This window comes from Dasypus novemcinctus, chromosome 14, assembly GCF_030445035.2.
Source record: "Dasypus novemcinctus isolate mDasNov1 chromosome 14, mDasNov1.1.hap2, whole genome shotgun sequence".
NCBI lineage: Eukaryota > Metazoa > Chordata > Mammalia > Cingulata > Dasypodidae > Dasypus > Dasypus novemcinctus.
In genome coordinates this window covers 667,058-739,146 of record NC_080686.1, presented here as the reverse complement: position 1 = coordinate 739,146, position 72,089 = coordinate 667,058, and the positions used below count along the sequence as shown (strand labels likewise).

At 43.6% G+C, this 72,089-nt stretch overlaps 1 long non-coding RNA gene across 1 annotated transcript; it reads right to left on the bottom strand.

Annotated features, from left to right (window-relative positions):
* Positions 1-12,985: 12,985 nt before the first annotated feature.
* Positions 12,986-43,641, bottom strand: LOC139436390 (uncharacterized). Its single transcript, XR_011645600.1, has 2 exons — positions 43,559-43,641; positions 12,986-13,061 (listed from the first exon to the last, which is right to left on the bottom strand). It is a non-coding gene; the product is annotated as an uncharacterized lncRNA (long non-coding RNA).
* Positions 43,642-72,089: the final 28,448 nt, after the last annotated feature.

Sequence of the window (72,089 nt, the reverse complement as noted above, 5' to 3'; positions counted from 1 at the left end):
AAGATTTGATAGGTTTATAAGATTTTTAAGAGTTTTCCCATCAGACAATATCTTCATACAGTGCTTCATACAAAATCACTTCATACCGTGGTTTTCTCTCTGTTCAGTTAAAGTTTTCTTGTATTATCAGTCTGTTCTTAATAAGAAGTTATAAAAGGTTTTCCTTAACTGAGTGTCTTGTTTAGAAGGCAAACTTTCTGTATCACCTCTGCTGTATATTTACCTTATCATCCTCTCTTGTTGTAGAGAATAAACCTCACTTTTGAAATAATTATGTTTATTTTACAATCATGCTACCTCCTATCTTTAGTTTTACAACTTTTTATTTTGTTTTTTAAGTTTTTATTGAAGATTATCATTCATATGTGAATATCCATAAATAATAAGTGTATAGTATAAGTTGTGAACTTACAAAACAAACATGAATATCATCATACAGGGCTCCTATATATTATCCCAACAGCAGTACCTTGCATTGTTATGAAACAATTGTTACAAACCATGAAAAAGCATTGTAAAAATATTACTACTAAATATAGCCAATATCTTACATTTGGTGTATTTTTCCCCCAACTCACCCAGTTAATGACACCCTGAATTAGTATTATGTACTTATTATAGTTCATGAGAGAACATTTTCATATTCTGTTAGCCACAGTCCATCTTCTACCAAGGATTCACTGTGTTATACAGTCTCCTGTTTTGTACAATCCACTAAAAGTGTATACTCAGTGGCTCTCACGTCCATTGCAAAGTTGTGCTATCATCACCTCAGTCAATTTTAGAACATTTTCACTACTCAAGAAGGAAAAATCCCATATCCCCTTATACCCCTTATTATTGTCCCTTAGAATTGATATAATATCTTTGCCATTGCTGCAAATATTACAATATTATTGTTAACTCTACTCTGTTATATGCAGATGGTCTCTTCTTGCACATGGCACTTTTTATAATACTTTTTGCACAGGGAGCCCATTTGCCATCTTTGGCAGCCCTAAGTGGGCTGCTCTTGTGGTTACTGGCAACCTACCCTTAGTTCCTGAAAATAAGCATAGCTCAAACAAAAGGACAGGTGAAATTTTCCATGTGTAATCAATCATCCAGGGGCACTCCATCCTTGTAGCAGTTCCACCTCTGTTTATATCCTCTCCTTACTGTTGAGGAGGTTTAGCTTCTGGAGCTGCTTCCTGCTGACTGTGGATGTTGTGACAGGTTCCAGTGGAGGAGCAGAATCTTGCCCTAGCTATGTTAAGGTATACTTGACTGTCAGCATACTGACAACAGAATCTTTCATAGCTCTGGGCTATGATCATTTGCAGTTTAATAGCTTCTAAACTTTTACTCATGAAGTACACCAAGCAGTTAAGAAGGCAGGGACCACATTTTAAGAGCATGATACCAATTATTAGGGGACTTATTATGGGTAAGAACCATGATAATTTAGGCATAGAGTTTTTGATGGATTCTCATATCGATTATGCAGGAGGATTGGTAATGTTATGAAACTAAATGGCTTGGGTGTTTAGCCCTAGCTGCACTGATGTATTTACCCATGTGCAGCAGGAGATATTGGCTACTGCACATACCCCTCTTTGTTCTGCCAGAAGATGATCTAAGGCCATCTCATTATGCATGACATTTGCTGTGTCTATAGAAACTCGAATTGTTTTGACAATTGAATCAGTGATATTGACACGTTCTTCTACTGTGGCTGTTAGGTTGCCTCATGATGGGCAAACCTTCCATAGGGAGTTGATAGTCTTATGGTTAACCCTAGCCCAGCTACTTCATATCTAGGGCATGTTTATTTCTGGTATGGCTAGTGGGCTGGTAAATAGAGATACCATGACTCAGATATCCTATAATATATTGGCTCCTTATCCAAACATTGTTTACACATTCAGACTTGGGGATCAAGCAGTCCTCCTTCTAAGCCTTCAAAAGGCAGTTGAAAATGTATCTTTTTGGTGTACACAGGGCTTTCTAATTGGTTCTTTATAAAATTTGGATTTTTTAAAAAGACTCTGCAGCTGCCTATTGTTTTAATTAGGTCACATCAGACATTAGATAGGGGACCCAGTTTGTAAGGTAACATGATTCACAAGGCAAGTAGGAGCAAGAATTTTTCTAAGCAGCCCACATCCTTGAGTTTTTATATTTTAGCTCCCACCTTGGATTTAAATAAGTATAGGATAGATAAATAAAGGCTCCAACTTTTTTGTTCCCCTTTTAGATATTGGCTGTAGCAGTTTGATATTATTGATGAATTTCAATTCTAGGCATATCAGATGATACTGGATTCATAGGTTTACTTAATTAAGGAATTACAGAAACCTCTTGTGCCAGTAGGGCATTGAGTCCCCACCCACCAAAGAATGATATTTAATCAATTACCTAACTTCATATCTTTTTTTTTTTTTTAATTTTTTTATTTTTTATTGACTTTGTAATAATATTACATTAAAAATATATATGTGAGGTCCCATTCAACCCCACCCCCCCACCCCCCCTCTCCCCCCCCCCAACAACACTCATTCCCATCATCATGACACATCCATTGGATTTGGTAAGTACATCTTTGGGCACCTCTGCACCTCATATACATTGGTTCACATCATGGCCCATACTCTCCTCTATTCCATCATGTAGGCCCTGTGAGGATTTACAATGTCCGGTGATTACCTCTGAAGCACCATCCAGGGCAGCTCCATGTCCCGAAGACGCCTCCACCTCTCATCTCTTCCTGCCTTTCCCCATACCCTTTGTCCATTATGTCCACTTTTCCCAATCCAATGCCACCTCTTCTATGTGGACACTGGATTGGTTGTGTCCATTGCACCTTTATGTCAAGAGGAGGCTCAGATTCCACCTGGATGCTGGATGCAATCCTCCCATTTTCAGTTGTAATCACTCTAGGCTCCATGGTGTGGTGGTTGTCCTTCACCTCCATCTTAGCTGAGTGTGGTAAGTCCAATAAATCAGATTGTAGGTGCTGGAGTCTGTTGAGGCTCAGGATCTGGCTATCACATTGTCAGTCCAGAGATTCAAATCCCCTAAATATATCTTAAACCCCAACATTAACTGCACCTCCAGCACATTAGCATGAAAGTCTTATGAAGGGAGATCCCATCTGAGTCCAGATTCATCACACATAAACACCATTTCCAAAGAGGGGCCATCTGCCCTGGTAGTTAACCCCATCGGCCATGACCATAACTCCCATGGGTCTCTTTAGCCCTCAAAGGAACCAATATCTGGGGGTTGTATCTGCTTTATCTGTCTCTCTGACTCTGCTCAGTTGTGCATGAGGGCAAACCTTCTGCCAGCCTCCAGACTCTTTTTTAGAAACTCGTAGCCATATAAACTCATTTCTCCTTTCCATTTCCCCCTTACTTTAGGTCAAACAGCATTTTAAAGTCATGGTATTTTATGTAGACATGGATATTCTGCTGATCCGCATTGAACCTTCCGTATAAGGTCATTTTTTTTTCTGTCAGCCTTCATGTTACTCAAATGTGGCCAGTCTCGAAGCCAAACTCAGCATGTAAATGCAATGCCTTCCCCCCAGCGTGGGACATGACACCCGGGGATGAGCCTCCCTGGCAACGAGGGACCACTATCAACTACCAACTGATGATGCAACTGGAAAATGACCTTATAACTTCATATCTTGAGGAAAGAGAAAACTAAACCTAACATTAGTAGGAGGAAGGAAATAATAAAGATCAGAAAGGAGACAAGGGAGATAAAGCACAGAAAAACAACTGAGAGGATCAATGAAACCAAAATTTGGTTCCTTAAAAAGATTAATAAAACTGACAAACTTTTATCCAGACAAACAAAGAGAAATGAGAGAAGATGCAAATAACTATTTAAGGAATGAAAGTGGGAACATTAACACTCATTTGGAAGAAATTAAAAGGGTTATAAGAGAATACTATGAACATTCATATGTCAATAAACTAGATAATCGAGAAGACATGAACAAATTCCTAAAACATAAAAATAACCTGCTCTGACTCAAGAAGATATAAAAGATCTTAACAGACCTATAAAAGCAAAGAGATTGAATAATAATCAAAAATTTCCCATCAAGGAAAGATCAAAGTCCAGAAGGCTTCAGGGAGAAGTGTACCAAACATTCAAACAAGAATTAACACCAATTCTTCCCAAACTCTACCAAAAAACTGAAGTGGTAGGAATTCTTCCTAACTCATTATTCCATAAGGCTACTATTGTTCTGATACCCAAACCAGATAGACACATCAAAAGAAAACAAAGAACCACTTCCATATGAATACAGAAGCAAAAATTCCCAACAAAACACTGGCAAATCAAATCAAACTACATATATTATAAGGATTATACTCCATGACCAAAGGTGACTTATCCCCAGAATGCAGTGGTGGGCCAACCTAAGAAAATCACTCACTGTAGTAACACACATTAAAAACAATGGAGGGAACAATCTATGATCACTTCAATAGCACTGAGAAGCCTTCTGATGAAATCTACCATGGTTTCATAATAAAATTGCTCAGAAAAATAGGAATGAAAGGTAACAACCAGAACAAGTAAATACAAAAAACTCACAGCTAACATCAAAGTCAATGTGAGAAACAATGAAAGCCTGAAATGAAAGAATGAAACCTGAGGTCAGGAACAAGACAAGGATGCCCACTGTTACCACTTCTATTCAAAATTAAAAGGAAAGTTCTAGTCAGGGTTATTAGGCAAAAAAAGAGAAAGGCATTTAAATCAGAAATCAAAAACTACCACTATTCACAGATGGTATGATCGTTCATATTGAAAATCCCAAAAAATCCTCAAGAAATCTACTAGAGGAAATAAATTCAGAAAAGTTGCAGGGTATAAGATAAACACTAAAAAAAAATCAGTTTTGTTTTTCCATACCAGGAAAAAACACTGTGATATGGGCATTAAACATCAATTGCAGTAGCTGCAACACCTACTCTGCAGTTCACTGGCATCACCCAGGATAACTAACAAGGAGGTGGGGAAGAACAACCACCATACCAAGGAACCGAGAGAGTCTACAACTGCAAGCAAGAGAGTCCCATCCATCAGCCATAAGGGATTGAAGCCTCCTCTCAATTAGAAGTGGAGTAGGTATCCCCATTCCAGAATCGTCAGGATTGGGGAATAAAATATGGATGAGAGTGGACTTACTAATATTCTACTATGAACTTACTGGTATTCCAGCAATGGAAGAAAGTATATCATTGATGTGGAGACAGTGGCTGCTGGAGGTGCTGAAGGCACAGAAAGGGAAAAAGTGGTGTAATATGGGGGCATTTTGGGAACAAGGAATTGTCTTCACTGACACTGCAAAAACAGATACAGGCCATTATATATCCTAAAGAACTGAGTGAGAGTGAGTAGGAAGAATGTAAAGTATAATCCATGCTTCGTGGCAATGCTCCAAATGTGTTCATCAATTGCAATGAATGTACCACATTAATGAAAGAAGTTGTTAATGTGGGGAAGGGTGGGAGGTGTGTGGAATGGGGCATTTGGGAATCCCTTATAGTTTTTGTGTAACATTTTCTGTAACCTAAGTACATTTGAAAAAATAAAAAAATCTTTAAAACATTCCATTCACTATAGCCTCTAAAAGAATAAAATTCCTGATAATGAATTTAAATAAAGAGATGAATGACCTATACACTGAAATCTGCAAAGCACTTAATTAAATTTGACCTAAATTATGACCTAATTAATTTTAATTAATTAAAGATGATCTAAATAAATGGCGAGACATTGTGTCCTTGTTTCAGATTTAATATTGTTACAATATCAGTAGTATCTGAAGTGATCTGCAGATTAAATGTAATACCCAAAATGGGGAGAAGGCAATATATTAACATGCTGAGTTTGGCTTTGAGACTGGCCACATTTGAGCAACACAGAGGCTCTCAGGAGGTAATTCTTAGGCACACTGCAGCTCTAGGCCTTGTTCTTATCTCAGGTGCACAGGCTCACAAGCATAATCATTAGTATCAAGGACTCATTGTTGGGTCTTCCTTCTTTTTTGGTCTTTGCTATTGCACTTGGGGGATTGTTGCTGTTCCTTTAGGGACTGTGATAGAGCTCCCCTGGCTAGGAACTCAGCACTCCCTCAGTTGTTTTTAATTGTAACAACTATGAAAATATCCAAACATCTTTATGTACCCTGGATATATGGATATATGCCCTGTAGAACTCCCTGCCAACCATGTGTCCCCTGTCAATAACATCCCACACCAGCGTTCCTCCTCTGACATTATTGAACCTCTCTGTGATCCAAAACTTCTTCAAAAATGAAGCCCTATATTGCCAGGTTCCATTAGTAGTAAAATGAAATATAGTGATGAGTTTAAAGGTTAGATATAGAATACATATTAATTTAGAAAAATTAAGGTAAAAATAAATTGGGGTACCAAAAAATTTAAAAATGCAAAAGCATTATTTTTGATGTTTTGCCTTCCATCACTGCAATAAGTGTTGCCTTGTATGCAAACTGGCAAGGCAACTTCTTCCACCAAGGGATTACTACCAAATACCAGCTGATGATGTAACTAGAAAATGACCTTGAATAAAAGGGTCAACTCGGACCAGCAGAATGTCTGTCTACATATAATACCAGGAGTTAAAAATGCTTTTTGACCTTGAATAAAAGGAGGAAAGGAAAGGACAAATGAGTTTATGTGGCTATGAGTCTCCAAAAAGAGCCGGGAGGTCATCAGAGTGGTCACCCTTACGCACACCCCAGCAGAGTTCCAGAGACAGATAAAGAAGATACAACCCCAGGTACTGGTTCTTCTGAGGGCTACAGGGACCAACAGTTTCTGTGGTCATGGCAGATGGAGTTCAGTGCCATGTCAGTTGGCCCTACTTTGGAGTTTGTGTTTCTGTGTGATGGAGATGGACTCAGATCTGATTTTGTCCACAAGCCTCCCTGTTACTTTTACTGGATCTGTAGTTTGTGCTTGGGTTTAGTGTATACCCAGGGGACCTGAATCTCTGGACTGACCATGTGATAGCCAGGCCCTGAGCCTCAACAGGCTTGCAACTCCTACACTCTGGTTTATTGGACTTACACCACTCTGCTAACATGGAGATGAAGAAGGTGAACCACCACAGCAGGGAGCCAAGAGTGCAGACAACTGAAAGCAGGAGAATTGCATCCAACATCCATGTGGAATCTAAGCCCTTTCTTGATATAGATGTGGAGTGGACACAACCATTCCAAGGTCCACAGGATGGAGGAATAGAGTATGGATTAGAGTGGACTTACTGATGTTCTATTCATGAATGATTGTGATTAGTAACTGAAGAAAATGTGGCATTGGTGTGGAGAAAGTGGTCATGGTGGCTGCTGGGGGCAGGGAGTGGGAGGGAGAGATGTGATGTGGGGGCATTTTCAGGGGTTGGAGTTGTCCTGGGTGGTGCTGCAGGGACAATTACCAGTCATTGTATGTCCTCTCATGGCCCACTGGGTGGACTGTGGGAGAGTGTAGGCTATGGTGTGGGCCATTGACCATGAGGTGCAGTGGTGCTCAGAGATGTATTCACCAAGTGCAATGAATGTCTCATGATGATGGAGGAGGTTGTTATGGGGGGAAAAGTGGGGTGAGGGAGATGGGGGTTTATAGGGACCTTGTATTTTTTTAAGGTAACATTAAAAAATTTTAAAAAGACCAAAAAAATGAAAAAAATAATAAATGCAATACCTACCAAAATCTCTGCAACCTTTTTTTAGGAATGGAAAAAGGTGATCCTCAAATTCATATGGAATAGCAAGGCACCAACTAGCCAAAACAATCTTTCAGAAGTCTCTAACTATATAATAAGCACACACAACCAAAATATCATCCCAAATTATACAACATAACATAAAAAGAACTGGAAAAAGCTCATCTATTCTCCAGGGGGAAAATCAGCCAATACAGTCCCAAATGAACCAGAGAAGGAATTATGCATCAAAGCAGTCTCTGCTCAATAAGAAAGGTAAATACTCTTGGAATGAAAGAAAAGATAGTTCTCAACAAAGAAACATAAACAACAACAAAAATGTAAAAGGAAACTTTAGACCTATATATAAAATATCCAAAATTCAAGGACAACTAACAAGATGTGGCAAAGTAAGGAGCTCCTAGAGTCAGCTCCTGCTACAGGGCAGTTAGTAATCACATGGTGCTATCTAAAGCACCTGTTTGGGTGCTTCAGGAAGCCAGAGAGTTTCATGCAACATCCTTGAAAGAACAGAAGGAAGGAGACTGCCCATCTGCAGAGAAGATTCAGAAGTAGAGCACCCCATGCCCTGGAAGCTGGTGCCCATCATCCAATGGAGGCACAAGCCACCTCGGGAACTATTCTGCAGCTGGAATAGGAAGCTCTATTTCCCAAAAATGGGGAAAGAAAAGGTAGTTGGGCACCAACTGCAGCTACTGATGAGTAAATTGAGAGGGCTACAGTATATAATCCTAAGAACAGCTGAAGTTTGAACCTGAACAAGTCAGAAAGAGGCTGGGAGTCGCCATCTTAACTCCATGCTGGGCACAAGGGGAAGCAGGACAGAATAAAAATCCCAGTGCTGGTAGGGACCAGCACCTTTCCATCCACATCAGATTGCAGCTCTAGCATAGGACCCAGCCTCACCTCCAGCAGGGAGGAATATGGGGGACCTGCATTAGCCTCTTTGGGAAATTACCAGCCAAGTTGAGTTGCCAGTGAATATCCTACTATAGCAGCACAAGCTGCCCCAAGAGCTATCCTCTGGCTAGAAATGGAAGCTCCTTTTTCCCAAAAACAGGGGAGGAAGAGAGTTGGCCACTGATTTCAGCTACTGATTAGTAAATTCAGTTTGCTAGAGTCTAACCCTAAGAACAGCTAAAGGATGAACCTGTCCAAGTCAGAAAGAGGCTGATGGCCACCATTTTAACTCCACCCCCAGCAGAAGGGGAAGCCAGGTTGACCGAAAATCATGGTGAACATAGGGACCTGTTTCTTTCACCCAGATCAGCCTGCAGTCCTATCCTAGGCTTCAGCCCCACCTCTGGCAGGGGGGAAACTAGTGGACCCTGTACCAGCCTATCCAGGTAACTGCAGGAACCTTTAGCTGACATGGACTGAATAACTGGAAGTCTACCAGGACAACTGTGGTCATCTTGGACCTGCAATACATAGATTGCTGCCCATGCCTGCAGCTCTGTCCCTGCCCCAGGCAGGGGTGAAAGGGGCATGAAGCTTCATCAGTTTCACTGGGCAGCCACAGTCACAGCCTGCATAACTTGAATTATTCCACACAGCTGTGATTCTGTCCCTAGCCCTGGCAAAGGAGAAAGTTGAGAGAAGATTCATAGGTCACTGGGTAATGAGGGCAGCTTAAGCCTCCACAGCTTAGAGCACCAACTACATCCTTGGCTCCTACTGCACAACCAGCAAAGGAGAAAGGGCAGAAAGCCATAAACTAAAGAGGAAAATCTACACCCAGAGTAAATACTCTACTACACCAGATGCCAATACAACAAAAAATTATAATCCACACCAAGGAACAGGAAGATATGGCCCAGTTAAAGGAACAAGATAATGTTCCAAGTAACAGAAAGGATTTGAGACAACTAATCATAGAAGTTCAAACAAATCTCCTTAATAAATTCAATGAGATGGCTAAAGAGATTAAGGATATTAAGAAGACACTGGAGGAGCACAAAGAACTTGAAAGCATACATAGCAAATTAGCAGATCTCAGAATGAAAGGTGCGATAAATGAAATTTAAAAACATTGAAATCATATAAAGCAGATTTAAGGAGGCAGCAAAAAGGATTGGTAAGCTGAAAGAAATGGCCTCTGAAAGTGAACATACAAAAGAACAAATGAGGAATGGAAAAAAATTGAACAAGGAAACAGGGAAATAAATGACAGCAAAAGATGTACAAACATACATGTCATGGGTGACCCAGAGAAGAAGAAAAGGGAAAAGGGGCAGAAGGAATATTTGAAGAAACAATGGTAGAAAATTTCCCAACCCTATTGAAGGGCATAGATATCCATGTCCAAGAAGCACAATGTACTCCCATCCAAAAAAATCCGAATCAACCAACTCTGAGACACATACTAACCAGAATATCTGATGCCAAAGACAAAGAGAATTCTGAGACCAACAAGAGAAAAGCAAAGCATGACATAAGGGATACCCAATAAGATTAAGTGCTGATTTCTCTTCAGAAACCAGGGAGGCAATAAAACAGTGGCCTGATATATTTAAGATATTAAATATAGAAGTAAAACTTCCAGCCAAGGATCTTATATCCAGCAAGACTGTCTTTCAAAACTGAGGGTGAGATTAGAATATTCACAGATAAACAGAAACTGAGAGAATTTCTAACCAAGAGGCAAGATTTTCAAGACATACTAAAGTTATGCTAGACCCTGACAAGAAAAGACAGGACAGAGAGGCCTGGAAGAGAGTCTAGAAATGAAGATTATATCAATAAAATTAAAAGAGGAAAAAAAAAGGTGAAAATAAAATACAGCAGATAAAACTCAAAAAGTCAAGAAAAAACTTAACCAATGATGTAAGGCACTTGTATTCATAAAACTGCAACTCAATGTTAAAAAAAAAAAAACAAAAAAGTTCTAAATAACTGGAAGAATATTCCATGCTCATGAATTGGAAGACTAAATATCATTAAGATGTCAATTCTACTCAAATTGATATACAGATTCAATGCAAGCCTGATGAAAATTCCACCAGAATTTTTTTTAATTGAAAACACAATTATCAAACTTATTTGGAAGGGTAAGGGATCCTGAATAGCCAGGAACATCTTAAAAAGGAAAAGCAAAATCTCACCTCCAGACTTTAAATCATATTTCCTAGATATAGTGGTTTAAAAAAAGCATGGTACTGCCATAAAGACAGACACATAGACCAATGGAATCAATTTGATGGTTCAGAAACAGACCCTCACATGTATGGTCAAGCCATTTTTTACTAGCCTGTCAATCCCACACAGCTCAGGCAGAATAGTCCATTCAACAAATGGTGCTGAAAGAACTTGATATCCATAGCCAAAAGAAGGAAAGAGGACCCCTATCTCACACCTTATCCAAAAATTAACTCAAAATGGACCAAAAACCTAAAAATAAAAGCAAGAACCATAAAACTTCTAGAAAAAATGGTAGGAAAGTATCTTCAAGATGTGGTGGTACATGGTAGATTCTTAAAGGAGATAAGAGGAGGACTGAGATGGACTACTGATGGTTAATGTACATAAGTTTTAATTAGCTTTGCTGTGAAAGTGTGGAAATGTATAGAGCGGATGGTAACACATAGTGAGTAAAAGCTAGTTTATAAATGGGGATGTGGCTGAAAATGGTAATCTAGATATGAAATGCCAATTGACAGAATGCTAAAGAATAATCTAGGAACCCTGAATAGCACAGCAAACCAAGAAGTAGATGAGAATTGTGTTTGATGGTACAAATGCAAGAGTGTCCTTTGTTAGCTAAAGCAAATGTACATCACTACTGTAAGGTGGTGGGAATGTGGAGAAGTATGGGAAAAATACAACTGGAGTGACCTATGGACTCGGATTAGCAGTAATAATATAATATTGTTGCATCTATGCCAAAGATGTACTGTGTTGATAATGGGGCAGTATGGAAAATGTATGCCAAATGTACACTATGGTCATGGTAACAATCAGATGATATTATCTTATCTGTAACAAATGTTCAGATAGAGGGGTGTTGTTTGGGGATTCTGTACATGTGCATGATTGTTTTATAAGTTTACAACTTCTGCCATAAAAATATAGTTAAAAAATAATAATAGGGTAAGTTGGGGGGAAAATACACCAAATGTAAGATAAGAACAACAAGATTTTGACAAAAATCTTTCATAATTTGTAAGAAACATCTCATGAAAATGCAAGGTGTTGGTGGAGGGTTGATGTATGGGACCCCTGAATGATGTTACACATGTTTGCTTTCTAACTTCACAATTTTTACCATACTTATTATTTATGAAAGATCATATATAAATGATATAAAGATAATAATAGGGTGGGTTGGGGGAAAATACTTTGGTTAGTAGTAATATTGTGACAATGCTCTTTAATCATTAGGTTAAAATGTTTAACAATTCAAGGTATTGGTGATAGGGTGAGGTATGAGAGTCCTATATCATGTTATATATATATTTGTTTTGTAAATTCACAACTATTATTATACACTTAATGTTTATGTATGCTTATATATGAGTGGTATACTCTAATAAATTTTTAAAAAATGTTTTAAAAAGCATGGGACCCACTGAGTCCATCACTCTCCTTTCTGGGGAACAGGATTGGAAGGAGACTATCTGGGGAGTCAGGCAAGCTAAAATTAGATTCAATTATAAAACAAAGTTGAAAAATTAGGTATTTTTTTTTATCACCAATTTACAGATGAGGAATAGGTACAAAGATCTCAAAGTACTTTTCCTGAAGTGACCCACAAAGTACATGTCAGGATCTAAGTACAGGGAAGTCTGACTTAAGGTAAACCACTGTGGAAATGACTTCACAAGAGTCACAATTCCATCCAAGTTGGGCCTCCCTCAAAGCCCATGGTGAGCCTCAACTACATTCAAGGGCTGCAAATATGATGGTCTGAAACCACCTACCCAACAAGGAGGGTCATCATAGAGATGGTGGAAAGAGCCACCGTCTCCACCCTTTACACTTTATTAAATAAAGTGAGTGCATGGTGACTGTTTAGGACTGTTTAGGTGATCCAGTGAGCAAGAGATAAAGAATCAGCAAATACAACTTGAAGAAGAGGGGTCAATGGTAGGATAACAGAGCAGGTAAGAAAGATGCTGTGAGTGGATTAAGTTCAACCTGCTGCCCACATAGGATGTCCCAGGTTTGGTTCCTGGTGCCTCCTAAAAACAAACAAGCAAACAAATGAATAAACCAACTCAAGGGAGCCTATGTGGCTCAGTGGTTCAGTGCCAGCTTCCCACGTACAAGGTCCCAGGTTCAGGTTCAATGCCCAGTCCTGGTACCTAAAAAAAAAAAAAAAAAAAAAAGGTTACCTAAGTCAGAGAAGACAAGACTGGAGATGGGGATCAAAGGAGGAGGAGGAAGCAGGCAAATGGTGAGGGGCTATTTCCACATCAAGGATATAGCCAGTGACAAGTGGAGAAGGAAGAAAGAGCTTGATCACTCAATTACCTCCAAGGGAGTTGGGCATGACAAAAAAAAACAACATTAAAAATGTGCAAAGTTGGGAAACGGACTTTGGCCCAGTGGTTAGGGCGTCCGTCTACCATATGGGAGGTCCGCGGTTCAAACCCCGGGCCTCCTCGACCCGTGTGCAGCTGGCCATGTGCAGTGCTGATGTGCGCAAGGAGTGCCCTGCCACACAAGGGTGTCCCTCGCGTGGGGGAGCCCCCACGTGCAAGGAGTGTGCCCCTGAGGAAAGCCGCCCAGCGTGAAAAGAAAGTGCAGCCTGCCCAGGAATGGCACCGCCCACACTTCCTGTGCCGCTGACGACAACAGAAGCAGACAAAGAAACAAGACGCAACAAATAGACACCAAGAACAGACAACCAGGGGAGGGGGGGAAATTAAATAAATAAATAAATCTTTAAAAAAAAATGTGCAAAGTATTTAAATAGACATTTCTACAAAGAAGATACACAAATGGTAAATAAGCATATGAAAAGATGCTCAAGTCTATTAGCCTTTAGGGAAAGGCACATCAAAGCATGATGAGCTATCCTTCACACCCACTCAAAAGGCTATTATTTTTTAAATTGGAAAACAGCAAGTGCTGGTAAGGATGCATATAAATAGGAAACCTCATACACTGTTGGTAAGAATATAAAATAATGTATTGGCTGTGGAAAACAGCTTGGCAGTAACTCAAAAAGTTAAACTAAAATTACCAAATGACCTGGCAATCCCATTTCTGCATATATATCCAAAAGAATTGAAAGCAAGGATTCAGACAGGTATTTGTATGTCAATGTTCAGAGCACAATAAAGAAAGGATAGAAGCCAAATAACTACCAGCAGATGAATGGATAAACAAAATGTGGTGAATACATACAATGGAATATTATTCAGCTTTAAGAAAGAATGAAGTCCTGATGCATTCGTCAACATGGATGAACCATCAGGACATTACATTCGGTAAAATAAGTCAGACACAAAAAGACAAATATTGTATGATCTCACTGATATGAACTAAGGATAAGAAGCAAACTCACAGATTTAGAATCTAGAATATAAGTTACCAAGGGATACAATGGGTTAGAGAATGGAAAACTGATACTTAAATTGTGCAGAATCTCTATTTAGGTTGATTATAAATGTTTGGGAATGGATAGTGGTGATGGTAGGACCTTACTGTGAATTATATGTTTGTGAATATGGTTGAGAGAATTTGTTTAAGGTCATGTACATTACTAGAAGGAAAGCTAAAAGCCTAAAGATGGGATTGTTTAACTAAGTGAATCTGTTATGGATGATGGACTGAGGTTAACAAATATAAGATTGCTCTTTCATGAATTATAACAAATGGATGACACTATTACACATTGTTAATAATAGGAAGGTAGATGGAAAAAAACACCTAATGTAAACTAAGGATTATAGTTATCAGTAATATCTTATATTCTTTCATCAAGCCTCACAAAGCTGACACACTAATGCAAAGAGTCAACAATAGAGGGATACATGGGAACACTGTATTTTTTACATGAATTTTCTGTAAACATACAACTTCCCTCATTTTAAAAAATTGTATAATTTAAGAAAGCATTATGCTAAGTGAAAGAAACTAGATGCAAAGTACCATATATTCTATGATTTCATTAATATAAAATGGAAAGATAAATTTATAGAGATGAAATTTATAGTGGTTATGGAGGGCTGGGGAATGATAGAGGGATTGAGAGGTGACTTCTAAGGAGTATAGGGCTTTCCTTCTAGGAGTAATGAAAATGTCCTGAACTTGATTGTGGTGAGGAATGCACACATCTGTAATTATACTAAAGTACACTTAGGATAGCTTATATGGTATGTAACTATATCTCAATAAAACTGCTTTTAAAACTTGGAGCACAGATTGTGGAGGTTCTTGTAGTCCAGTGTAATAGCCTTGCATTTTACTGTAAACTGGGAAAGTGTGGAGGTTTCAGTAAAGAAAAACAAGGGCCAAGACTTGCCTGAGGTTTTAACAGGATCATTCTGGCTGCTAGGTAAGAATGGACCACAATGGCAAGTAGGTCAAAAGGCCAAGTGATATGGTGGATTAGACAGAGCAGCAGCAGTTAGGGAAACCAGGTGGTCGGGTTCCACACTTATTTGAAGTAGCTGTTGCTGGATTACTGTGGGGTAAGAAAGTGACACAATCCCAACTCCAAAAGACAGAGGAATGAACAAACAGGAGGAATGCACCTATGGATAAGTAGACTATTATTATTCTAATAATGGAAGAACATAACATTAATATAAAGACAGTGGACACAAGAGGTTCTGAGGGGAGGGAGAGGGAAGAATAGGCATTACATGGGGCATTTTTCAAACACTGGAATAATTTTGCATGATACTGCAATAACAGATACATGTCATTATACATTTTCTCAAACTTACAAAAATGTGCTGTGCAAAGTGTGAAACAATGCAAACTATAGACCATGCTTGACAGCAATGCTTCAATATGTGCTCATCCCATGAAACAAATGGACCACACTAATGAAGGATAATGTATATGGGGAAAATTGTTAGGGGGAGGGAGTAGGGTATATGGGAACCCCCTATATTTTTGATGGAACATCTATGGCAACTAAAGCTCCTTTAAAAATAATGAAAATAAATTTTTTTTAAATTGTGACACTGAAGCAGAAGTATCAATGGGGTTGTGATGTTAGGCAAGAGAAAGACTGGGGTATCATCAAAACTAGTTGATATTTGAAAACATGGAAAGAGATTCTGAAGAGAGAGTGCATTGAATGAGATCCATAAAAAATAAAAATGACTCAGATGGTATCTCTCTTCATAAGACTTTCATGCTAATGTGCTGGAGGTGCAGTTAGTGTTGGGGTTTAAGATATATTTAGGGGATTTGAATCTCTGGACTGACAATGTGATAGCCAGGTCCTGAGCCTCAACAGACTCCAGCACCTACAATTTGATTTATTGGGCTCACCACACTCAGCTAAGATGGAGTTGAAGAAGGACAACCACCACACCATGGAGCCTAGAGTGATTACAACTGAAAGTGGGAGGATTGCATCCAGCATCCATGTGGAATCTGAGCCTCCTCTTGACATAGAGGTGCAATGAACACAACCAATCCAATGTCCACATAGAAGAGGTGGCATTGGATTGGGAAAAGTGGACATGGTGGCTGATGGGTATGGGGAAAGGCAGGAAGAGATGAGAGGTGGAGGTGTCTTTGGGACATGGAGCTGCCCTGGATGGTGCTTCAGGGGCAATCACCGGACATTGTAAATCCTCACAGGGCCCACTGGATGGAATGGGGGAGAGTATGGGCCATGATGTGGACCATTGACCATGAGGTGCAGAGGTGCCCAAAGATGTACTTACCAAATCCAATGGATGTGTCATGATGATGGGAACGAGTGGTGCTGGGGGGGGGGAGAGGTGGGGTGGGGGGTGGGGTTGAATGGGACCTCATATATATATTTTTAATGTAATATTATTACAAAGTCAATAAAAAATAAGAAAAAAAATGATACACAGCTCTTCACCAAATTTTAAAACTACAGATCTGAAAAAAAGAAACTATAAAGGCAAACTACAGACAGAGAATAATATTTGCAAACTTAACTATGACAAAGAAAGAACACATACCTAGACTATCTGAAACTGATATCTGGAACAGCTATCTACAATATTGGGAGTGGATGTGGCTCGAGCAGTTGAGTGCCTGCTTCCCACAAGAGGTTCTGGGTTCAGATCAAAGTACTTGCTAAAATAAACAAAAACAAAAAACAAGCAAACAAAAAAATTTCAGGGGAGCCCATGTGGCTTGGTGGTAGAGGGCTGGCTTCCCACTAATGAGGTCCTGGGTTCAACCACTGGGCCAAATATCAAAAAAAAAAAAAAAAAAACCCACAAAAACACAGATATCTAGAATAAATGAAAAGAATTTCCAAAATTCTCAAAATTTAACCATGAAAAAACAATCCTGGGAAGTGGCTGTGGCTCAATCACTTGGGCTCCTGTCTACCATATGGGGAGGGTGCAGACCTGTGCTGAGTCTCATCCTTTAATACTGGACCTCCTGCTGCTGGAGCAGAACCCAGGATGAGAACCCAGGGCCTCCTTGTGAAGGCAGGCTCACCCACAGGCTGAGGATCGCTGCCTGGCCCACAGGTACTGCGGGGAGCCAACTCAGCCAGGCCATGCAACAAAGGAGGGAGACAAGCAAAAAAACCCACAGAAGAGTGTGCAGAGAATGAACACAGCAAGCAAGCTGCGAGGGTGGAGGGGAAATTTAAAAAAAACAAAAAAACAATCCAATTAGAAAATGGGCACTATATATGTGCAAACATTTCACCGTAGTAGATGAATGGATGGGAAATAAGTACAGGAAGAGATGCTGGATATAATTAGTCATTAGGGAAATGCAAACTATACCATTATGATATGCAACTACACACTATTAAAACAACTAAAACATAAGGTGACAATACCAAATGCTGGTGAGAATGCAGAAAAACTGAATCACTCATACATTGCATAAGGGAACATAAAATGGTACAGTCACTCTGAAAACTAGTTAGCAGTTTCTTACAAAACTAAACATAAACTTATCATACAGCCCAGCGAGTGCACTCCTGCCCATAAATCACATAGAAATCAAAACATATGCCCAAACTAAAGCCTTAGTTTGTTGTTTGAAATGATCTGATCAAACAGATAAATCTCTAGCTAGGCTAACCAAACATAAAATAGAGAAGATAAAAATTACCAATACCAGGAATGGAAGAGGTGTCATCACTACTGCTTCCACAGACATTAAAAGGATAATCAAACAAGACTATGAACATCCTTAGGTCCAATAATTTTATAACTTAGATGTAATGACTCAAAAGTTCTTGAGAGATGCAAATTATCAAAACTCACACAAGAATAGATCATCAGAATAGCCCTATAGCCATAAAAATTTTGAATCAATAATTAATAACATTCCAAAAAATAAAGGGCCTGGTTCAGACAGTTCAAAAGCAAATTCTACCAAACATTTAAGGAAAAATGAAACCAATTCCCCACAATCTCTTTCAGAAACAATGCAAAGGGAACCTTTCCTAACTCATGAGATAAGGCCAACATTACCCAATGGCAAAACCAGAAAAAGATATTAAAAGAATGGAAAATCACATACCAATATTTCTCATGAATATAAAAACAAAATTTTGTCCCATTGCCTGGGATTGTCCAGCTGACTAGGGGTTTCCTAGAAGGAAAATTCACATAACAGGACATATTACAAATGCCTATAATGATCCCTTCCCAGAATCTTATTATTGTGTATTTTGTAGGAAAAACACTCATTTTAATAAAAATCAAATGTTGAGAAAGGTACACAATGAAAGGTAAGCCTCCCTCTCATCCAGCCCGTTCCCTCCATTCTACCTCTGCCCAGACACCCACTTACCAATTTCACACACCTCCTTGCTGGATAAGCCATCCAGACACAAGTATATATGCCTGTGTCTCATTGCACACCCTATGTTTTACAAGTTTTTTTAACTTAAATCATTCAGTCATTAAGCCAACCTTTCTTAAAGAAATGCTCAAAATAGACCTAATAGCTTGACCATGTAACATAAAGTCACATCAGGATACTCTTAGTGAGAGGGGGTGACATGACAAGGCAGGACAAAGGACATAAAACAGAACTGCCCTCAACAAGGGGGAGCACACAGTCATCCTGGAGCGCATCCATCTGTTTAACGGCTCTGTGGAAACCCAGTTCATGGACTTTCTTTAATTGACAAATCAGTGATCTGGAGTCCCCCAGCTCCACCCAGATGAATGTACCACCTCCTGCTCCAGCAGCAGGAGGTCCAGTATTAAAGGATGAGACTCAGCACAGGTCTGCACCCTCCCCAGTGCACAGGACTAACACCTCCTGCAAACATTCCCAGGGTACAGAGCTCAAGGCTGCCTAGCACCTGAGCAGCCACAGCCATCACCAAAGGCCGGGCTGAAGGAGCCTGGACACCACCTGCCAAGGCCTGCAGCCTGGAGCTGAGCATCATGGGAGAAAGGGCAGGGGCAGCTTTCAGCACTGCCCATGTGCAGGCCCCACCCAGACCTCAGGGCCCACCCAAGGCCTCCAGACTGGGGATGGCCCCACCCACTTCCTGCTTCAGGCACCCAGGGTTCAGCTAGTGGATCATCAGAACCATTCCTCAACTTCTGAGTGTTTTTCTTTAATCTTTAACATTCTCCATTTAATATTTCAGCCCTTTCAGCTTTTCACTTTATCTACTCAAGCATTATCTTGTCACCCTATTTCTTAAGAGATTATACTTCAATTTTGAGCTGTATTTCCATTTTTCTTATTTCTTCTCATTCACTTTGAGTTTTTTTAAATTTATGATATCTTATGTATTATTTCATTTTCTTAATGCCTGTTCTCTACTTTTCAGAAAGTATACTTCAGTACATAATATAGATCACGACAAAGAGCTTTCATTCATTTGTTGTGGATTACTCTGCACCTATGCCTTTTCTCCCTGTATTACTTTGATACTTGAAAATAACAATGTTTTTTCTCTTGGTTTTCATGATTAAAAAAATTTTATAGACAGAAGTGAAACTGAAAATAGCTTTCTAACAATACAGCTCTGTTTCTCTTTCTACAGGTTTTATGAAATATTTTAAAATATGGAAGATTTCTTCCTGATATTTTCAGATTCTATACTTCCACCACTCTTCCAAGAAGGGTCTTCACTCAGTTCATTTCCTCTACTGCACCTTTTCTTGTCTATTTTCTTTCTCCACCTGACTACTGAATGTTCCTTTTACATGTACTCCTCTCTTGAGAAACATTACCACGTTGCCAAAATCTAGTCATTCTCTATACATCTATAGATTTTCAAAATCAATGATCTATAAAAGTCTATATATATTCAAAAGCAATATGTATATGTTATTTCAATAAGTTATACTATATTTCATTTCTGAATTATCTTGTTTTTATATATTTAATGTTTTGTATTCCTACAATCATTAGATTTTAGTTTCTTATACTTTATGACTACAGTTATTTTCTATTTAGTTTTAAATGAATCTATTTTCATACACATTTGGTGTTAGCAATCATGGTTCATATTCAGCAAATTCTGAAAATTATTTATTGCTTTAGATTCATAATCAAATAGGTTCAGCATCATTTATATCTGGACTACAATATTACCACCATATGGCTTGATACCTATCATCAGACACACACATGGTCCTCAAGGATTCTGGTAATACTTGTTCTTACTCCAATTAAAATACTATTTTATAAATAACCTGAGGAAAGAAAAATTTATTTAATAGGGTTTATTGAATTTTTAAAATTTAAGAACACATCAAAATATTTCAGGCATAGTCTATCATGATCTTCTTATTAAACCTTGAACATATGGACATTAGCAAGAATTAAGTTCTTCAAAACCACAAAAATGTAGATATCCTACAACTAACTCACATTCCAGGATTTCAGAAATGCACGCACAGGATGCCTATAATCTGGAGACTTTCTGCTGCTCACTATGTGTATGGTCATTTGTGGAAGTCATTCTACTCTGTTCACAGCTGCATTTAAAAAATCCATGGCTAACATTACACTCAATAGTGAAATACTGAAGATCTTTCCCAAGAGTTCATGAACAAGATAAGTTAACAAACTTTCATCACTGCTTTTCAACATTGTACTAGCCAGAGCAATTGGGTAAGAAAAAGAAATAAAGTCATCCATACTGCAATGGAGGAAGGAAAGCTATCCCTATAGATGACATACTCCTTTAAATACATAATTCCAAAGAAGCCACAACAATACTAATGCAACAATAAGGGCATTAAGCAAACTTGCATAGTAGGAGATAAAGGCACAAAAGTCACTTTCATTTAAACAGCACAGCAAAAAAAAGTCTATTCAATTAGCTGCTAACAAATAAAATAGCTAAAATGAATTTAATGAAAGGATAAAACACATGAACACTAGCAAACAACTGAATGAAACTAAAGAAGACCTAAACATATGGCAAAACATCCATTGTTCAACAATGATAAGACTGTATTGTTCTAATATCAACACTACCCACAGGGAACTACAGATTCAATATAATAGTTATAAAAATCCCAGCAGCCATTTTTGTTTACAGAAATGGAAAAACCAATTCTCCAATTTAAATGGCTTCAATAAGTATCTTTAATAGAGAAAACAATCACCTTTCTCCCTTGTGAGACTGTGATAGACTAATTTATATAATATGAGGAGGGCTTTCATTGAGATCTGGTTGACTTGGGTAGGAATATGTGAGATTCTCTGAGGGATATTGGGGTTCACAGAAATTTGAGTCCTAATTCTCCCTGTTAATGGAGGGCAAAATTTTCCTGTAAATTTCATGGGGACTCAGAGGCCAGGATGTGGAATATCTCTGAGTACAGAGCTGTGTCTCCACTGGCATATTTTCATTCAGGCTGGGTGCAGTTTTTGGTTCTCAGAAGGAAGTAGAGGTCTCTGAAAACACAATAATTGACCAAGTCCCCTCCTCTTTATATGCTAAATCACAGGATCTGCAGTGAGTTAAGCATGAGCAAGGGTATGAAAATTCACTCAACATCACTAGTGCCAGTAAAATTAATAAGAAAACTAGAAGGTCTCACTGCTACATCTTCTGAAGTGCACATGATCTGGGAGAGGAAGGACTGAAATAGGAAGGTGCACACTCCAGGCTGCTGAGGGAATTGTTTAGCTCTTTAGTCAGGGAAACACCTGTTGTTGACCACCTCTAGAGAAGTTCTCACATCATTCTACTTTTCAACTCCAGAATTTCTATTTCCACTAAATTTATACTTTATAGCCCTTTATTGATATTCTCTACTTGGGGAGACATAATTCTCATGTTTTCCTTTCACTCACTGAGCAGATTAAAAATTTGTAGATGCACTAATCTGGAAAATGGTGTCGATGGAAGTGGGTAACTGCTCATCTCTTTTGAAAAAAAAAAAATGGGAGAGAGGGGGCAAGGGCCTAACTTGAGTGAGCTGTTTTGGGAATCCAAGGAGCAAGAGGCAGCAGGCATCATTCAGGAGGGAGATGGACAAAGAGATAAAGAGCTCAAAGGAAAACCATGAGGTGTTCACCCCTGTGGTTGGAAAAGGTGGTGGGCAAGCCCCACCTTCAAGGCAAATAGCCTCCATGGACGCCCTGGCCCTCAAAGGCCAGCTGAGGGGGAGGGAGCATTCCCTGGGAAGAAGCGGGTTTGCTGCAGGGTGGGCAGTGGTTTCTCTTCTGTGGGTTTGGAAACCTCAGCCCCCTTTGAATCTCAGGGAGGATGTCAGCCAGCACTAAGGTGGCTCTGGGGAGAGTGGAGGGGGAATCTGCTCAGGCAGGCTGTCACACCCAGCCACCCTGGGAGAGAGAAACTTGATCAAGGAGGGGCAGGGATGGGCACCCAACTAGCCCAGCCCCTGAAAGCTGTTAGAAAGTCCAACTCTTAAGGGAAACAGGGCCAGGAAGAACCAGACAAGCTTCCAAAAGCCTGTTTAGCTCATAGAGCTGCTGCAGCACAAGAGGGAAGCCCCTGCCTTGTATGTAGTTGCCTGGTTGGAGCCCTGGTACCTCCTGAGTGAAGGGATCCAGAGAGAGTAGGCACACAGTGAGCACCTCATGATAGGGACATAAGGCTGAGATTCTATTGTTTTTTAAATGGTTTCTTGGATTTTTTTCTTTTTCCTTTATTTCACTTGGTAAAACTGGATGCATCACCTGTGGAAGGCAGGCTGTAGGTGACTGACTGATGAACACCAGCAGCCTATGAGGTCTCTGGGGGCCTAAGAGGGAAGGCTGCTCTTCCAGGGTGGCTTCTTTGTTACTCTTTTGTTTTCTTTGTTCTTTGTTCCTTTTTCTAAACTCATTTTTCAACCTATTTTATTTCTCTTCCTTTTGTTTTTCTGCCTTCTGACTTCTGTTGCTTTTCTTTCATTCTACCAGTTCTTCTTTGGTCTTCACTTTTTCATTTTCTCTCTTTCCTTCTACGGTCTTCTGATGTGCTTGGCATTTTAATTCATTCTATTTTTTTCTATTTTCATTCTTGTTTAATTTTTTCTATTCCAACTCTTTTTATTCTTATTCCTTTGTATTTTTATGGTTTTTTACTTATATTCCTTAGTTTCCTAGCTCTTATGCTGTTCCTCTTTAAATTTTTTGCATTATTATTACTATTATTCTTACCTCTTTCCTTTCCTATGGGTCTAGCATTTTTTTGCCAAGGGAATAGAGACAACTGGGAGGATATTCTAGAGGACCAAACATAAAAAAACAACTTTAAAAAAAAAGATTTATTTTTTTCTCTCCCCTCCCCAGCCCCCATTTGTCTGCTGTGTCCATTCGCTGTGTGTTCTTCTGTGACCTCTTCTATTCTTAGCAGCAGCACCAGGAATCTGTTTCTTTTTTATTGCATCATCTTGTTGTGTCAGCTCTCCATGTGTGCAGGCTGCACTTTCTTTTGTGCTGGGTGGCTCTCCTTATGGGGCACACTCCCTCCACGTGGGGCTCCCCTACTTAGGGAAAACCCCTGCATTGCACAGCACTCCCTATGTGCATCAGCACTGTTCATGGACCAGATCCACATGGGGCAAGGAGGCCTGGGGTTTGAACAGTGGACCTCCCATGTGATAGGTGGATGCCCTATTCATTGGGCCAAACCCACTTCCCCCCAAAAAACAGCCTTGAGGACTGCCAGGAAAAGGGATGAAGAAGGTAGGTAGAGACTTACAAGCCTACAAAAAAAAGCACCCAGAAGGCAGGTACCTATCTAAAGGAGGGGCTCTGGATATTTATAGAACAGGAAGGTGCTCTGAGTCATCTGGAAGGTACTGGAAAGATAAAGAAGAAAACTAGGAGTTGCTCACCCCTGTGGCTGGGAATTGCACATGTACCCCACAATCCTGGCAAGTAGCCACATGGCCCCTGGCTTGCTGCTGCCAAGGGAATGGGAAGGTGTGTTCCCTGGGAGGAAGAGGGGTCTGGCAGATGCTGCACAGTGGTTTCTTTGTGGTGAGTTTGGCCAGCTCAGGCCCCTTGGAATCTTGGAAGAAACCCAAATCTGCCTGGGAGAGGGGAGGCGGGATCCCCTCAGGCAGGCTGTCACACCCAGATGCCCTCCTGAGGAGAGAAAGCCAATAGACTAGAGAGGGGCTAGACTGCCTCATCAGCCAGACTCTAGCAGGTACAGAAGTCTACAAACACCTGGGGAAGGTGGCACCTAGCTCTCTAAAGACCCATTAACTTAAGGAGACAATTTAGCTCAGTCGAGGGAGTCCTGCCTTGCATGTATGAGACCCCTGGTCTAAGGTGTGACCCAACTGGTTATCAGGCATCAGCTAGTAGTTTATAACAAGGAATATGCTGGCACTCTTTCTGATTTAAGTGCTCTTGGACCTATTATTTATTTGCTTTAAAAAAAGTCCCCCTCCTTTATTTTAACTTTTTAAATTTTAATCACTAAAACTGGGTCCATCACCTGCCTGCAGAAGGTAGGCTGCAGGGTGAATGATGAACACCAGCAGCCTGAGAAGCTCCTTAGGGGCCTAAAGAGAAGGCTGTCTTTCCTCAGTTGTTTTGTTGTTCTTGCTGCTGCTGTTTTTTTTTTTTTTTGTGGTGTTCCCCTCGCTTTGTCCCCCCAATTTTACTTTTACTGATTTTTTTCTACCTACATAATTTCTTTTCTTTCCTTCATTTATCTATCTTCTGTTTTCTGTTCTTTTTCATGCACCTTGCCTATTTTGCTTGGTCTTCAATTTAAAAAATTATTAAATTTCTTTTTCACCTCTCTACTCATCATTCCAGGCTTTTAATTCATTATTTTTCTCTATTTTTTCTCATTTCATTTTTTTATTCCACTTTTTAAAACTTATTCCACTGTCCTTAAGATTTTTCACTCATGTGGAGTATTTATTTTCCTAGGTCTTGTATGACCCCTATTCTACCTTTTATTATTATTACTGCTATTATTATTCTTTTCCTCTTCTTATCTCTTTCCTTTCCTCTGGTCATATTTTTTTCAAGACAACACAGATAAGGAAATACAATAAGAGGAATGAAGTGTCAAAGTGAAAACTTACAACATGCAAAAACAATAACAAAATAAAACACTAGAGCAGAAAGAGAAGCTAACCAACTGAATAAACCCATCAAGATAAACAGATGCCTAGACACCAACAAAAAAGTATGGCCCGTACTAAGAAACAAGAAGACATGGCCCAGGCTAATGAACAAATTGAAAAAAAGGAGGAAATACAGAACATGGAACTAATCAAAGATGTCCAAATATCATGAGTCAACTTAATGAAGTGAAGGAAGAGACTGAGGATATTAAAAAGAAACAGGAGGAAGCGGATTTGGCTCAACAGATACAGCATCTGCCTACTACATGGGAGGTCCAAATTTCAAACTCAGGACCTCCTGACCCATGGGATGAGCTGGCCCATGTGCAGTGCTGATGTGTGCAATGAGTGCCATGCCACACAGGGGTGTCCCCCTGCATAGGGGAGCCCCATGCACAAGGAGTGCACCCCATAAGGAGAGTTGCCCAGTGTAAAAAAGTGCAGCATGCCCAGGATGGCGCCACACACAGAGAGGTGATGCAGCAAGATGATGCAACAAAAAGACACAGATTGTCAGTGCCACTGACAAGAATACAAGTGGACACAGAAGAACACACAGCAAATAGACACAGAGAGGAGACAACTGGGGGGAAAAATAAATAAAAAATAAATCTTAAAAAAAGACACTGGGAGAATATACTGAAGAAATTGAAAACATACATACATAAAAAGATAATGGATATGATGGTGATTAATGGCACAATGCAGGAAATCAAAAATACACTGAAAGCACAAAACAGCAGATGTGAACAGACAGAGGAAAGACTCAATGATGAGGAAGGCAGTACATCTGAAATCAGATAGCAAAACAGAAGGATGAAAAGACAAAAACTCCAGCAGGGACTTAAGGATTTGAATGGCAGAAACATATGCACTGTAGGCATCCCATAGGGAAAAGAGAAGGAAAAGGGGACAGAAGGAGTGCTGGAGGAAATGATGGCTGAAAACTTCCCAACCCTACTGAGGGAAAGGGATGTACATGTCCAGGAAGTACAGCACAACCCAAAAAGTATAAATCCCAACACCTCTGCCCAAGACATATACTTGTCAAATTGTCCAAAGCTCATTGCGGCGGCTTGCTCGGTCGGTAGAGGTGGGGTCTGGCTGCGGACGAGGGGTCGGTCCAGCTCTGGATGAGGGGTCAGTCCCGCTTGGGACGAGGGGTCGTTCCCACTTGGGACGAGGGGTCGGTCCGGCAGCAGACGAGGGATCGGTCTCACAAGGGGTTGCGCGGTTCGGCTGACGGGGTCGCCCAGCGAAGCCGGCGACGAAAGGGTCGCCCGGAGAAGCAGGCGATGAAGGGGTCGCCCAGAGAAGCAGGCGACGAACTGGGGACAAGGGAGGCCAGGCCCTTGTCGGGGGCTCTCAAGACTGGAGGGCACACGGCAGAAGAACTACCGCGGAGACAAGGTAAACACGCAAGTCCACTTTACTGAGGGAGAGGCAACAGTTTTATAGGGGCTGGGGAAGGCTGATTGGTCGAAGCCACGCCCTGTTCTGATTGATTGCCGGCAAAAGGTCAGTGGGTGGTACTGGATGGGGGAGGGGTGGTGGTCAGGGATTGGCTGTCGCTGTTGCTGGGGGAAGGGCCAGGGTTTAGGGATTGGTGGCTGCTGTTGCTGGGGTGGAGGGCAGACTTGAGTTTCCCGCCCACGCCTGGCTGTTGCTGCTGTCGGGGGAGGGGAAAAGGGCAGACTGGATTTTTCCGCCCACGCCTGGCTGTTGCTGCTGTCGGGGGAGGGGAAAAGGGCAGACTGGATTTTTCCGCCCACGCCTGGCTGTTGCTGCTGTCGGGGGAAGGGAAAAGGGCAGACTGGAATCTTCCGCCCTGCGCAGGGAGAAAGAAGAAGAAGGGTGCCGCCCTACAAGGCATCGTGTGGCGCTATCCGGGAAGAGGGGCGGCCGCGGAAGCATGGCTGCTGAGAAGGGGAGACCCGAGGGCACTCTGCGCCCATGCCGAGCTTCCTTCAGGGGTGGCGGTGGGCCCGACCAACCACCCTATTATGGGGGCAGCGGAATTAGGCCTACCGCGGCCGCTCCCCTGCCAGGCCAGCAAACCACACTTCAGCCCGAGGGGTGACCGTATTTCCCCCTTCTTTTCAAATAAGGGCCAGGATGGCAGCAGCAACAAGTAGCCGAGGCCCAAGAGGCAGTAAGCAATGAGGGAAGCGGGGCTGAAGAGGGAGGTGAGTATGACGGGGATATAAATGTACAATTTGGGGGGCGGTATCTTGCCGTTGCAAGCAAAGGTGGCCAATGTCCAATTCTCGTTGATCTCTATGGCTATAAGGTCCATCTGCTGTTAAAAGTCCAGGGTGACAGCGCGTTACAGGTAGTTGATCTCTTCTTGGCGGCAAAGAGCGGCAGAGACAGACTGTGTGATGGTCTGGAGGATCATAGTTGTGAGGACAAGTCGCGTCAGGGCACCAGCAGTGGTGGCGGTGGCAGCGTTGGGAGTGGTGGAGACGTAGGCAAGGACAACAAGAAGGCCAAACTCTCCACGGGCACGAGAGAGGCCGATGTTAACGGGGAGGGCCGACATGGGGCGGCCCAATCTGCAATGCAATGGGGGTTCAAGCAAAAAAAGGAGGGGGGCGGGGGACAAGAAGGGATGCTTTGGATGGCTGAGAAGAGGAGTGAGGTCGAGACAGGAGGAAGCTCCGCAGACGTATGGGGAGGCAAAAGCAGAAACGTTATTAGATGCTAGAAAGCAGGCCGTGGGCTGGGGAAAGTGGGTTGCGGGCCATTTAGTGGGGCTGGAGCTGCTTGAGAGCGATGGTGGCATGGGGGGCTGTGGTTACAGAAGTCTTGGGGCTGTTTCAAAGAGATCTTACGCCGATGAGTGTCTAGGAGACCGGCGAGGGCCCAAACTTGTGGGGCTTGCTTAGCAGATAGGATGTTACCCATTGCTAATTGCCTTTTGGAGCCGATAAGAAAAGGGGCCCTTACCTTGAAAGCGCGGCGATGGGAGGCGAGGTGCGCGGTGAGACGAGGGGTCGGAGCCGATGGGGCTCCGACGGTGGTCGCAGGCCAAGAGAAGGCCCCGACGAGGGGAGGGCAGGACGACGAGCAGTGGAGCAAGGCAAAGGGGAGCAAGCACGGAGGGGAGGAGGCAGAGGTGAAGGCAGGGGTGGAGGTGCTCAGGCACGTGCTCCTGAGAGTTTTATTGGCACCTCTTAATCATAGCGGGTCGGTATAAACCCCCGACATGAAAGGAGAAAGCCATCCAGTGATTCTCCCAGACCGCCGTGGATCATATGAGGTCACCAAGGTTCAGGAGCAGCAATGCAGAGCGAAAAGATAGGGGTGAGAAGAGAGGAGAGCGTAGGGCTATGGTAGGGTTACTTCAGACCTGCAAGCGCGTGCTCCCGAGAAATCCAAGGCTCCTCTTAATCATAGCGGGTCGGTATAAGCCCCCGACATTGAAGGAGAAAGCCATCCAGCGATTCTCCCAGACCGCCGTGGATCATATGAGGTAGCCAAGGCTCAGGTAGCAGCAATGTTGCACGAGAGAAGTCCCAAGGTGAGAAGAGAGGAGGGGGGGGTCGCCAGGTTATGGAGTGAGGCTGTGGTGGAGTTGCCTTGCCCCACGTTGTGCTGTGGTGGGGTTGCTTTGCCCCACGTTGGGCGCCAGCTGCGGCAGCTTGCTCGGTCGGTAGAGGTGGGGTCTGGCTGCGGAAGAGGGGTCGGTCCAGCTCTGGACGAGGGGTGGGTCCCGCTTGGGACGAGGGGTCGGTCCCACTTGGGACGAGGGGTCGGTCCGGCAGCAGACGAGGGATCGGTCTCACAAGGGGTTGCGCGGTTCGGGTGACGGGGTCGCCCGGTGAAGCCGGCGACGAAGGGGTTGCCCGGAGAAGCAGGCGACGAAGGGGTCGCCCGGAGAAGCAGGTGACGAACTGGGGACAAGGGAGGCCAGGCCCTTGTCGGGGGCTCTCAGGACTGGAGGGCGCACGGCAGAAGAACTACCGCGGAGACAAGGTAAACACGCAAGTCCACTTTACTGAGGGAGAGGCAACAGTTTTATAGGGGCTGGGGAAGGCTGATTGGTCGAAGCCATGCCCTGTTCTGATTGGTTGCCGGCAAAAGGTCAGTGGGTGGTACTGGATGGGGGAGGGGTGGTGGTTAGGGATAGGCTGTCGCTGTTGCTGGGGGAAGGGGCAGGGTTTAGGGATTGGTGGCTGCTGTTGCTGGGGTGGAGGGCAGACTTGAGTTTCCCGCCCACACCTGGCTGTTGCTGCTGTCGGGGGAGGGGAAAAGGGCAGACTGGATTTTTCCACCCACGCCTGGCTGTTGCTGCTGTCGGGGGAGGGGAAAAGGGCAGACTGGATTTTTCCGCCCACGCCTGGCTGTTGCTGCTGTCGGGGGAAGGGAAAAGGGCAGACTGGAATCTTCCGCCCTGCGCCTGTGCAGGGAGAAAGAAGGGTGCCGCCCTACAAGGCATCGTGTGGCGCTATCCGGGAGGTGGGGCGGCCGCGGAAGCATGGCTGCCGAGAAGGGGAGACCCGAGGGCACTCTGCACCCATGCCGAGCTTCCTTCAGGGGTGGCGGTGGGCCCGACCAACCACCCTATTATGGGGGCAGCGGAATTAGGCCTACCGCAGCTGCTCCCCTGCCAGGCCAGCAAACCACACTTCAGCCCAAGGGGTGACTGTAGCTCATGACAAAGAGAATACTGAAAGTAGCAAGGGAAAAGAGATCCATCACATACAAGGGAAGCTCAAAAAGATTAAGTGCTGATTTCCCATCTGAAACCATACAGGCAAGAAAGCAGTGGTATGACAGAGTTAAGGTGCTAAAAGAAAAAACTTCCTGCCAAAAATTCTCTATCCAGAAAATCTGGCATTCAAAAAATGAAGACTTCAATATATTAACAGATAATGAGAAATTAACAGCATTTGTCAATAAGTAACCTGCCATTCAAGAAATACTAAATGGAGGGAAGTGGACTTGACCTAGGGGATAAGGAGTCCATCTACCATATGGGAGGTCCATGGTTCAAACCCCGGGTCTCCTTGACCTGTGTGGAGCTGACCCACATGCGGTGCTGATGCGCACAAGGAGTGCTGTGCCACGCAGGGGTGTCCCGGTGTAGGGGAGCCGCACGTGCAAGGAGTACGCCCCATATGGAGAGCCACCCAGCATGAAAGAAAGTGCAGCCTGCCCAGGAATGGTGCCACACACATGGAGAGCTGACACAACAAGATGACACAACAAAAAGAAACACAGATTCCCATGCCGTTGACAACAACAGAAGCGGACAAAGAAGATGATGCAGCAAATAGACACAGAGAACAGACAACTGGGGATGGGGGGGGTGAAGAGGAGAGAAATAAATAAATATATATATATATATATTTTTTTTTTAAAGTAAAAGTTACACTATGAAAAAAAGTTTCACTATGTACAGACGACATGATCCTATACAGAGAAAGCCCTCAGGAACAAAGCTTCTTGAACTTACAAATGAGTTCAGTAAAGTCAAAGGTTATAAGAATAATGCAAAAAAATAAGTAGCATTCCTCTACACCAATAATGAGCAATCTGATGAGGAAATCAAGAAAAAAAAATACCATTTACAATAAAACTTAAAAAAATCAAATATCTAGAAATAATTTAACTAAAGAAGTAAATGACTTATACATAGACAACTACAAAGAACTGTTAAAGAAAATCAAAGAAGACTTAAATAAATGGAAGAATATTCCCTGCTCATGGATAAGAAGACTAAATATCATTGAGATGTCTGTCCTACCCAAACTAATCTACAGATTTAATGCAATCCCAATAAAAATCAACACAACGTTTTTTAATGAATTGGAAAGACTTACTATGAAATTTATTTGGAAGGGCAAGAGTGCCTGAATATTCAAAGACATACTGACAAAGTAAAATGAAATTGGAGGAATCACACTACCTGACTTTAAGGCATACTACAAAGCTACAGTGGTCAAAATTGCATGGTACTGGCACAAGAACAGACAATAACTAATGGAACTGAACTGAGAGTTCTGATATAGATCATGGCATGTACAGTCATTTGATCCTCAGCAAAGCCACCAAGCCCACTCAACTGGGAGAGAATGGCCTCTTCAAGAAATGGTGCTTGGACACTGGATATGAATATCCAAAAGAATAGCCATCTCACACCTTATACAAAAACTAACTAAAGATGGATCAAAGATCTAATTATAAGAGCCAAGACCATAAAGACCTTGGAAGGTAAGTAGGGAAGCATCTATAAGACCTTGTAATAGGAAATGTCTTCATGAACTTCAAACCCAAAGCATGAGAAGCAAAAGAAAAAAATAGATAAATGGGACCTCCTCAAAATTAAAACCATTTGCACCAGAAAGAAGTTTGCGATGAAAGGGAAAAGACAATGGTAGAAAGTATTTGGTAACCAAATATCTGATAGGAGCCTAATATCCAGCATATGTAAAGAAATCCTATATCTCAAAAATAAAAAGACATGGGAAAGGGACTTGGCCAGTGGTTAGAGTGTCCGTCTACCATATGGGAGGTCCGCGGTTCAAACCCTGGGCCTCCCTGACCTGTGTGGAGCTGGCCCATGCACAGTGCTGATGTGCACAAGGAGTGCCCCCCACACACACAGGGGTGTCCCCCGCGTAGGGGGGCCCCATGCACAAGGAGTGCACCCCGTAAGGAGAGCCAACCAGCACAAAAGAAAGTGCAGCCTGCCCAGGAATGGCGCCATCCACACTTCCCGTGCCACTGACGACAACAGAAGCGGACAAAGAAACAAGATGCAGCAAATAGACACAGAGAACAGATAATCGGGGGAGGGGGGAATTAAATAAATTTTTAAAAATAAATAAATAAATGAAAAGACAAACAACCCATTTTAAAGATGGACAAGTGATTTGAACAGACACTTCAAAGAAGCAATACAAAAGGCTAAAAAGCATATGAAAAGAGGTTCAACATCACTAGCTATTAGGGAAATGCAAATCAAAACTACAACGAGATACCATCTTACTTCTATCAGAATGGTGGACATTAAAGAAATCAGAGGACTAAGGTGTTGGAGAGGATGCAGAGTAATGGATGCCCTCATCTACTGCTGGTGGGAATGTAGAATGGCCCAGCCATTTCAGATGACAGTTTGGGATTTCCTCAAAAATCTAACTGTAGTTCTGTCATAAGACCCATCAATTCCACTGCTGGGTATATATCCAGAAGAACTGAAAACAAAAGACAAGAACTGATTATGCACAACAGTGTTCGTAGCAGCATTATTCACTATTGCCAAAACTGGAATCAACCCAAATGCCCACTAAGAGATGAATGGATAATCAAAATGTAGTCTATACATACAATGGAATATTATTCAACTGTAAGAAGGAATACAGTACAACACATGGGATAACATGAATGAATCTGAAGGGCCTTATGTTGAATGAAGCAAGCCAGGCATTGAAGGACAAATATTACATCACCTCTTTGATAAGAATTAAGTTAAGTGAGCCAACTCAGGGAGCTAGAGTCTGGAAGATAGGTTTACAGGAAATAGAAAGGGAGAAGATTGTGACCCAATGCCCATAGGGGTGAAATCTATGATAAGGTGTGAGTAGTTGTGCAGTAAAGGGATATGACAGGGGTGTAGGGATACTATTGGGTTGGGTGGTATAAGCTTGACAGGGAGCTAGGGTAAGGAGGATGGGTTGGATGGTCCATGGAAATGGGGGAAGGGTTGGGGAAGGTAGCAAGTGAACACTGGGGATTGGCAGGTATGTGGTTGAGACTACAATGCTGAGGAAATTGTTTTGGCAATATGACAAGGAAGGGCTACTGGTTTAGGGTGCTGGACAGAGGTACATTTAGGACAGGGCATACCTGAGTAGTCTTCTAGAGAAGGTGCAAGTGATGCTTTTGTCATAGTGTGTTGGATCAGTGGGGGAGACCCACATAATGAGTGGAAAGGAGTTAAACTCCCATACAGGGGAGTCTTGATATGTTCTCAAACACAGGGGAGGGTGTCTCTGGAGAGTATGGGTGGTTCCCAATAGGGGAGTACAGACGACTGTGTCAGCATTGTTGCAAGAATTACAAATCTTGTCCTTCAAGGAGTGAAGCCTTGTGGGCACAGTGGGTCCTGAGGGGAGGGAGAGGGAGGAAAGGGATCAATGGAAGAGTAGGTATTTAGGGGGCAAAGGAAGTGTTCTGTATGATCTTGCAATGATGGATATAGGCCATGTTAAGTTTCATCAAAAATGCATAAAGGTATATGGTCTAAAATGTAAACCATAATAGAAACCACTGACCATAGTTTGCAGCTATGTTTTAATATTTGTACATCAGTTGCAACAAATGTACCATCCATATGAAAAAAAGGTTCTTAAGAAGGAAAGGTGAAAAACGGGGGGGGGGGGGGGATGTTGGGTATATGGGAGTCCCCTATATTCTGTATGACTTTACTGTGACCTAAAACTGCTTTGAAGAAAAAATGAAAAAGGTAAAATACTGGGGAAGTAATGGAAGAAAATGTAACTGTACATATAGGACAACATATATTACAGTGATGAAAGGCAAAACTTAATTTTTTAACTATTTTTCATTTTTTAAATACTCTTTTTTAACCCTATTTTATTTTTGTTTTCTTAAATTGTTATGTATTTTATTTATGATGTTTAAACCTTTCGTTATTATTTCATTTTCCTATTAAGTGAATTTGAAAATATTCTTGGCTTCATTTTTGAAGAAGTTTTAGATAACAAAAGGGTTACACCTATGGTAGGGGAGGACCACTGGTGTGGGGTGTCTATGATGGGGGATATATGGAAGGAAGTTCATGTGGGGATATATACAAGGTATATAAATATGTTCAAATGTTCATGGGGCATTGCCACAGTGGGTAGAGATTCACACAATAACTGAAAGAATATTGAAGTCCTATCCTTGGGAGCTCTGCCACATTCTCTAACGCTACAGCAACAATCCCCCAAGGAGCAAGGACTAGTGAAAAAGGATGGCCTATTGATATACCCTTGAGATTGATGACTATGCTTATGTACTTTTTGCTCTTAAATTTGTAACTTATCCTAGTGATGTAGGATACCTAAGAAGTTATTTCCTGAGAGCCTCCATGTTACTCAAATGTGCCCTCTCCCTAAGCCAAACTCAGCATAAAAATGCATTACTTTCTCCCCCAATATGGGACATGACTCCCAGGAATGAGACTGGACACTGAACTAAAGGGAGGGAAAGGTAAAGATACATGAGTTTATATGGCTAAGAGACTTCAAAGTAAGCCAGGAGGCCATCAGAGATTTACACTTAAAATGTCTCTGCAGGATGTCATAGACTGCCGAAGCAGATGCTACCACAAATAGTGGGACACTTGAGGGATCCAGAGATACCCAGCTCATATGTTCAGGGCAGATAGCTCCAGAGATTGTTGCCTGGCCACTGGGTCCTCCTTTGGAGTTTGTGCTCCCAAGTGTGACAGAGTTGGACTCAAATGTGCTTCTCTACACATGCCTCTTCTATCTCTTTTATTTGAACCTATAGTTGATGCTGGAATTGGTAGGTGTACATCCAAAAGACTTAAATTTCTGGATGGTTCATGTGTCAGCTGGGCCCTGAGACTCAGTGGAGGTGTAACACCTACTCTCCAGTTCATTGGCCTCACCCAGGACAACTAACAAGGAGGTGAGGATGGACAACCACCATACCAAGAAACTGAGAAAGTCAACAACTGCAAGCAAGAAAGTCTCATCTATTAGCCAAATGAGTTCAAAGTCACCTCTCAGGTAGAGCAGGCATCACCATTCCAGAATCCTCAGGATTGGAGAATAAAATATAGATTAGTGTGAACTTACTGGTGTTCTACTATAGATGTACTGTGGTTCTATCAATGGAAAAACTATTCATTGATGTGGAGATAATGGCCACTGGTGGTGCTGAAGTCAGGGAAAGGGTAAAAGAGGTATAATATGGGCGCATTTTCAGGACTTGGAATAGACCTGAATGACATTGCAATGACAGATACAGGCTGTAGCATTTTGATATTATGGATGAATTCCAAAAAGAAATATCAGATTATGTATGTAAACTGATCTTTTTTAGGGGGGCATATTAAATTATGTTGGATTCATAGGTTTACTTGATTAGGTAATTATGTTAGTCACTTGTGCCAGAAGGGCATTGAGTCCCCACCCTTTGATCAGCAGGGACACAAAGATAAAAGGCAAGGCAAAGGACAGAGTTAAGTGTTCTTAATGTTGTAGTTTTGATATTGCAGTTTGATGCTGAAGCTGGAGCCCTGGGAAGCAAGGAACCCTGAACCCAGAGAGAAGCAATACCCTGGAAGGGAAGAAACACAGGAAGCCTGAACCCTTGCAGATGTCAGCAGCCATCTTGCTCCAACACGTGAAAATAGATTTTGGTGAGGGAAGTAATTTATGCTTTATGGTCTGCTATCTATAAGCTCCTACCCCAAATAAATACCCTTTGTTAAAAAAAAAATTTCTGGTATTTTACATCAGTACCCCTTTCCCTGATTAATACACAGACCATTATATATTCTGCCATAACCTACAGAATTGAGTGTGAGAGAGTATAAACTACAATGTAAACTATAACCCATGCTTAGTTGCAATGCATCAAAATCTGTTCATCAATTGTAATGAATTGTGGCACACTAGTGCAAGAAGTTAGTAATGTTGGGAACAGTGGGAGGTGTAGGGAGTAGGGCATATGGGAATCTCTCATATTTTTTAATGTAACATTTTATGTAATCTAAGGATCTTTTAAAAATAAATTTAAAAAGGACACAAAGGCCTCTGAGCTGACTACAAAGGGGTATCCAGGGATCTACCATCCCCAGAAAGGGGAGAGAGAGGGGCACTGCCTAAGGCTGATAGCTTCTGACCCACAGTTCTGGTCTGCTGTGTCCCACCAGCCCTTCCACACTGTTGTCTACCTTGGGACACTAAACAGGACTGGAGAAATCCAACATTCTCAATCTCCCTCTCTTATAGCTGGCACTGATTGTGGAGGATGTACCTTCCCAGAAAACAGGGAAGAGAGGGACAAGATCTAAGGCTGACTCAGGTTTTGACCCACAAATTTGGTCTGTTGTGTCCCACAGCCCCTTCCAGGCCAGGGAGGCCTTGCCATTGTTTGTCTTAGGAGGCTGCAAGAGAGTAAAGAAACCTGACCCTCTCAATCTCCTCTATGAACGGGGACTGATTGTTGAAGATGGAGAAGGGAGTGGAATTATTTCTTACCCAGAAAATGGGAGGGGGCTGCCAGAGAAGGCTAGAGACTTTTTTTATAAGAAAGTTCAAATTACAAGGCTCTTAGGCTCCAGGTAGGACCCTTTCAGATTGATCCAGGCTGTGTTACACCTTTGAGCAACTAACAGGGACAAGCCTAATGATCCAGGTTGAATCAAGAATCAAAGAGCAACAGTAACACACAGCCTCCTGCTACAAATCCCAACGAAAGACAAAGAAATTGAGCATCTGAGTAAACTACATACTAATCAGGTGCCTAGAATCAGCAAAAATTTATGAGCCAGAAGAAGAAAATGGAAGACATAGCCCAGGAAAAGGAATATATCAAAGTCCCAGAAGAGATGCAGGATTTGAGAGAACTAATTAACAAGATGTGTACCAATTTCCAAAATTAAATTCGTGAGTTGAAGGACAATATGGCTAAAGGGATGAATGACATCAAGAAGACGTTGAGCAAGCAAAAAACAGAATTTGAAATGTGGAACAGAAAAGCAACAGAGCTCATGGGAATGAAAGACACAATAGGTGACATCAAAAACACATTAAAGGTCTACAACAATTTCAGGCAGACTTGAAAGGACAGAAGAAAGTATAAGTGATACCAAAGACAGAACAGCTGAAACTGAAGAGAGAAAAGAACAGAGGGAGGAAAAAAACGGGAAAAAAAAATGAGCAGAGGCTCAGGGAGATGAATGACAACAGAAAACGGACAACAACATACATGTGATGGGAGTTCCAGAAAGAGAAGAGAAGGGAAAAGGATTAGAAATAGTATTTAAGGGAATAGTTAAAATTTCCCAATGCTCACAAAAGGAATGACCCTGCATGTCTAAGAAGCCCACCTTATCCTAATCAGAATAAATCCAAATAGACATACTCCAAAAGATATATTATTCAGAATGTCAAAAGTCAAAGATAAAGAGAAAATTCTGAGAGCAGTAAGGGAAGCAAATCATCACATACAAGGGATGCCCAGTAATAGTATGGATTTCTCATCAGAAACCATGGAGGTAAGAAGACAGTGGTATGATGCAATAAGGAGACTGAAAGAGAAAAACTACCAGCCAAGAATTCTGCACCCAGCAAAACTGTCCTCCAAATATGAAGGTGAGTATAAAATATCCACAAACAGAAACTAAGAGAGTTTGTAAAAGAGAATCCAAATTGCAGGAAATAATAAGGAAGCCATAGAGCCTGAAAGAAAAAGAAGAGAAAGGCCTGGAGGAGAGTAGAGACAAAAGAAGAGCAGAAAGGATAACCAAGAGAAAAAAGACACCAAAATATGACATGACACATGAAAACCAAAGAATAAAATGTAGGAAGTAAACAATGCATTTACAGTCCTATCATTGATTGTTAATGGATTAAATGCACCAAACAAAAGATATAGATTGACAGGATGGATAATAAACACATAAGCCATCCATATGCTGCTTACAAGAGACCCACCTTTGACTCACAGATACAAACCAGCTATAAGTAAAAAGTTGGAAAAAGATACCCCATGCAAATAGTAACCAAAAAAGAGCAGGGACAGCTATACTATTATTAGACAAAGCAGACTTGAAGTGAAAAAAAGTTATGAGTCAGAGAAGGCCATTATATATTAATTAAAAGGACAACCCACAATATATTTATGCACCTAACCACGGTGCCCCAAAATACATAAGACAAACTCTGTCAAAACTGAAGGGAGAAACAAGCATCTGTACAATAATCACTGGAGACTCTAATACACCACTCACATTATGAGACAGAACAACTGGACAGAAGATCAACAAGGAAACAGAGAACTTAAAGAACTATAAATGAGTTAGACCTAATGATACACAGAATGCTGCATCCAAATGCAGCAAGTTATACATTCTTCTCACGTGCCCATGGACCCTTCACCAGGATACACCACATGTAGGGCACACTGTAGGTCTCAATACATATGAAAAGACTGAAATTATACAAAGCACCTTCTTAGATCATAATGGAATGAAATTGGAAATCAAGAATAGACAGGAAAAAGGTAACTTTGCAACTGTGTAGAGTCTAAACAACACACTCTTAAATGATCAGTAGATCAAAGAAGAAATTGCAAGTGAAATCAGTAAATGTATAGACAAATGAAAATGAGAACACAAATTATGAAAACTTAAGGGATACAGCAAAGCCAGTCTGGAGAGGGAAATTTATAGCCCTAAACACCTATATTAAAAAAGAAGAAAGTGCTAAACTCAAAGACTTAACTGAACACCTAGAGAAATTGGAAAAAGAACAGCAAACCAATCCTCAAAGCAAACAAAAGGAAAGAAATAATAAAGATTAGAGCAGAAATAAATGAAATTGAGAACAACAACAACAAAAAAAAAATAGATAAAATCAAAACCAACAGCTGGTCCTTTGAGAAGATCAGTAAAATTGACAAATCGCTAGCAAGATTAACAAAGGAGAAAAATAGGCAAATAAATACAATCAGAAATGAAAGAAGGGAAGTAATGACTGACCCCACAGAAATAAAAAGAATCAAAAGACGATATTATGAGAAACTGTATGCCAACAATGACAACCTAGAAATGGGAAAATTCCTAGAAAGGCACAACCAACCTACACTGACACTACAAGAAATACAAGAATTAACAAACCAACCACATTTAAAGAGACTGAATCCATCATCAAACACCTCCCAACAAGGAAAAGCTCAGGGCCAGATGACTTCAGAGACAAATTCAACCAAACATTTCAAAAAGAATTAACAACAATCCTGTTTAAACTCTTCCAACATGATGAAGAGGAGGGAAAATTACCCCACTCTTTTTATGAAGCCAACATCTCCCTAACACCAAAGCCAGATAAAGACACTACACGGAAAGAAAAGTACAGACCAATCTCTTCAATGAACACAGAGATGCAAAAATTCTCAACAAAATATTGACAAATTGAATCCAGCAGCATTATTGAAGACTTACACATCACAACCAAGGGGGATTTGTTCCTGGTTGCAAGGTTAGCTCAACATAAAAAAAACCATCAACATAATACACCACATTAAAAAAAATTGAAGGGAAAAAACACATGGTGATCACAATAGACACAGAAAAGGCATTTGACAGAATCCAGCATTCTTTCTTGGTAAAAAAAAAAAACACTTCAAAAGGTATGAATAGAAGGAAAATGCCACAATATGATAAAAGGCAAATATGAAAAACCCACAGCCAACATTGTACTCAGTGGGGAAAGTTTGAAAGCTTTCCATCTAAGATCAGGAACAAGACAAGGATGCCTACTATCATCATTGCTATTCAACGTTGTACTACAAGTTCTAGCTAGAGTAATTAGAGAAGAAAAAAAATTAAAGGCATCCAAATAGAAAAAGGGGACATAAAACTTGCACTATCAGCAGATGACATGATCCTATGTTTAGAAAATTCTGAAATGTCTACAACAAAGCTACTTGACATAAGAAATGAGTTCAGCAGAGTGGCAGAATACAAGATCCACATGCAGAAATCAGTGTTCTTGTACAGTAGTACTGCATAATCAGAGGAGAAATCAGGGGAAAATTCCATTTACAATAGTAACAAAAAGATTCAATATGTAGGCATCAACTTAGTCAAAGAAGTACAGGACCTAGATGCAGAAAACTACAAAACAGTGGTAAAAGAAATTTAAAATGACCTAAACAAATGGAATGACACTCTGTGTTCATTTACTCTAAGACTAAATATCATGAAGATGTCAATCCAACCTAAACTGATTTATAGACTCAATGTAATACCAATAAAAATTCCAACAGCCTACTTGACAGAAATAGAAAAGGCAATTACCAAATTCATTTGGAAGGGAAAATGCACTCAAGTAACCAAAAGCATTCTAAAAAAGAAGAGCAACATGGGAGGAATTTCAATGCCAGACCTTGAAACATATTACAAAGCTACAGTGGCCAAAACAGCATGGCACTGGCATAAAGAGAGACTCATGGATCAGTATTATGGAATTTAGAGTCCAGAAATAAACCCCCACCTCCATGGTCAACTAGTTTTTCAGACACCCACCAAGTCCATGTTAATGGGGAAAAAGTCCCTTCAATAAATGGTGCTGGGAGACCTGGATATCTACAACCAAAAGAATGGAATGGAACCCCTATCTTACATCCCATACAAGAATCAACTGAAAATGGATCAGAGACCTAGATATAAAAGCACCATAAAACTGCTTGAAGAAAATGTAGGGAAACATCTTAAAGACCTTGTGCTACATGGTGGTTTCTTGGACCTTACATCCAAAGCACACAAAACAAAAGAAAAAATGGATAAATGGGACCTCCTCAAAATTAAACACATGTACACCTCACAGGACTTTGTCAAAAGGGTGAAAAGGCAGCTGCCTCAGCAGAAGGAAATACTTGGAAATCACATGTCCAATAAGGGATTAAGATCCCTGATATGTAAAGAGATGTTACAACTCAAAAATAAAAAAAGACTCAATTAAATGCAAAAGACATGAATAGATATTTGTCCAAAGAAGAAATACAAATGGTAAGAAAACATGTGAAAAAATGTTCAATATGAGTAATGATTAGGGAAATGAAAATCATACTTAAGAGATATCTTTTCACACCTATCAGAATGGCCACAATTAAAAAGTCAGAGAACTACAAATGTTGGAGAGGATGTGGAGAGATAGGAACTCTGACTCACAATTGGTGGGAATGCAGAATGGTACAGCCCCTGTGGAGGACTGTTGGGCAGTTCCTAAAGAAGTTGAATATAGGGAAGCAGACTTGGCCCAGTGGTTAGGGCATCCATCTACCACATGGGAGTTCTGTGGTTCAAACCCCAGGCCTCCTCAACCCATGTGGAGCTGGCCCATGTGCAGTGCTGATGCACACAAGAAGTGCCCTGCCACGCAGGGGTGTCCCCCATATAGGGAAGCCCCATGTGCAAGGAGTGCACCCCAGAAGAGCTGCCCAGTGCAAAAGAAAGTGCAACCTGCCTAAGAATGGTGCTGCACACATGGAGACCTGACACAACAAGATGATGCAACAAAAAGAAACACAGATTCCCGTGCTGCTGACAACAACAGACGTGGACAAAGAAGAATATGCAGCAAATAGGCACAGAGAGCAGACAACTGGGGCAGGGCGGGGATGAGGGGAGAGAAATAAATAAATAAAAATGCCAGTGACCCAGCACTACCACTATTGGGTCTACACCCAGAATTGAAAGCAGTGATACAAATACACATCTGCACACTCATGTTCATAGCAGTGCTAGTCACAATGTCAAAAGCTGGAAAGAACCCAGGTGTCCATCAACTGACAAATGGATAAACAAACAGTGGTATAGTCCCACAATGGAATATTATGCAGTATTTAAGAAGAAATGGGCAAGCGGATTTGGCCAGACAGATAGGGCATCTGCCTACCACATAGGAGGTCCAAGGTTCAAACCCAGGGCCTCCTGATCCATGTGATGAACTGACCCATACACAGTGCTGATTTTCCCAAAGAGTGCTGCGGCACGCAGGGGTGTCCCCCGCATAAGGGAGCCCCATGTGCAAGGAGTGCACCCCATGAGGAGAGCCACCCAGCACAAAAGAAAGTGCAGCCTGCCCAGGAGTGGTGCCACACACATGGAGAGCTGACAGAACAAGATGATGCAACAAAATGAGGCACAGATTCTGGGTGTCACTGACAAGAGTACCAGTGGAAACAAGAAGAACACACAGCAAATGGACCCAGAGAGCAGACAACTGGGGGTGGGGTGCAGAAGGGAAGAATAATAAATAAAAAATAAATCTTAAAAAAAAATAGAAAAGAAGTCCTAAAACATTTGACAACATCAATGAACCTGGAGGACATTATGTTGAGTGAAGCAAACCAGACACAAAAGGATAAATACAATAAATAGAGGATCGCTATGAACTAAATATATTGTATAACATTGTATGATCCCATTTACATAAAATGTAAATGTAAATCAATTTACAGAGGGGAAATAAAAGTATCTGTACAAGAATAGCCAAAAAGGGGAGCTGTGAACAGTAGGAAGCACAGATGGAGAAGTGATGGATTTACTTTTTAAATTATTATTCAAATTAAGAAAATGCTCTAGTAATGATGGAGGTGATGAATGCACAACTATGTGATGCTGCCAAACACCACTGATTGTGCAGTGAACTATATGCTTTGTTGATACATATAGATAAAAATGATTTGTTAAAAAAAATGACAAACAGCACTTAAAAATGGGAAACTATGTAAATAACACTTTCACCAGAGAAGAAACATGCAATTCTTTTCATCACTAGGGAAATACAAATTAAAATCTGCTATGACATCATATAGACATAGTAAAATGGCTAATATCAAGAAAGATAATACCAACTGTTAAAGAAGATGTGGAAAACCTGGAGCCCTCATACCTTTCTAGTTAGAATGCCAAAAGGTGCTACCACTTTGGGAAACATTTTGTCAGTTTCTTAAAAATATAAACTGGGAAACGGACTTGGCCCAGTGGTTAGGGCGTCCGTCTACCACATGGGAGGTCCGCGGTTCAAACCCCAGGCCTCCTTGACCCGTGTGGAGCTGGCCCATGTGCAGTGCTGATGCGCACAAGGAGTGCCCTGCCACGCAGGGGTTTCTCCCGCATAGGGGAGCCCCACGCGCAAGGAGTGTGCCCCACAAGGAGAGCTGCCCAGGGCGAAAGAAAGTACAGCCTGCCCAGGAATGGCGCCGCCCACACTTCCCCTCCCACTGACGACAACAGAAGCGGACAAAGAAACAAGATGCAGCAAATAGACACAGAGAACAGACAACCGGGGGAGGGGGGGATTAAATAAATAAATACATCTTTAAAATATATATATATATATATATAAACTTACATCATTGTTGCTAGTTCCACTCCGAGACATCTATCCAAGACAAACTGCTGTACCATGATTCCCACAGCAAAGTTCATGGCCGTCAAAACTGGGAAAAAAAATACAAATGCCTATCAACTGGGGCTTGGATAAGAGAAGGTGGTACATCGTAAATAGCTCTGCAGCTCTAACGAGGTAATTTCATTCAACTAACTTTCACAGAATAAACAAGTTATCCGTGTCTGGAAAAATGCCAAAGACTGAAGCAGGCCCCGGGCCCCCGGCCGCCCACAGGCCCCGTGAAGGCAGCCCCCAACCGCACAGCGGGAGCTTTGGCGGCAGCGCGGGCCAGGCGCATCCTCAGCGCAGCACGGGGACCGCCGCTCGCCCGCTTTTCCGCGCTGCCGGCGGCCCCCGCAGCCCTGCGCCCCGCGCCCTGGCCGGCCCCGCCGCCCCCGGGTGGGGTCCGCACACGTACTGAGCTCTGAGCCAGGAGCAGGCCGGCGTCTGAGAAGGGACCATGCGCTCCACCTGAGGGTTCCGGGCCAGCGCTTGCTGCCAGGAGCGGAGTCTCGGCCCGCCCAAGCATCAGGACGCCGCTGGGACTGGAACCCCTGAGGGTCCGAAAGGTGCAGCCGCTGAGCCGCGTGCTGGGCGGGGCCTCAGGGGGCGGGGCTGAGCGGTGGGGAAAGCGGCTGCGCGGGCTGCAGCTGGGCTGAGCGCCCGCCACGCCCCCCTGCCGCGGCCCGAGGCGGACCCGCGCACGTAGGGCTGCTGCGCGCTCCCGTCCCACTAGACTTCGGGGCCCCTACCTGCGTGCTCCGGGAGGAGGGTCTCCCCACCCCCCGAGATCCGGCCAGCGCCCGGCATCCACGTGGATACCCCTGGCCAGGAATGGGGACGCCTCCTGGGAGGAGCTGCCAGCCACCCCCCCACCCCCCACCCCCTACCCCCTGTTGTGAGATAAATATTCTTCTACATCACAGAAGACTGAAGCTCAGGGTGCAGCCCAATAAAGGGAGCGCAGGAGGTGCGCTGGGTGGGGGGGGGAGCGGGGAGTCTCATTGTAAACAGATGGTTACTGGCCCCTTTTTAACTAACAGGTCATGATTCTAGGACCCAAGATTATAAAAATAGTTAAAATGAACAGAATTATTGTAGTTTCCCAAGATACGCAGGATTTTAGAGTGGAAAATCTTCAAGGGAAATTAAGACCTATGAAATGCTATGGTTATAAGTGAATCAACACTTGGAATATTTTAGAGCAATACTTGGGACAAACTATCAGTAATTCATCTTTTAGGACTTTTGTACTCACTCCAAACAGATTACTCCTGTAATGCCAAAAAACTATCATATAAATGGAAACTTTAAAAAATTTTTTTGTCTTTTTTTATGCTACCCTGAGCACAAATGTTACATTAAAAATATAAGGTTCCCACCCCCCTACCCCCCACTATACTATGCAAATAAAGACAGACAGAATGAGGATTAATGGCTGGCAGGGGTTGAGGGGAGTGGGGAAGGTGGAGTAACTCCTTTTGGGTCTATGAGTTTTCCTTCAGAATGGATAAAAATGTTCTGAAATTAGATAAATTTTATGCACAACATAGTAAATGTACTAAATGCCACAGAATGTACTGTTAAAATCATTAATTTTATGTTATGTCACTTTCACCTAACAAAAAATATACAGATAATGTGAAGTGGAGGAAAAAGAAACTCATAATTATAATGCTCTTATAGTGCTTGAAAGGAACACTTTCTTTCTACTATATCTCTCACCTGCACAGTTCTGAGTTGTCACCTGCTGATGGAAGAGTTCCATGCCATCCAAAAGGACAAGGTGTGTCTACATTGCAAAGGATCCACAAAAATCCTGACTGGTTCCTGTTCAAGAAATAGGTTTCTCTAGTTCTAAAAATGACTAAAAGCTAGGGTATTAAGTTAAACAAGTATTATCAACACAGACATACTCAAGATGAATTAGGAGGAAAAAGGAATTTTGCAATTGAGCAAGTCTCTTGCTAGATTTCATTACCAGTATCAATTAAAGCATTTTTTCTTTTCTGCTCTAGTACAGAACCTGGTCAGAGGGTTTTTCTCCTAGCTCACTTAAGCTTCCCCTCTTCTATTAGTGCCTTTGCAGGGTTCTCTCTGACCACATGAACCTTCCCTGCCATTATTTATGTCCCATTTCTCCCCTCCTCCCTTCAGTTCCTCCTCCCCCTCCTCCCTCTCCTCCTCCTGCCTCTTCTCTCTCTTCTCTCAGGCTTTTCTAAACCACAAGAGGCCATGGCCTCATTTCCATTGTCATAGAACCCTCAAATCCCAAAGAACTGCAGAATCACTCATCAAAGTTGGCAAGTTTTTTCTTTTACTTGTGTAGAAGACATGATCTTTTTTGGTTACTGTTAGCATGGAGTATCTTTTTCAAAGATTTCACTTTCAGGCAGTTTTTATCCCTGGATCTAAGGTGAGTCTCTTGTAGGCAGCACATGGATGGCTCATGTTTTTCCATCCATTCTGTCAGCCTGTATCTTTTTTTTTAAGATTTATTTTATTTATTCCTATCCCCTTCCACCTCCATTGTCTGCTCTCTGTGTCCATTTGCTGTGTGTTCTTCTGTGTCTGCTTGCATTATCTGGCAGCACTGGGAAATTCTTTTTTTTTTTTTTCATCATCTTGCTGTGTCAGCTCTCCATGTGCAGTGCCACTCCTGGGTGAGCTGCACTTTTTTTTCACATGGGGCAGCTCTCCTTGTGGGGTGCACTCCTTACACATAAGGCACCACTATGCAGGGGCACCCCTGCATGGCAGGGCACTCCTTCAGTGCAGCAACACTGCATGTGGGCCAGCTTACCACACAGGTCAGGAGGCCCTGGGGATTGAACCCTGGGCCCTCCATGTGGTAGATGGATTCTCTAGCAGGTGAGCCATGTCTGCTTCCCAGCCTATATCTTTTGATTGGGGAGTTTAATCTATTCACATTCAATGTTATTACTGTAAATGCATTATTTACTTCTATCATTTTATTCTTTGGTTTTCATATGTCATGTCTTATTTCTGTCTGTATTTTCACTCTCTTGATTATCCTTTCTGCTATTCTTTCTTCTATAATCTCTTCCAAACCTCTGTCTCCTGTCTTTTTCTGTCAGGTGGTAAGGTCTCCTTTAATATTTCCTACAAAATGGAATCATTTTTATGAATTCTCTTAATTTCTGTTTTCTTTGTATTTTAAATGCACCTTTCATATTTGAAGGCCAATTTTGGTGGATAAAGATTTCTCAGCTGGCAGTTTTTCTCTTTTAGTATCCTAATTACATCATGCCATTGTCTTCTCTTCTTCAAGTTCTGATGAGAAATCCACAAAAAAAAAATCTTTCTGGGCATCCATTGTATGTGATAGTTTGCTTCTCCATTGCTGTTGTCAGAATTTTCTCTTTATCTTTGACATTTGGCAATTGGAGTAGTCCTGTTAGACCTACTATGAATCTGAATAGACCTATTGGAGTAGGTCTATTCACATTTATTCTGATTGGGGTACACTGTGCTTCCTGGACATGCAAGATCATTACTTTCATAAGGGTTGGGAAATTTTCAGCTCTTATTACCTCAGATACTCTTTCTACTCCTTTCCCTTCTCTTCCCCTTCTGGAACTGACATGACACGCATGTGGTTGTGTTTTCTGTTATCACTCAACTCCCTGAGCCCTTGCTCAATTTTTCACACTCTTTTCTATTTCTGTTCTTTTCTTTCTTCCATTTCTGCTGTTCTGTCTTCTGCATCACTTACTGTTTCTTCTGTCATTTCAAACTTGCTGTTGTATGCCTCTAATGTTTTGTTGTTGTTGTTGTTTTGTTTGTTTCCTCTTAAAGGGGTACTGACAATTGAACCCAGGACCTTGTGCATTGTAAGCAGATGCCCAACCACTGAGCTACATCTGCTCTGCAGTGAGAGTTCATTTTTTCATTTGTTGTTTTTAGAAGGTGCCAGGGATCAAACCTGGGACCTTGTACATGAAAAGTAGATCCTCAACCACGTGAGCTACAACTGCTGCCCTCTAATTTGTTTTTTATCCCACTTTTGTGTCTTTCATTACCCTGAGTTCTGTTACTTTTCTATTCAGGCTTCCAAATTCTTCTTTGTGCTCACTTGTCTTTTTTATATCTTTTATCTTTTTATCCATATCATATTTCAATTCATTAATTTGATTTTGGAAGTTTGTGTGCATCTCCTTGGTTAGTTGTCTGAAATCCTGTGTCTCTTCTGGGGACTTTGATAGATTCCTTTTCTTGGGTCATTTCTTCTCTTTTCTCAGAATGACTTGTAACTTTTTCCTGATGTCTAGGCATCTGATTTGAATGGTGAGTTTACTCAGACGCTCACTTTCCTTTCATAGGGATTTAGCGGCAGGAGGCTGTGTGTTACTGGTGTCCTTGATTCTTGGTTCAACTTGTTCTGGGTCTTAGGATAGTCCCTGTTAGTTGCTCAGATCTAGGCCCTCAGCAGAGTAATGTGTTGCAGACCTGCTTCCTAGGCCCTTGGGGAGGGAGACTGTAAAGACCAGAAAATGCCTCTCTTGCTTATTTGTGTTCCTTATATGCTTTTCCTTGGTCCAGCCATGGCACTCTTTGTCAGCCTTCTCAATTCAAAGCCTGGTCAGAGTGTGTTTACATCCACCAGACCAGATCACAGTGATAGAGGATCCTGCCTGGAGGCTAAGAGCCCCCTAATTCAAACAGTCAGTCCTGGTCGATAGAGAGGGCAATTAGTCCCCTGCTGGCTCCCAGGCAAACAATAGCAGGGCCCCACCCAGGCTGCAGGAGCTCAAGGGCACAGCAGACCAAAGCTGTGGGTCAAAAGCAGCCAGCCTTAGGCTTTGTTGCTCTCTCCTCACTTCTGGGAGGTGGGTCCCCCTTTGTAGCCAGTGGCCCTGAGGCCTGAGAATTCAAAGTATCTATATGGTGGGGGTGGATACTGGCAACTGCAACATGTACTCATAGTTTTGCCACCATGGTTCTTTTCTTTTCCATTGCCCCTCTATCTGCTGGGTGGTGTCCAGGCTTCCCCTGGGGTCCTGACCCCTAGAAGTTTCTTTCCAGGCCATTTCTGCCTGTCCTCTAGCTATTTTTCTGGAAGAGAAGAGTCCTCTGTCTTGCTAATCTGCCATCTTCCCAGAAGAATCATTGTAAAGTAATAGAAGCCATTTGAGTTCACAAGATTTCAATAAAGATAATAATAATGAATATGTATTCAGACTATTTGTACCCCATCTTTCCATAATGGTTTTTTAGTATATGCACAAACACATATTTATAGAAATAATTATAAAATTCTCTTGAAACTAAAGCACTAAAGAAGTTAAAGCCATAAAGAAGGCAAAAGTAAACATTCTCACAAAGAGAGTTAATACAAATTGCATCAAATTTGACTGAATTAGTGTTCAGGGCAAAGTGAGAATTGTGGACATTTGAAATACTGATTTCCAAACTGATTTTTCACTTAATGATTTTTTTATTGCTTTCTGGGTCCCATTGGAAAGGTGAGTTGTCAGAGGGTATCTTTGGTGTTGGGGATTGCATAATGTCCCCCACAAAAGGTATGTTCAGGTTCCAACCCCTGGTCTGTGGGTGGGAACACTTTTGTAAATAGGACCTTTGAATATATGGGCCTTAAATCCAGTGTCGCTGAAGTCCTTATAAGCAAAGCAAATGGATGTGGAAAGGAAACTCTGGAAGCAGCCTGAAGCTGGAAGTCAACAGAACCCAGAAGAGAAAGGAGAAGATGCAGCCATATGCATCAGCACATGACAGAAAAGCCAAGGAGCACCAACATGGCTGGTGAGTTCTAAGTACTGACTCTGGGAGAAGCAAGCCTTCTGGCCTCTGAAACCTTGAGTCTGTAAATCCCTGTTGGTAAGCCAACCCATTATATGGAATCCGTTACAGCAGGAGGAAATTAATGCAGGAGTCATGGAAGAAACTGAGAGTACACAGTTCTGACCCTCAGCCCCTTCCATCAGGGCAGCCATGCTTTTATCATTTTTTGTTAAATATTTCTCAGGCTAAAAAGCAATTACATATTTGTTTTTCACAGAGAAGGAAACATACCATTCTTAAGAAAAAGTTTTCCTGATGCAAGAATGCTGAAAGTGATAGCTTTTACAGGGATAATTAAATAACATATAACTGTTATTAGAGACAATTAATAAAAAAGAACAATAATAAAAAAGATAAATTTTTTTTAAGCAAATAACCCTTTCTTGGTAAATAAAAAACAAAACTATAATTTAAAAACATTGTGGCAGGAGGTTAAACTGTGGTCCAGGTATATAATATTTTAGTGGTCAGTAGAAAATGAAGAAGCCAATATATATGACTTACATCAAGGATTCTGAACCTTTCAATTATTGAATTCATTACAGTCTCCCAACAGAAAGGTTCGATCTTTATTGTACATGAAAATCTTGTAGGAAACATATTTAAAATACTATTTTCTATACCTTATACTCAGATATTTTTATCTGTGATTTGGTGTGGAGAACCAGAAATCTGTATTTTATTTAAAATATATTAGTTTTCTTGATTAGATACATGAACATAATGAAAATATCTATCTAGAATAATCTCATGATCACTACTGTCCCATCAGCCTAGTTTACTCTGCCACTCTTTCAAATTATTATTATTATGAATTTCTTAACTCTATCCAGAAAGTTTGTCCTAAGGTAAGAATTCATTTTAAACACAACCCTTTTTTCCTACTATTATATGTATTGGATGTTTTGAATTGTACCACATTGATTGCATTCCTTTTCCTATATGGATATATTGTCATTTCCTTTTCCTGTGTTTTCCATGGGGTTAAAATGCAACATCCTTAATATATAAAATCATGTTTCATTTGGTACCAACTTAACTTTCATGACATGTACATATACTTTACCTATACCTCTACAAACAGAGAGGGAGACTTCATAACAATAAAAGGATAAACCTAAAGGAAAGATATGACATCTGTAAATATATGCTCATTTAACACCTAAGATTCCATTTAATACCTAAAGTAAAAAAAAAAAATTTGACTCCTATCTGAGGGATATCCCTGTCAAGGGGGGGAGGGGGAAGCTTGTTGTCGATTGATCTGCCAAACTCAGATCCTTACACTATGCTCCAAAATTCAGAGCACTTATCCTGACTGTTTTAATCATATGTTTACAAAGTTTGGGTCACCAAGAGCATGTTCTTCCCCTGAATGTAAAGCATATACTAGTTGATATCCAATGATTGTTTTGGAGTGTATGAACAAATGAATGACTGAATGAATGGATGGCTCACCAGGCAGAGGTGAAGAAATAGGAGAGTAGAGCATATTGTCAGAACTTTAGGTTTTCCCAAATGCTTTTGTGTGGGAGGAAGGGCACCCGGCTTGCCACAGTAGCAAATGGTGCGGCAAGAAGTGATACCGCCTCTGCCCACTGGGCCTAGATAAGGTGACCACGCCTGACTAGGCCTTTGCTGCTAATGGCTGGCTGGCGCTGCCCTCCCCCTTTTTATCTCCCACCTAACCCAACATCCGGCCAGCTCTCACTCCCCCTTTCCCCTCCCCTATTCCAAACCTCTCAGCCAGCCCTCTGCCTAGCAACCGCTTACAATCACCTATCAGGAAGCAGTACCCGCCCACACCTATCAAATCCCTCCACGCAGTCCCTAACCCTATAAAGCTGTGTCCCCTTCCGCAATAAACTGGACTTGCGCACAGACCTGGTCTCCGCGGCTTTCTTCCTCCCCTTGCCGTGCATCCTCCACTCCTGAGAGCCCCTCTGAGGCTGTCTGCCGTAGCATCAGACGCCACTGCGGTCTAGTCTGACCCCTCCAAACCCCCCCATCAGCATCGGGGTGCAAGCTGCCCCAGCCGCACTTTTGGTAACATTTCCCAAACTGAATGCCTTCAGATGTTAGTAGCTATTCAGTGAAAAACGAGTTCAGTACTCAAACTTTATCTTCTCTGTTCTCTATTTGGATATCCTCAATGCCCATTACTGTGTTTATTTTTTTAAATATACTTTTAAATTTTAAAAAAAATACTTAGACTACATAAATGTTACAAAAGACTACATAAATGTTACAAAAAATATAGAGGGAATTCTGATATGTCCCACTCCGAACCCTTTCCACATTTTCCCACATTAACAACATCCTCCATTAGTGTGGTATATTTATTACAATTGATGAGCACATTTTGGAACATTGCCGCTAAAGTATATTACAGTTTACATTATAGTTTACACTCTCTGCCCATCACTGTGTTTAAGTTCATTTCCCCATGTTCACAAACTTATTAGACCAGAATTTTATTAATATCTGAAAGAAGTGTTCCTTGGAACACTGTTTAGAATATGCTGACCTTTAGTGTAAGATAATTCTGTTGGGGGATTCACAGATGAGTTGTAGAGGTGAATAATGTCTAGTTTGGAGATTTCTGTTCTAAAATGCTGGATTTGAATTTTATTATGCAAACAATATAAATAATTGAATAGTTTTAGATAAGAAATATTTTGAATTTTATACCTGTCCTAGCTGGCAGTGTAGAAGATAAATTTGAAGGAGGCTGGACCAGAAGCAGAGAAAATATTTGGAGGCTTGTGACAATAATCCAGGCTATCAGTGATGAAATAATGGACTAAGTCTACAGTGAGAAATGGGGAGGTGGTGTGGAATTGAGAAGATATGTTTAGGAAACAGTATTGACACATCATCAGACTAATATTATTTCAGAATGATAGAGTGGGAAATATAAAGGAAATCATCTGGTTTCTGGCTTAGAGAATTGGGCAGGAGGTGGTGACATTCATACTGAAAAAGAAAATGGTTTAGACCTGTGGAGTAACAGCCTTAGTTTGAGAGATTTATGAAAGACAAGGGAGAAATTCACATGTGGGACTCAGGAGACAGAGCTGGGCTAGATATAAAAAGTTAAGAGTCCTTGGCCTCCTCCTTGAAACAATAGGTTTGGATGTGGTCATTGAATAGACTATGGTGAATGAGAAGGAAAGTGAGAAGATTGAACCTTGTGGAGCATCAATATGTAAATGGGGAGTGGGGCAAGATGGTGGCTGAGTGAGTGCACCTGACAATCTCTCCTGCAAAGAAGCAGCTGGGCAGCATTGGAAATTCTTTGGGACCAGACTGTTTCAGGATTTTGCAGGGCAGGAGATGTCTGGACATTGATTTGGTGGGAAGGTAACAGAGAAAATTCATATATAAGATAAAATTGAGGCTCTATTACATGGAGGTGGGGGCTGCGTGCAGGATGCTCCCTCTTGGGGTGGGCGGAGCTGTGGCATTGGTGCTGCGGTGGCAGTTCCTGGAGGCTCTGTGGTACTGGGGAATTCATAAGCCCTGAGTGGGCTATTGGGAGCTAACAGGGCAGGAGGCCTTCGAAGACCGATTTGGGGAGACAGACAGGAGTTTTATTGCGAGGCAGGGATTTTTGATTGCGGACACAAATAATAGCACTTCTGGCTAGAGCCCTGCCCCCAAGGCCAGTCTGCAGTGGCCTTAAATTGCTCACAATAAAGAGACGTCACCAGGAGGCTGTTTCAGGGACTGGCAGGGTGGGAGACATCTGGAAGCCGATTAGGGGAATATTTTGCGAAGTGTGGGAATTTCGGTTTTGGACTCTGATATCAGTGTTTCTGGCTGGAGCCCCGCCCCCTGGGCCTGGCTACTGATCTGCAGCATCATTAAATTGGCTGTAGTGTAGAGGCGCCCCCAGGTGGCCATTTCGAGGGCTTACAGGGTGGGAGGTGTCCTGAAGTTGAATTGGTGATACAGCCACAGAAGAGACCCAAGTGAGAGGGTGAATTGCGGGGTTCTGACACATAGGTTAGAGTTTGTGGATGTGACCTCCCCCATAGGGCTGGCTGGTCCTATCCCAGCTGCAGGGATCCCTGAAGGCTGTTTTGCACTGTGATGCTCCCAGGCTCCCTGTTAACCAGATTTGAGGTTGCCAGGTCTGAGTCCCCTAAACCCTGGTGGCCCAGACCCCAGAGACTCACACCTCTTGAGTCTGCAATATCACAGACTTTCCATCCCTGAATCCATCACGCCCTGAGGTCCATCAGAGGTCCTTGAAAGTCCTAGCCCTCAATGTTTGCATTTTTTCTTTTTTGTTTTTGTTTTGTTTTGTTTATTTATTTTTTTTATTTTTATTGTCCTGATTGCTAACATTGCATTTTCTCCTAGTATTTTCTCCCATCGTATCCCCCAAAGTCTTTTTTTTTTTTTTTTTTTTAGTTATTTAGGGGGGTTTTTTGTTGTTGCTGTTGTGGTTGTTCTATATCTTTTTTTCTTTCCTTACTTGTTCCCCTCCCTTTACCCACCCCCTTTTTCTTTCTTTCTTCTCTTTTTTTTTCTCTCTTGTCCCTTCTTATTTTCTTCTTATTTCATTTTATCTTAAGTGTAAAATAGGTGCAGCAGGAAACACCTCACATTTGCTGGGTTTCCCATCCTCTGTTGCCTCATTTCTGTGTGAATTTATTTTGGTTAACTACACTATCCCCTTTCCCCCACATCTTGATACCCTCCATCATCTACTGTGTCTCCTATATTCCACCTCCCTTTCTTTCATCCCCAAATTGTCTAACTCTTAATTTCTAGTACCTTTGTTTTGTTTTCTGTCTTTTATCCACTCTTGAAACTATTGCCTTTCTTTTCTCTTTCCGTCTCTCATGAAAACACTAGCTTTTTGATTCATACCATATTCCTCCCATATTCAGCCGACTACCTCATTATAGGTACTCTACCTACTGCTATAACTCTACACAACTTACATGAATCTAATATCCATCCTCCCAGATCTCATATTGTTGCTCTGTTAACATTTATTACCAATACTACTTTACACATTTTCCTTTCTTACACAATTGCCTTTCCCTGGCCCTAATAGTTTCCTTCAAAGTGAACTCAGCCAGCAATAAGAAATTAGAATAAGAAGAACAAAGTGACAAAGAGAAGATATAACATTTATGCAAAAACAAGAGCTAATTAATCCCCAAGACTAGACAAAGAAGCTAAGGAAGTGATTAAACCCATGAAGATAAAATGATGACCAGACAGCAACAAAAATCTACAAACCAAACCAGTAATCAGGAAAACATGGCTGAATCCAATGAACAAACTAAAAACCAGGAAGGGGAGCAGAACTTCACACAAGTAATTAAAGATCTCAGAACATATATCACAGACAAATTTAATGAAAAGTTTAACAATATGAAGACAACACTTGAGGGGAAATTGCAGACATATGCAAAAAGATAACAGATATGATGTGAATGAACACCACAGTTCAAGAAATCAAAAATACACTTGCAGCAAATAACAGCAGATTAGAAGAGGCAGAGCAGAGAATTAGTGATGTGGAAGACAGTACATCAGAAATCAAACAGATAGTAGAATTGATCGATAAAAAGATAGAAAAAAATCCAGCTAGGATTTAGGGACCTGAATGACAATGCAAAATGCACAAACATATGTATTATAGGCATCCCAGAAGGAGAAGAGAATGGAAAGGGGTCAGAAGGAGTGTTGCAGGAAATAATGGCTGAAAACTTCCCAAATCTACTGGAAGAGATGGATGTACATATCCAAGAAGCACAGCGCACCCCAAACATCATAAACCCCAACAGGCCCACCCCAAGACATATACTTGTCAAATTATCCAACGCCGAAAACAAAGAGAAAATTCTAAAAGCAGCAAGAGAAAAGAAAACCATCACATACAAGGGAAGCTCCATAAGATTAAGTGCTGATTTCTCATCTGAAACCATGGAGGCAAGAAGGCAGTGGTATGATATAGTCAAGGTACTAAAATGTTGTGGGTGATTAAGGCAGCATGCATAGAATCTACCTTTCAGCAATGCCAGTAACATGGCCGCCAGAGCTGATACAACAATAGCTTAGGTCACCCTCCCCCCTTCTTTACAGAACCAGTTCCCGCCAAAAGTTCTTACCTCAAATCTGCCTCCCGCCCTAGCAACAGCAGCGGCCAATCCCAGACTGCCACCTATCCTTATCCACCACCCCTCCTCCCAAGAGTATATATGCTCAGTCCCCTCAATAAAGTTTTGCAGCTTGATCAGAATACTGTCTTGCTGTCGTTCCTTGTGTCTCTCTTGTCCCATACCATTCTTTCCCTCCTAGGATCTGGAGCTCCCGTTGATCATCCCGCTGGCCAGGACAAACTGGCGCCCAACGTGGGGCCCAAAACCTCTGAGGGATAGAATGCCACACTAAAGAAGAGAGCGCTCTCACTCACCGCACCCAGGATCGCCATGAGGGAACTCGCTCGTGAGACAGATCCGTCACCCGAGATCGCCACAAGGGACTCGCTCGTGAGACAGATCCATTGAGAAATCACCCAGTGTTGGCGAAAAGAAGAAAGAAAAAAAAAAAAGAAAAAAGCGAAAAGGTAGGCTCCCCCCTCCCCCACCATGGGACAAGGAACTTCCCAACATAGTTTATATATGAAACAATTGAAAGAGGCACTCAAGGCATAAAGAACTAGAGTTAAGAAAAAGGATCTCACACACTTTTTTGAATTTTTGTTAAAAACCTGCCCTTGGTTCCCTCTAGAAGGTACCATAGATCATAAGTGTTGGAAAAGGGTTGGAGACTGCCTACAAGACTATTACAAAACTTTTGGGCCAGAAAAAGTCCCAGTTACTGCCTTTTCTTACTGGAGTCTTATTTCTGAAACCCTAAAAGTCCATTTTTCCACTCCAGACATTCAAGAACTTTGCAAAAAGGGAGAGGAAGCTTTGAAGGAGCACTCTTGTCCCGCTTCAGCATGCAGCTCAGTAATAATTAATATGCCTGAAAGCCCCCTTAACAAAAAGCCCAATGAAAGTAGGCCAAATACCCCAACCAGTCAAGCTAGTCTATCACCTGATCAAGCCGAAATTAAACCAGAGGCTAAAACCCATCCTCTTTTTGAAAACCCAGAGACAAAACCAAAAGCTAAAATTCCTTCCATGTTCAAGACCAATTCCCTTCCCCCATTTTGGCCACCCCCCTATAATCCTAATTATCCCAATCCGTATCCTCCTTTTTATCCAGCCACGTCTCTGCCTCAATTCCACGCTTTAGAAAGGATAACAAAAAATCTCTGGCTACACGCCGATAACTTTAAAGAAACCTTTAATCAAGAGTGGCAGCTGGCTGCCGATTTACTTGCCGAACTTCAGTTGGCAACTCAAACCATTGCTGCCTTAGCACTCCCAGAAAATGTCCACTCACCCCACCCCCATTGTGCTCACCATACCTATGCTTTCCCAGTCATGCGCAGTCAGAGCAAAGACCTTGCCGCCAGCTCCCAAGATGGCGCTGCCAGCTCCCAAGATGGCGCCGCCAGCTCCCAAAATGGCGCCGCCAGGTCTCAAAATGGTGCTTTGAGTAGCAAAAGTGAGGAAGACCCCTCCCAGCTCTGACGAGGGAGAACAAGAGGAAGTTAGTACTACATGGAGAGAGCAAGAGGAAGTTAGTACTACAACAACAGCTAAAAAGAAGAAACTTAGTTTAAAATATTTAGAAAAATTTTAAAAGGCAGTGAATGCTTATGGTGCCACCGCCCCCTTTACATTTGCATTATTAGAAAGCATCAGTGAGAAAGAACTTACTCCCAATGATTGGTTTCAATTAGCTAGAGCTGCCTTGTCCGGCGGCGATTTCCTGTTGTGGAAATCTGATTATGAAGAACACTGCAAAAAGTATGCCACCCATAATGCCCATAAAGCCACCTCTAAAAAATGGGCATTAAACAAATTTCTAGGTCAAAGCCCCTACCATCAAAATAACAAACAAGCCCAGTTCCCCCCCGGCCTTATAGCACAAATACAAACAGCTGCGCTTAGAGCATGAAAAAACTTCCACAAAAGGGTTCTGCCACTGCCTCTCTCGCTAAATTAAGGCAAGGACCCGATGAACCATATACCAATTTCCTCAACCGCCTACAAAATATGGCTGAGCATTTATTTGGGGCCAGCAAGAGTGATAGTGATTTCATTAAACATCTGGCTTTTGAAAATGCCAACGCTGCCTGCCAAGCCGCAATTCGCCCTTTTCGCAACACCGATCTTACTAAATACATAAAACTTTGTTCTGGCATCGGGCCCACTCAAACTCTGGGAATAGCCATTGGTGCTGCCCTCCAAAATTTTGCAACACAAACTAAGCCTCCTACATGCTATAACTGTAAACAACCTGGCCATTTTTCAAAAAATTGCCCCGTACCAAGAGTCAATTCCCCCTCATTCATCTCTAAGAAACCCTCATTGCCACCCTCTATTTGCCCCCATTGTAAAAAAGGGTTTCATTGGGCATCTGAGTGTCACTCCTGCATAGATATTAATGGCCAACCCCTTAGGCCTAAGCCCCAGGGAAACTTGCAATGGGGCCAGCCCCAGGCCCTGACCAGAACAAACCCAGGGCAGTGCGGTTTGTTCGACCTTCCCCAGTCTCAGTCCCTGCGCTCCCAACTATAAACCATGCTGCCGTGCGGCGGCTTGCTCAGTCGGTAGAGGTGGGGTCTGGCTGCAGACGAGGGGTCGGTCCAGCTCTGGACGAGGGGTCGGTCCCGCTTGGGACGAGGGGTCGGTCCCACCTGGGACGAGGGATCGGTCCGGCAGCAGACGAGGGATCGGTCTCACAAGGGGTTGCGCGGTTCGGCTGACGGGGTCGCCCGGCGAAGCCGGCGACGAAGGGGTCGCCCGGCGAAGCCGGCGACGAAGGGGTCGCCCGGAGAAGCCGGCGACGAAGGGGTCGCCCGGAGAAGCCGGCGACGAAGGGGTCGCCCGGAGAAGCCGGCGACGAACTGGGGACAAGGGAGGCCAGGCCCTTGTCGGGGGCTCTCAGGACTGGAGGGCGCACGGCAGAAGAACCACCGTGGAGACAAGGTAAACACGCAAGTCCACTTTACTGAGGGAGAGGCAACAGTTTTATAGGGGCTGGGGAAGGCTGATTGGTCGAAGCCACGCCCTGTTTTGATTGGTTGCCGGCAAAAGGTCAGTGGGCGGTACTGGATGGGGGAGGGGTGGTGGTTAGGGATTGGCTGTCGCTGTTGCTGGGGGAAGGGGCAGGGTTTAGGGATTGGTGGCTGCTGTTGCTGGGGTGGAGGGCAGACTTGAGTTTCCCGCCCACGCCTGGCTGTTGCTGCTGTCGGGGGAAGGGAAAAGGGCGGGCTGGATTTTTCCGCCCACACCTGGCTGTTGCTGCTGTCGGGGGAGGGGAAAAGGGCAGACTGGAATTTTCTGCCCTGCGCCTGCGCAGGGAGAAGGAAGAAGAAGGGTGCCGCCCCACAAGGCATCGGGTGGCGCCATCTGGGAGGAGGGGTGGCCGCGGAAGCATGGCTGCCGAGAAGGGGAGACCCGAGGGCACTCTGCGCCCATGCCGAGCTTCCTTCAGGGGTGGCGGTGGGCCCGACCAACCACCCTATTATGGGGGCAGCGGAATTAGGCCTACCGCGGCCGCTCCCCTGCCAGGCCAGCAAACCACACTTCAGCTGGAGGGGTGACCGCACTGCCGCATCTCAGACCTATGGAGAGTCACAGCAGGGAGCGTAGGAATGGACCTCTGTACCGCCTCCGAGTCAATATTAACCCCAGAAACCAGCCCTCTCCTCATACCTACAGGGATCTATGGGCCTCTGCCCCCAAATACCTTTGGTCTCATTTTAGGAAGAGCTAGTGTCACCCTGCGTGTAATCCAAATTATCCCAGGTGTACTAGATAATTACTTTAAGGGTGACATACAAATAATTGCAACCACCTCAAACAATATTATTCATATTCCTTCTGGTACTCGAATAGCACAACTTATAATATTCCCCATTCGACATGTCAACTCAAACTTCAAAAAGTTCCAGCGCCCCACAGAAGGCCCTGGATCATCCGATGTTTTTTGGGCACAACCAATATCCCATAATCGGCCCACCTTAAAACTAAAACTTAATGGCAAGCTATTTGAGGGAATCTTAGACACAGGAGCCGATTCCACAGTTATGTCCTCAAACCACTGGCCAAAATCCTGGCCCCTCACAGCTGCTGCCACCCACTTAAAAGGAATAGGTGAAGCCACAAATCCTCTACAAAGTTCACAAACCCTAAAATGGGAAGATGAGGAAGGAAACACTGGTACAGTTATACCGTATATTATCCCCTTCTCCCTGTTAATCTCTGGGGCAGAGATATTCTAACTCAAATGAAAATTTTTATGTGCAGCCCCAGCGATGTAGTTACTGCTCAGGTGCTCAAAATGAACTTTCTCCCTGGCAAAGGCCTGGGCAAAACTAATCAAGAGATAAAGCAGCCCATCTCTATAACACCTAATACAACTAAAACAGTACTCGGTCTCTCTCAAAATTTAACCTGATGGCCATTGACATCCCTGTACCCCATGCTGAAAAAATCTCCTGGAAATCCATGGAGCCAGTATGGGTTGATCAATGGCCCCTAACTCAGGAAAAAACCCTAGCTGCTATAGAGTTAGCACAGGAACAACTTAACGCTGGACATATTGAACCCACTCAGTCCCCTTGGAACACTCCCATTTTTGTCGTAACAAAGAGAACAGGTAAATGGAGACTATTACAAGACTTAAGAGCTGTAAACCAAGCAATAGTGCCCATGGGGGCACTGCAACCCGGTCTCCCTTCACCAGTTGCTATTCCTATTGACTTTCACAAAATAATTATAGACTTAAATGATTTTTTTTTCCATACCGCTTCACCCAAAAGACAGGCAACATTTCACCTTTAGTGTTCCTCAAATTAACTTCCAAGGCCCTATGCCCCGATTTCAATGGAAAGTCTTACCACAAGGCATGGCCAATAGTCCAACTTTATGTCAAAAATTTGTTGCCGACACTATTAACCCCATCCGGCAACTATGGCCACAAATCTATATCCTTCATTATATGGATGATATCCTGTTAGCAGGTCAAAACTTGTCCAACCTACACCTTTGTTTTCAAGACCTTCTAAAAAACTTAACTGGAAGAGGTCTTCAAATAGCCCCTGATAAGGTGCAAACTTCAAACCCCTTTTCCTATTTGGGTTTCGAGCTTTAGCACCAACAAGTTTTAACACCCTGCGTTCAGCTGCAAACCTCCCATCTATTAACTCTAAATGATTTCCAAAAACTTCTAGGAGACATTCAATGGCTCCGCCCCTACCTAAAACTACCCACTGAAACACTTCTGCCACTCTATAATATCTTAAAAGGTGATGCAAACCCCTCCTCTCCCCGAAGCGTAACTCCAGAGGCAATGCAAGCGTTTATCTTAATAAATCAAGCTATCCAAAGTCAAACCTGTTATCAAATAAATTACCACCAACCCTTAATCTTTATAATTCTAGCTACAGTTCATACACCTACAGGAGTTTTCTGGCAATCAAACATAAAACAGCAAAATGGACAAGGTCACCCATTGCTCTGAGTTCACCTCTCTGCTACTCCATCAAAGGTGCTCTCATCATACATTTCTCTTATAGCTGCCCTCATAATAAAAGGCCGGCAAACTAGTCACCAATTGTTTGGAAAAGACCCCGATTCCCTTATCGTTCCATACACTCAGGATCAAATCCATTGGCTCTCCCAAACCAACGACGAATGGGCTATCGCATACTTTTTGTTTCCAGGCAATATTGATAACCACTACCCTGGTGATCCACTAATTCAGTTCACCAAAATCCATCAATTCACCTTCCCTAAAGTCACTAAAACAAAACCCATAGACTTGGCCACCTTAGTCTTTACTGATGGATCAGCTAATGGGACTGCAGCTTACGTCATCCAGGGTCAAGCCTTTTCCATGCGTTCTCCCTATACTTCAGCCCAACTTGTCGAACTCTACGCAGTCCTGCAAGTTTTTTCCCACCTTCAAAACCAACCTTTAAATTTATACACTGATAGTGCATATATAGTCCAGTCTATACCGCTATTAGAAACCACTCCATTTATCAAGCCCTCCTCCACTGCAGTCCCCTTATTCTCACAGCTGCAAAAACTAATTCTCAAACGACAGCACCCCTTCTTCGTAGGGCATCTCCATGCCCACCAAAGCCTACCAGGCCCTCTTGCAGATGGCAATGCATTAGCAGACGCTGCCACTCAGCTAATATGTCCCAATCTTTGCAACTCTTTTACCTTAGCTTCCCAAGCCCATGCACAACATCACCTAAATGCAAACACTCTCCAACTAAAATTCAATATTACTAGAGAACAAGCAAGGGAAATTGTTAAAACCTACAAAAATTGTGTAACCCAATTGCCAGTCCCTCACCTAGGAGTCAACCCAAGAGGACTTATCCCAAACGAAATCTGGCAAATGTATATCACCCATTTTGCCAGTTTTGGGCAACTCCAATATATTCATGTTTGCATTGACACATACAGCAGATTTATTTTAGCTAGCCTACAATCAGGAGAAGCTTCAAAACACGTTATCTCGGGAAACGGACTTTGGCCCAGTGGTTAGGGCATCCGTCTACCATATGGGAGGTCCGCGGTTCAAACCCCGGGCCTCCTTGACCCGTGTGGAGCTGGCCATGTGCAGTGCTGATGCACGCAAGGAGTGCCGTGCCACGCAAGGGTGTCCCCCGCATGGGGCCCCCACGCGCAAGGAGTGCGCCCGTGAGGAAAGCCGCCCAGCGTGAAAAGAAAGAGCAGCCTGCCCAGGAATGGCGCCGCCCACACTTCCTGAGCCGCTGACAACAACAGAAGCGGACAAAGAAACAAGACGCAGCAAATAGACACCAAGAACAGACAACCAGGGGAGGGGGGGGGAAATTAAATAAATAAATAAATAAATAAATAAAACAAAACAAAACACGTTATCTCTCATTTACTACATTGTTTCACTATTCTAGGCCAGGCTCAGCTCATTAAAACAGACAATGGACCTGGATACACTGGAAAAAATTTTCAAACCTTCTGTCAAAAATTACAAATCGTACATAATACAGGAATACCATACAACCCCCAGGGCCAAGGAATAGTAGAACGAGCACATCGCACCCTAAAAAATGCCTTGTGCCGTCTAGCTGATAGCGCTCTCGATCTCACAAAACAGTGCCCCTGAGATCTTTTACATCATGCTCTCTTTGTCCTCAACTTCTTAACTCTGGATCAAGAAGGGCACTCTGCAGGCGATAGGCACTGGCATCCCAAAACACAAACGCGACAAGCCACCATTATGTGGCGCAACCCCTCAACATCGAAATGGAATGGGCCTGACCCCGTTATCATCTGGGGGCGAGGCTCTGCTTGCATATACGACCAAGAAAAAGAAGGCCCTCACTGGCTTCCAGAAAGATTAATAAGACATGTTAATCCTCCACTATCGGAAAAAACCCCTCTCCCCTTTAACAACAACCTTTCCAGGGAACAAATCCCTCCCTGAGAAAAGAAATTTTTTTTTCTCTTCCAGCATGTCACCAACAAAAAAACGCCAACCTTGCTGTAACCTGCGCGGAGAAACCTCATTGGATTTCAAGTTCCGCGCAGAGAATCCACATACAGCCTGCAACTTAAAGAAGCTCAGCGTACAGGTTTGCTCCATCACTAAAGCCACATGAATTATTGCCACAATAACTATTGGCTCCTGCCAATTGGCTTTCTGGTATTGCTGTTCACAGCCAGATTAGCAACCATTGCCCCAAAAGATTGGAACCTGCTAGAAAAAACCCTTCTTGCCGTAACGTATTTGTGCATTGTAGCATGCTTCATTCTGCTAACTTGCCTTCCTTAAACACCTACAGCCCTCGGTAACATGGCCTTATTAAGCTCACTGCCATTTAAGGCTGTCGCCCTACATTTTTTCCTGCAAAGTGTGCTCAATAACCTAAGCACCACTTCCCTTGAAACTAAACCCCACCAGCCTTGGAATTGGTCCCTAATACTATGGGAAGATTCAAAAATTGTAAATTCCACCATTACCGCGGGGGCACCTTCCTTTATCTTTAATGTCACTACCCTGTTTCTCCCTGGCACTTTCCCCAATGCCAATAGCGGCTCCAGTAGCTCCCGTAGAGGAGGCCGTGCTGGTGTACGCCAAAATCTTAACCTCAGCCAGGTCTACATGTGTCCAGCCTCAAATCCTGGAAAAACCTATTGCAACGCCCCCAATCAATACTATTGTGCATACTGGGGGTGTGAAACATTAGCCACTGATTGGAAACCTAGTACCACCAATCAATATCTTACCCTAACACGAGCTCCCCCTCACTGCAAACCTTCTTCCACTGATGGGCTCGGCCGCACTACCCCAGGGACCTGTGTAGGATTAAATATCACTGTACAGCTCCCCAATAACCTTGCTTGGACAATCGGTCGAACCTGGGGTATCAGGCTCTATGTATCAGGGACTAACCCAGGGAGTCTTATCATGATAAAAAAGGAAGCAGTACGGCAACCATCAATCACCATTGGGCCAAATGTAGTGCTCGCTCCCCCTCCTCACCAAGCTTCACCCCCATCCCCTCAAATCGCAACTACCCCTCCTCACAAACCCACCAATCAAATCATTTCAACCCATTCTTCCTTTGCTACCAGCCTAACACTGTTGCCTTCAAAAACTTCCATGGAGCCTAAACCAACTTATAACCCATTCTGGTCAGTGCTCCAAGCTGCCTTTCTCTCCCTAAACTCCTCCCAGCCCAACTTTACCCATAGTTGTTGGTTATGTTTTTCTGCCAACCCTCCTTTTTATGACGCTGTCACCCTTAATACCTCATTTAATACTTCAAACGAGGATAATCCTCCCCAATGCTCTTGGAATACAACAAAAATCGGCCTCACCATGCAATCTGTTATTTACTCTGGACATTGCATTGGTACTATCCCCTTCTCCTTTAATAAGGTCTGTGCACAGTCATCCTCTCCACCAACAGGTAAATTCTACATTCCCCCAACAGGGGTAAAATGGCTATGCTCTTCCACAGGGCTTACTCCTTGTGTATATCAGCAAAAGCCCTCAATGAGACTAAAGAAGTGTGCCTCTTAGTAGCTGTGCTGCCCCGCATCGTCTTCCGTAGAGGAGAAGACCTTTATCAATACTGGGATGCACAACCTCCAACCATATCAAGGAACAAAAGACAACTTGTTACGGCCGTCACTATTGCCTCTCTTTTAGGTATTGCTGGCCTAGGTACTGGAACCACCGCTGTCATTCTCCAAAATCAAGGTTTGTCCCACCTGAGAGCTGCTATAGATGAAGATTTAGCACGCATTGAAAACTCCATCACCCATCTTGAAAAATCCCTTACATCCTTATCAGAAGTTGTTCTCCAAAACAGGAGAGGCCTAGATCTACTCTTCCTTAAGCAAGGAGGACTTTGTGCTGCACTAGGCGAGGAATGTTGCTTTTATGCTGACCATTCTGGCTTAGTCAAAGATTCCATGTCCAAACTTAGAGAAGGAATTGCAAACCGCAAATGTGAGTGAGAAGCCCAAGAAGGTGCCTCCTGGGGATTCAACGGAATCCTTCCTTACATTCTCCCCATATTAGGTCCCTTAATAACCATACTCCTTGTAATATCCTTTGCACCTTGGGCCATAAAAAGAATTATACAACTAGTAAAAGATGAAATTGATTCCACTCTTAGCAGGCCTATTCAAGTGCACTATCACCGGCTTCACCTCACTGATCAAGGTATATCTCTAAACTAACTGCTGCCCACCCTCACGGGTGAAGAGCCCCCTCCTACAGGAACAGCATATAACTCGAAACTATGCTTTGATTGGTACCGCTGGGTGTGAGGCAAAGCACTGCAAAGGAGGGTCAAAACAATTAAAGGTCATTTTCGAGCTCCTTGAGAAGCATGCCTCATTAGCATAGGGGTTCACTCTGCACAAATAAGGGTTCACTCTGCGTGACTCCTACCCCAAATTCCCCCCCCCCAGAAAAACAGAGCCACAAGCAACATGGGGAATGAGGCCTCCACTTCCCCCAACAGGTTAATGCCAAAAGAGTGCTCGATGAGCATTCTTCCTCCATCCTTTTGAAAAACAAAGGGAGGAGATGTTGTGGGCGATTAAGGCAGCATGCATAGAATCTACCTTTCAGCAATGCCGGTAACATGGCTGCCAGAGCTGATACAACAATAGCTTAGGTCACCCTCCCCCCTTCTTTACAGAACCAGTTCCGGCCAAAAGTTCTTACCTCAAATCTGCCTCCCGCCCTAGCAACAGCAGCAGCCAATCCCAGACCACCACCTATCCTTACCCAACCCCCTCCTCCCTAGAGTATATATGCTCAGTCCCCCCAATAAAGTTTTGCAGCTTGATCAGAATACTGTCTTGCTGTCGTTCCTTGTGTCTCTCTTGTCCCATACCATTCTTTCCCTCCTAGGATCTGGAGCTCCCATTGATTGTCCCACTGGCTGGGACACTAAAAGAAAAAGATTTCCAAACAAGAATACTCTATCCAGCTAAACTAGCATTCAAAAATGAGGGAGAGTTCAAAATATTCACAGATAAACAAAAAGTGAAAGAGTATGCCAACAAGAAACCTCCCCTTCAAGAAATTCCAAAGGGAGTTCTGCAGGAAGAAAGGAAAAAACAGGACAGGGAGAGTTGGAGGAGAGTGTAAGAGCAACAAAAAAGACAACAAGAGAAGAAAAAACACAAATAAAATATGACAAACACAAGTCCAATCAAAATATGGCTAACATAAATAATTTCTTGAAAGTAATAACACTGAATGTCAACGGATTAAACTCACCTATCAAAAGATTCACACTGGGACACTGGATAAGGAAATATGAACCATTTATATGCAATCTACAAGAGACACATCTTAGACCCAGAGACTCATGGAGGCTGAAAGTGAATGGTTGGAAAACAATCTTACAAACAAACAATAACCAAAAAAGGGCAGGAGGAGCTATCTACTATCAGACAAAATAGAGTTTAAATGTGAAACAGTTGTGAGAGACAAAGAAGGATATTATATATTAGTGAAAGGGACAATCTGTCAAGAAGAACGAACAATCATAAATATTTTTGCTCCTAACATGGGTGCCTCTAAATATGTGAGGCAAATGCTGGAAAAGCTAAGTGAAAGAACAGATGCATCTACAATTATACTGGGAGATTTTAATACACCACTATCAACTCTGGACAGAACATCTCAAAAGAGAATCACTAAAGAAACTAAATATTTGAACAGTATATTAGAGGAGCTGGATCTAATAGACATATACAGATCATTACACCCAAACACAGCAGGATGTACATTTTTCTCAAGTGCACATGGATCATTCTCCAACATAGACCATATGCTAGGCCACAGAGAAAGGCTTAATGAATTCAGAAAGATCAAAATCATACAAAATAATATCTCTGACCACAGTGGAGTGAAGCTGGAAATCTGCAAGGGCCAGAGGCCCAGATTTCACACCAAGATATGGAAATTAAACAGCACACTCTTAGAAAACCAGTGGGTCAAAGAGGAAATCTCAAAAGAAATCAATGACTACCTTGAAACAAATGATAATAACACAACATACCAAAATTTATGGGATGCTGCAAAAGCAGTACTGAGAGGGAAATTTATAGCCATAAATACATGCATTGAAAAACAAGAAAGAGCAAAAAGTGAAGAACTAACTGCACATTTGGAGGAATTAGAAAAAAAACAACAAAGTAATCCCACAGGAAGAAGAAGGAAGGAAATAAAGATAAGAGTAGAACTAAATGAAATAGAAAATAAGAAAGCACTTGAAAAGATAAACAAGACCAAGAGCTGCTTTTTTTAGAAGATAAATAAAATTGACAAACCTTTAGTGAGACTAGCAAAGAAAAAAATGAGAAGATGCAAATACACAAAATAAGAAATGAGAAAGGAGATATCACCACTGACCCCACAGAAATAAAGACTATCATAAGAAGATACTTTGAAAAACTACATTCCAAAAAAATGACAGTTCAGAAGAAATGGACAAATTCCTAGAAACACATAAGGAGGCTATATTGATGAAAGAAGAAATCGATGATCTCAACAAACCAATCATAAGTAAAGAGATAGAATCAGTCATCAAAAATCTCCCAACAAAGAAGAGCCCAGGCCCAGACGACTTAACAGGTGAATTCTACAAAACATTCCAGAAAGAACTAACACCAAACATGCCTAAACACTTCCAAAAAATTGAATCAGAAAGAACATTGCCTAACTCCTTCTTTGACGACAACATTACCCTAGTACCAAAGCGAAACAAAGACACCACAAGAAAGGAAAATTACAGACCAATTTCTCTAATGAACCTAGACGCAAAAATACTTAACAAAATACTTCCTAATCGTACTCAACAACACGTTAAATGAAATATACACCACGAACGAGAGGGGATTCATTCAAGGTATGCAAGAATGGTTCAAGATAAGAAAATCAATCAATGTAATACATCAAATAAACAGATTGAAGGGAAAAAAAGACTCTGGACCTCTCCTCCCTGGGAGACAGGCTTCTGCAGGCGTGGCCCAGAGCCCAGGCCTAAGAATGCACACCACCTGTGGGAAAGACCGGGATTAACGTGACAAAAGGAGGGGGTGAGGGCGATGGGAGACAGTATGTCTGTGACCATTGCCCTGGGAGAGACCTGCAGGGCGTGGCCCTAGGTAGGCCCCCGCTGGAAGAGGTCTGGGGGAATTTGGTGGGTCAGGACACCCCCTCTTCAGAGGGGCCTGGCAGCCTGGCCCAACCCAGACACTTGGCCTGGGCCAGGTGAGCTATCGCATGGAGAGGGGGCTCTCCCAGCAGCCCAGATCTGCCCCAGGGCTCCCCTCCCCCACAGCCCCTTCTGCAAGGGGCCCTACCCCTCCCCCTGCCTTAAAACTCAGCCCTCTGGCCTCCAGCAAGCGTGAGGAAGGAACTATTCCTATCCAACAGTGGCCCCTAGCGGTGGAAGTTTTGGCACAGGCTTTGGGCAACGGAGCCGCTCACTTATTCCTGGAGCTTCTTCAGGCTCTTGGCTTCTCACCAGACAGACAACTGTCCAAGACACCAGAGCAGAGCTACTCTCCTAGCCCAGTCCCCACCCAGCAGCCTCCACCCGCGTCGGCGGCCCCTTCCGTCACGTCCCCGTGGCCTCCTGGTGGCATTCGGTGTAAATATTTTGGAACACCGATTCCCCCAGCGCTGGAGGTTTTCCTGGCAGTGGATGCACTGCCCGAAGTGCATCGGGTGGGTTTCGGCAGGATGCCTATTGGCCGCATCTGTCCCGGCACTGGCACTGTGGACAACTCCCGAGTGCAGAAAACGCCCCCCGCCCCCATCCATCACAACTGTCTTCCCACTCCCGGCCTTGGGAAGCTCCCGCCAGTGGCCACCTTGTCCAGAGCAAGCGGGTGGGGCGGGGTTGGGGCGAGCCTCCTGGGGGCGGGGTGAGTGGCGCCTGCGCGCCAGGGCGGCGGTGGGCGTAGCCGGCCCAGCAGGCTGGGGCGCCTGCACTTTGGTCCCGGCACGGGGGGCGTCGGAGAGCAGTCTAGGGCGGCGCAGGAGGCTAGGCGCTTGCCCACCCCCACCCCCACCCCGGGCGCCAGCTGGGCGCCCTGACAGGAGGGGGTGGGGTGGAGGCAGCAGATGGAGCGAGAGGGGGCTTAGATCCCACAGGGCGGTTGGATGCGGCTCTCCCGCTGGCAGGTGTCGGCACGTTTGATTCTCTCCGCGGTCAGGACCACCTTCTCCTGCCTCTCAGCTGACCTGGGCCGGTCCAACGAACCTGAGGGCAGGTGTTGCACCTGGGCTGAGGCTCAGGTCCCAGCTGGCACGGGGCCTGTCCAGAGACATGCAGAAGCCTGTCTCCTGAGCATGCACGCACCCAGTGCCAGGCTCAGCCGCAGCCAAAGTGACAGAAGAAGAGGCCTGTGTAGGGAGGCCCCCATGCAACCGAATCCCCCCTCCCCCCTGTGCAAGAGCACGGATTCCCAAGTAGAGCCCACTGGCAGGGCACTGAGGCCCAGAGCCACCTGCCATCAGCAGCGTAGTCCTGGGTGTCCCCGCAGCCCTCAGGAGCACCGGGGCCTGGGGCTTGATCGACCAGGCAGCTGCGCCTCGGCGAGAAGGGCTATCTGCTTCAGTTTGGAAATCTGGGCAGTATCCCTGCGGCATTGCCCGCTACGCTAGCTTGGAACGGCAATCAGTAGGAAAATCACCTGGTTGCGTGGCGTGCTCTGGCAGAGGGAAATGTGCTGAAGATGACGGGTTCTCACTTTTTTCCCCCCCGAAAACGGATGGCTACGACTCGAGTCAAGGCCCAAACAAGCTGTACGTCCGCTTTGGACGGTCACGATGGCCGCCTAGACTATACCCGGTCCATGGGACACCTGGACCTGTAAGCCCACTTGACCGCAGTGCCTGCCTCAAGTGAGCAGAAATGATTTCCACGCAAGTGTCTCACCACCCAATAGGTAAGCAGTTTCGTCTTGCATCCCCCAGCCCCAGAGCCGAGAGAAATGCCGGTTCGTTCGTACGGTCCCAAAAAGGTGGGCGAGAGGAGAAAGGGCAGGCTGATTGCTCAGAGTCGGCGGGGTGCTCTGGGGCCCCTCTCGTCCCACCAAAGAAACGCAGAGAAAGAGAGGTCATTGACAAGGGAGAGGGAAGACTCTGGGCCTGTCCTCTCCGGGAGACAGGCCTCTGCAGGCCTGGCTGGGAGCCCAGGCTGAAGCCCGCAGGTCACCGGTGGGAAAGGCCGGGGTTCCCCTGACATAAGGTGGAGGTGACGGCGATGGGAGACAGCGTGTCTGTGACCATGGCCATGGGAGAGACCTGCAGGGCAACGCCGGCCGGACCTAGGTAGGCCCCCGCTTGAGGAGGCCTCGGGGACTTTGGTGGGCAAGGAAACCCCTCTTCAGACGGGTCTGGCAGCCTGGCCCGACCCAGACCCTTGGCCTGGGTCAGGTGAGCCATGGCATGGAGAGGGGGCTCTCCCAGCAGCCCCAGAGCTGGCCCAGGGGTCCCTACCCCCACAGCCCCTTCGGCAAGGGGCCCTGCCCCTCCCCCTGCCTTAGAACTCAGCCCTCGGCCCCCCAGCAAGTGTGAGGAAGGAACGATTCCTACCCAACAGTGGCCCCTAGCGGTGGAAGTTTTGGCTCTGACTTTGGGCAACGGAGCCGCTCTCTTGTTCCTGGAGCTTCTTCTGTCTCTTGGCTTTTCACCAGGCAGACAGGAGGGAACAACTGTCCAGGACAGCATAGCAGAGCTTCGCTCCCAGCCCAGTCCCCACCCAGCAGGCTCCACCCGCGTCAGCGGCCCCTTCCGTCGCGTCCCCGTGGCCTCCTGGTGGCATTCGGTGTATACGTTTTGGAACCCCGCTTACCCCAGCGCTGGAGGTTTTCCTGGCAGTGGACGCGCTGCCCGAAGGGCATCGGGTGGGTTTCGGCAGGATGCCTATTGGCCGCATCTATCCCGGCACTGCCACTGGGGACAACTCCCGAGTGCAGAAAACGCCTCCCCGCCCCCGCCCCCCAATCCATCACAACTGTCTTCCCTCTCCCGGGCTCGGGCACCTCGCTCCAGTGGCCACCATCTCCAGGGCAACCAGGAGGGGCGGGGTCGGGGCGAGCCTGCCGGGGGCGGGGTGAGTGGCGCCCGCGCGCCAGGGCGGCGGTGGGCGGGGCCGGCCCGGCGGGCCGGGTCGCCGGCGCTTTGGTCCCGGCTTGGCGGGCGGGCGTCGGAGAGCGGTCTACGGCGGCGCGGGAGGCCTGGCGCTTGCCCCTCCCCCTCCCCACCCCTCCCCCGGGCGCCATCTGGGCGCCCCGAAAGGAGGGGCTGAGGAGGGAGGCAGCGGATGGAGCGAGAGGGGGCTTCGATCCCACACGGCTGTTGGATGCGGCTCTCCCGCCGGCAGGTGTCGGCACTTTTGCTTCCCTCTGCGGTGAGGACCGTGCTCTCCTCCCTCTCAGCTGACCTGGGCCGGTCCAAGGAGCCTGAGCGCAGGTGGTGCACCTGCGCTGGGGCTCAGGTCCCAGCTGGCACGGGGCCTGTCCAGAGACATGCAGAAGCCTGTCTCCTGAGCATGCACGCACCCAGTGTCAGGCTCAGCCGCAGCCAAAGTGACAGAAGAAGAGGCCTGTGTAGGGAGGCCCCCGTGCACCCGAATCCCCCTTCCCCCCCCCCCCCGTGCAAGAGCATGGATTCCCAAGTAGAGCCCACTGGTAGGGCACTGAGGCCCGGAGCCACCTGCCGTCAGCAGCGTAGTCCTGGGTGTCCCCGCAGCCCTCAGGAGCACCGGGGCCTGGGGCTTGATCGACCAGGCAGCTGCGCCTCGGCGAGAAGGGCTATCTGCTTTGGTTTGGAAATCTGGGCAGTATCCCTGCGGCATTGCCCGCTATGCTAGCTTGGAACGGCAATCAGTAGGAAAATCACCTGGTTGCGTGGCGTGCTCTGGCAGAGGGAAATGTGCTGAAGATGACGGGTTCTCACTTTTTTCCCCCCCGAAAACGGATGGCTACGACTCGAGTCAAGGCCCAAACAAGCCGTACGTCGGCTTTGG